At 39.1% G+C, this 66,864-nt stretch overlaps 1 protein-coding gene across 2 annotated transcripts; it reads right to left on the reverse strand.

Annotated features, from left to right (window-relative positions):
* Window positions 1–7,290: 7,290 nt before the first annotated feature.
* LOC128684774 (zinc finger protein 721) lies at window positions 7,291–58,696 on the reverse strand. 2 transcript variants are annotated; one of them, XM_053771032.2, is made up of 3 exons: window positions 58,584–58,696; window positions 18,379–18,495; window positions 7,291–12,388 (listed from the first exon to the last, which is right to left on the reverse strand). In XM_053771032.2, exon 3 carries the CDS (start codon window positions 12,363–12,365, stop codon window positions 7,632–7,634), a length of 4,734 nt encoding a protein of 1,577 aa, XP_053627007.1. In that variant the 5' UTR covers window positions 12,366–12,388; window positions 18,379–18,495; window positions 58,584–58,696; the 3' UTR covers window positions 7,291–7,631. The 2 variants fall into 2 exon arrangements, with proteins under 2 accessions (XP_053627007.1, XP_053627009.1); XM_053771034.2 differs by lacking the exon at window positions 18,379–18,495 and having other exon boundaries at window positions 58,584–58,692.
* Window positions 58,697–66,864: the final 8,168 nt, after the last annotated feature.

Below are 66,864 nucleotides of genomic sequence, written 5' to 3' on the forward strand. Positions count from 1 at the left end.
ACAGGGCTGGCACTAGAAGCTTTCTTTGGGCCAATGGTGGCTTATTTAGCAGTTACAAGCACTAAAAACAATGGAATACAGTGGAACCTCAAAAATTGAACTTAATCCGTTCCAGAAGCTAGTTCTAAATTCGAAAAGTCTGAAATTTGAAGCAATATTTCCCATAAGAAATAATGGAAATACAATTAATCCGTTCCAGAAAAAAAAAATATTCACACAAAAAATACATTTTATAGAGATTAATTACAGTTTTACATACAACAAATACTATAGTTTTTAATTATGTATAGTAATACATATAAAATAACATTTTTACTTACCTTTATTGAAGATTGGTGATGGCATCTGGAAGATAGGGAGGAGAGAGGGAGTTGGGGTTAGTGTTTGGAAGGAGAATCCCCCTCCATGAGGATTTCAGGTAAAGCCCTCTCTGGGGTTACTTCCCTTCTCTGTCTTTTAATGCCACTAGGACCAGCTTGAGAGTCACTGGACCCCTGTCTCACAAAATAACTGTCCACAGTCCTCTGTTTCTGGTGCCTCTTTAACATTTCCCTAAAATGGGACATGGTTCTGTCACTGAACTTGTTGCAAAGATGGCTTGTTTCAGCTTGCTCAGGGTGGTACTTCTGCACAAACATTTGGACATCATTCCACTTGGCACAGATCTCCTTAATCTTTGAAGAAGGCACCTCATCCACTCCCTATATTAACACCTTTTGCAGCATCAGCTTCCTTGATTTGTTCTTTCTTTGACAGGATAGAACCGATGGCCGACTTGTTTCTCCCATACATCCTGGCAAGCTCAACAAGTCTCACACCACTCTCATACTTCTGTATTATTTCTTTCTTCACATCTATGGTGTTTCTCACTTTCTTTACCACAGGGGTACCACTAGCAAGTTTCTTTGGGCCCATGGCAGCTTATTTCACAGTCCCAAAAGCACTAAACACAACGAAATAATCGTAAAATGTGTGAATGAGAGCGCAGGTTAGTGTTCACTCAAGCATAAACAAAGCTAGACTGCTCATGGCGCCTGCGCGGGGACACGGACAGAGCAGGCGGCAGACAGGTCCCGTACCCGGCCGTCCGAAAATAGGGGCGCGTTCAATAACAGGGACACAGTTTGTCTGAAAAAATGGTCCTATTTCCGAAACTTTCAATATGTGATACGTTCAATTTTTGAGGTTCCACTGTAATACAAAATATATTGCATGTATGTGTGGAATTGTCCTCACTGGCTTGTAAACATTGGCATACTACCTGTACAGGGGCTCAGGCCGTGCGGACAAGTTCAGGACGAATGTCCTTAACTGAGTTCTTGGGCGTTAGCCGAGCCAATATTTTGAAGCAAAAACATGCCGCTATCAGATTCTGGCATTAGCCGATGCCGCTGTTACCCGAGGGTCCACTGTAAACCCAAAGGGGTTTATACAACACCAGGGAAATGAGAAGTAACGAAATTTGATTCAAGGAAAGATAAGATAGCTCTAAATCCTTGGACCAAAACCTTTCACCAGCATCAAGGTGCCTACTTTGAAGGGAAAAACTACACCAGAGTAGTTCAAAACATGAACTAACAATATACATTACTCACCCATTATGTAAACAAAACACACACATTCCATCTCATGCATTCATTTAATGTTTGACACACAACACAACTGAATCCATATTAAGGAGAAGACAAGCTTGGAAGGGTATGCTTACATATATGAGTTACTGCAACAAATCACTGGTACACACCATGTTACAGACACATTCTTGGTAATAAAGCTTGGTAATAAAGCCTGATTTATCTCCTGCAGTACTCCACAAAACCCACAATTTGTCACAATCTGATCTTGTTGATCCCTCTCCTTTCCTACTATTATTATATTGATGGGGAAGCAAAAAATCCATAGGTGTCATATAATGCCTCAGGAATTGGGAGGCAATCAGGTTTGATCAAAGGAAGTGAATGGTAGCTCCAATTTCATGACTCAAGAGCTCTTCACTAACATATAGGCACTTTCCTTGAATGGTCCTCTCAGACCAGTATTCAGTGTATGCATGCCATTTCTCTTCAACAAACCAAAATATTGTCCCAATAAAGGCGAATTATCTTTTATTCAGTATTGTCAACAGTACATCATCTGGATCCAACTTGCAGATGATGCAGCAACATCATACAAGTCTTTATTCAGAGGATCCACCATGCTGCTCCTGAAAGCTTACAGCCTTCATACAGACACTATTTTCTACAAAAGATGTATTGGAGAAATGGTATTTATAGCACTTCTGTTCAGATCTCACAATATGAACACCCCATTCCTTCTCTACCATTCCAGTGCTTCCTTGAAAGATGTGCCGTCACACTTTCTAATAAAGTCAAGAAGCTTTTTTCATAAAGCTGGATTTTCATTATATTAAAAAAAATGCTAAGCTCACAAAGGTCACCCAGTGTTCATTAACCTAAAAAACAAAATTAGACCTAGCCTCCGTGACAAACTCGAACACTCAGCAGAAAATATTGTTAGTCTCCAGTCAGTGAAAATAAAAAATAAGGTACCTAAAGCAAAACTCGATTGAATCTGCTCACACACACCTTCCATCTATGGTATGCTCACATACATAAACAACTGTTACACACCTATGGCTCTTTTGGAATCTTCCACACCTAAACTACCTATACACTAAAGCAACAGGTACACACCACATTGGAGGGATATTCTAGGCAATAAAGTTGAACAGAAATAAGGCAAACATACCATCCAAAAACTAGACAGCATTTTAACATAATTGTCCAGTGAACCTCCTACGGTATTCCACTGACCCAAGATTCGTCACACTCCAAAGATTTCACTCGCCTCACTTTTTCTGCTACCACTATGTACATGACTTACAGATTGTATCCTCTGTATTACCTGATAAAGACCTTAGCAGACTGAAATATTGTCTTGGTATAAGCTCTTTCTGAAAATGTCTTTTCTTCCATACTATCAAAAGTAAGTCATTTGGATCTAAATCCATTTTGTTTTTATCAGTCTTATATTACCAGATAACTCGTAAGGGCCATTAAGTGCTGCATAACAGAGTTGTGCAGACATCATGCTATACGTACAAGTATGGAGAGAGAGTTCATGAATAAAAGGGGAAAGTTACACATGGTGCAATAAATCAGTTTCAGTCATGAATTAATTCTAACTCTCCTTTAATTGTGAAACAGATCAACTCTCCTTTACTTCTCAATGTTATTGCTTCCAATATTAAACCATATAACTGGCTTGCTCCCATTATCTGACATTGTTATCTAAGGGACAATGGTTTAAACAAAGAGAAAGTTAAAGGGCAATTTACAGCTGTAAAATAACATCATAATTATGGGAAAGTGCTTAACCTGCAGGGACCAAAGTGCCTAGCTATACTGCAATAAAAAGTAATGTAGAAATATTACAATTAACAACTACAGTGGAACCTCTACTTGCGAGTTTAATCCATTCCATGACCTTGCTCGCAACTGGATTTTTTTCGTTTGCAGAGTCAATTTTCCTCATTTAACCCTTTCAGGGTCGAGAGGCCCTCTCCTAAACTCGTTCTCAGGGTTGAAAATTTTTCGGAAAAAAAAAAATTATTTTTGCTTATGAAATGATAGAGAATCTTTTCCTGATCATAATGACACCAAAAGTATGAAATTTGATGGAAAACTTATGGAATTATGCTCTCGCGAAGTTAGCGGTCTCGACGATGTTTACACATTGGAGATTTTGCCCACTTTGAGCCCTATTTTCGGCCAATTCCTGTGTACTAGTTGACAAAAATCATATTTATTTTGCTAGAACTCCATTTTTTCTATCGAATGACTACAGGAAACCACACATTTACCAATTTCAACTATCCAATAAAGTGGTTAGAAATTGGCAATTTTGTCAATTTCACACAAATTTCAGAAGATGCCAATTTTCAAATAGGGTCCAGAATAAACAAGATAGATATTCCTGGCACTATAATAATGAGCTCTCTGTTCATTAGTCACGTCCCCAGGCCCCTCTTACATTTCTTTTGCTTTCCACTTTGAATTTTTATTCTCACAAAAATAAGATTTACTTTTACGCTGACTACTGCAATAGTGTAGAAATGGTATAAATAATATCAGCGCACTTGTGAAGGAACATTACTCACAAGGTGACGTGCATTGGACGCTTGGCATGATTTGTTTACTTTTGAACTTTGGTAAATATTGAACATTTCTGCTACTTTGAGCTCAATTTCAAGGTACTTTTCATTGTGAAACCAATCAAAATCATCTCAATTTCTGTAAATGAAATGAGATGATAAAATGAGACCAGGAAAACTAGAATACAACCATAAATACCATACGAAAATACAGCGCAAAGTCGCTGTTTTAATCCAAAAACACGGTCAAAGTTTTTTTTTTCTCATTACGCACTGTGTGCTGCAGGATTTTTTTTATATTGCGCACACTGACCACATAGACCCATTCTTTCATATGTAGGCCTACCAGCTTTCTCTCACTAGATTTGAAGGCACTAGAATGTAGGCGTTTTAGTACATCAATAACCCTGGTGCATAAGCCGTACTCGTACGTCGGAAACCCTGAAAGGGTTAAATTAATTGAAATGCAATTAATCCATTCCAGTGGAATTCTGTACTTCAATAATTTCGCTAATGTCAACTCTACGGCTTATTTATCTATCACAGTTCATCTAATATCAAATAATAAACAATATAAATAACATAGAAACCTGATATATACTCCAGAATGCATAAAATATGTCATTATGTAACAGGTGGAGGCGGCCACAACCGCTCCCTCTTTGTTGTGGTAAACACTGCCATCTAGTGACGGCCTTTTGAAGTCATCTATTATAATTATTATGTAGTACATTATTATATACAGTGGACCCCCGCATAGCGAACTTAATCCGTGCAAGAGGGCTGGTCGTTATGCGAAATGTTCGCTATGCGAATTAATTTTCCCCATAAGAAATAATGGAAATAAAATTAATCCGTGCAAGACACCCAAAAGTATGAAAAAAAATTTTTTTACCACAAAAAAATGTTAATTTTAGTACACACAAACTGAAAAAGGCATGCACAATTACATGACACTTACTTTTATTGAAGATCTGGTGATGATTGATGGGATGGGAGGAGGGGAGAGCATTATCTTCTTACTGTTTAGATGGGGAATCCCCTTCCATTAGGACTTGAGGTAGCAAGTCCTTTTCTGGGGTTACTTCCCTTCTTCTTTTAATGCCACTAGGACCAGCTTGAGAGTCACTGGACCTCTGTCGCACAACAAATCTGTCCATAGAGCTCTGTACCTCCCGTTCCTTCAAGACTTTCCTAAAATGGGCCATAACATTGTCATTGAAATAGTCACCAGCACGGCTTGCAACAGCTGTGTCAGGGTGATTTTCATCCATAAAGGTTTGCAGTTCAACCCACTGTGCACACATTTCCTTAATTTTTGAAGTAGGCACAATGGATTCCACAACTGGCATAGGCTTCTCAGGGTTAGCCCCAAACCCTTCAAAATCTTTCTTAATTTCCATACTAATTCTCACCCTTTTTACCACAGGGTTGGCACTAGAAGCTTTCTTGGGGCCCATGGTCACTTATTTTCCAGAAACAGCACCGAAAACACTGTAATAATACGAAATATTCCGAGTGTATGCTTGAATGTTACCGCGGAGGCTAGCTGGTAAACAATGGGACGGGCGGCACATGTGAGGCTGGCTGAGGGCCCACATTGGACGCGTCTCGGACGAAGTTCGCTGAGCGGGTTTTTGTCTACTATGCGGGGCAAAATTTCAGTGAACAAAGCGTTCGCTATGCGGATTGTTCGCTATGCAAGGCGTTCGCTATGCGGGGGTCCACTGTATATATATTATTATTATGAGTATATTATTATTATAATTATTGTATTATATTATACTATTATTTTTATACAGTGGAACCTCAAATTTCGAACATATCACTTATTGAACTCTTCGAAAATAGAACCCTTTTTTCGAACCAACTTTGTCCCTATTATCGAACTCGCCCCTATTTTCGAACCACCGGAACTGTCCGGCAGCCCGCTCTGTCTGTGTCCCCAAGCAGGTGCCGTAAGCCAGTCTGGTTTTGTTGATGCTCGAGTGAACACTAACCTGCGATCTCATTCAAACATTTTACGGTTATTTCATTGTGTTTAGTGCTTGTAGGACTGTGAAATAAGCTACAGTGGGAGCAATGAAACTTGCTAGTGGTACCACAGATGTGAAGAAGGAAATAATACAGAAGTGGAATGATGTCCAAGTGGAATGATGTCCAAATGTTTGTGGAGAAGTACCACCCTGAGTAAGCTGAAACAAGCCATCTTTGCAACAAGTTCAGTGACAGAACCATGTCCCATTTTAGAGAAATCTTAAAGAGGCACCAGAAACAGAGGACTGTGGACAGTTAATTTGTGAGACAGGGGTCCAGTGACTCTCAAGCTGGTCCTAGTGGCGTTAAAAGACAGCGAAGGGAAGTAACCCCAGAGAGGGATTTGATACCTGAAGTCCTCATGGAGGGAGATTCTCCTTCCAAACACTAACCCCAACTTCCACTCTCCTCCTCCCTATCTTCCCAATGCCATCACCAATCTTCAATAAAGGTAGGTAAAATGTTATTTTATATGTTTACTTAAATTTATTAATAAGTAATTGAACACTATCTTTGTTGTGTGTATGTAAAACTATAATTAATCTCTATAAAATGTATTTTATTTTGTGAATATTTTTGGGTTTCTGGAACGGATTAATTGTATTTCCATTATTTCTTATGGGAAATATTGCTTAGCTTTTCAGACTTTTCTAATTTAGAACCAACTCCTGGAGCGGATTAAGTTCGATATTTGAGGTTCCACTGTACGTATTATTATACATATGATTATTATTACGTTAAGCATCTTTCCATCATACATTGCCCAAGTTTCAATAAGATAGTTCAACAAACAAATGAGATACAATTCCCTAGATCAAGAGCAAGAGCCCATCACCAGCGTGAAGGCACCTGCCTTGAGGTCTGCTCACTTATGGAAATTTTGCTCGCATATGGAAGCAAAAAATTGACCCATCGACTGCTCGTATTTGGAAAAATTCGCACATGGATGCGCTCGCAAGTAGAGGTTCCACTGTATTTCGCATGAAAATCAGTTTTCTATGTTTTCGACCAATTTAATCTGGAACTGAGTACGTACCTATTCTTTCACCAACCCTCATTCAAATTACCGAAAGATATTTCTATGATACTAAAACAAATAATTGACATAAGATTTATTAAATTTTAAATAAATTAGAACTTAAATTACAGTATATATATATTATACATTTTTATAAAATAACAATAAGTTTACAACTACTAAATCATTATTATAATTATTACATTTATGGGGAAGCACTAAATTCATAAGGGACATGCAGTGCTTGGGAATGAGAGGTAATAAGGTTCAGTCCAAGGAAGGAAAGGACAAGTCCAATTCCTTAGGTCAAGAGCCCTTACCAGCATTAAGGAACCTCCATTAGAGGTACCACTATCAAATACTTTTTTATGAAAAACATAAATAACCAGTATAAAAAGCCTAAATAAACACAAAGGATTATGCTTAATGTGGCAGAATAAACTCTGGATGCAATGTAGGGGGATGGGCAGGGAGAAGAGCTGAAGTTGTATCTTCATCCTCCCCTGATGTGGGGACACCCTCCACCAGTTGATACTGTGTCACACCTCCAACTGTCTGCTGCAATACTAATCGTCCATCAGCTGTCTGTAGCAGCACCTCAGAGCCATTTAATAATGGAGTGTCAGTAGATACAGTGTCCTGACCTTCACTTGTAGAAGAAGCATCCACTATATCAGAATGTTCCTCCTCATTTCCACTTTCTGCAAACAGTTGCTTTAAAGGAGCTGCATCTTCCACAACAATCTGAATGTCAGAATGTGCTGGTTGCTGCAGAAGATGCTGAAAACTATCATCCATGCTAACTAGTACTTGCATGCCTTCATCACCAGCTGGTACAGCTTGAACATCTTTGCCACTTTCATTTAGCCTTTGTGTGGCTCTATTTTCTTCTTGTACGATGACATACTGCATCCCACCATCAGTGCCTGTTAGCTGTAACACTGCTCTACTTTCCCCTTCATTCAAATTTTGCTGTTCTTCAGCATCACCTTCATCATCCAGGTCATCAGCATTAGCTAACCCACCAGCCAACTGCAGGATGACTGCTTCCTGACACTGTGAAGTTCCTACAAGATGGTCTCTCATATCTTCCTCTGTTTGTGTGGCATGAAGGCAGCCAGGGCACTGCCATACATCTGCTACTATTGCTGATGTCTCCCCCTCACAAGTTTCTTCATCGGCCATAACATGAAGACGAAGTAGGGGAGTAAGGTCTTGCCAACTTAGAGCTGAAACTTGGTCCAAAAAACTAGTAGTAGTTGTATTAGGGTCCATTATCCCAGATGAAAGTGAAATTTCTGTAACTGCAGATGGTGTTGAACGTGTCTTAATAGCATGACCCTGTGCTTGAACACCATGAGTGGCATGATCCTGAAGGTGACGTAGCAAAGATCCTCGCACCACAAACATTTTGCCACATACAGAGCAACGCCAACGATTAACCACAAGATGTGGAGCTGCATCAGCAAAACCATGCTTTCCTCGTATGTGACGTAACAACTGGTTTCGTGTGGTTGTAGAGTGCTGACACACTTCACATTCATAAGGTTTTTCCTGTGTATGTGTTAGAAGATGCCGTTCCAATTGTGCCTCACTTCTGAAGGTGCGACCACACTCATCACATAATAAAGCAGGCCTACTCATGTGTGTTGCCATGTGCCGAATTTGATCAGATTCTAAGCCGAATTTACGATCACATATAGAACATTCATACTGCAGTTCATGATGCCGGCGAGCTACGTGGTTTCGTAGCAAAGCCTCTGTTCGGAACATTTTGTGACAGCCATCTGCATGGCAAATGTTAGGTGTGGTAGAACTATGAGTAATTAAATGTGCTTTCAAATTAACCTGTTTAACAAAAGACTGGTTACATATATGACAAGAATGAGACATTTCTGAATGGTGAACCATTAAATGGTTCACAAGAGCTTCTCTTGAAGTGTATACATGACCACATGATGTACAAGGAAATTCTTTACGATGTTTATGTTTGTGCAAGTCTAATTCTTGCTGTGTTGGGAAAGTTTTACGACAATAGCTACACATCAATTGCCCTTCAGAATGAGCTCGTACCAAATGATCTTTTAGTGGTCGCTGACGCTTAAATTGTTTCTGACATATGTGACAGACAAACGCCTTTTCTGATGAATGGGTGATCATATGGTCATCAAAGCGGTGGCGCTCAACAAATGACTTGTCACACAAAATACACTGATATTTAACAACATTTTCACCACCATGCTCAGCACGTTGATGCTTCCGATAATATTCTTGAGTGTCACACTCTAAACCACAATGTTCACACTTCCACCGTTTTTCACACCTCTCTACATGTTCATTGAAATAGCCAATGGATTTGAATTCTCTTTTGCATACTGGACATGGCTGAGCTTCCTTAAAAAAGTGACTTTTGAAATGTTCACGCAAGTTGCTTTCCATACCAAATTTTATTTTACAATCTGTGCATTCAAAAGTCTTTTCTTCCATGTGTAACCACAAGTGTTCTTCCAAAGTATATATGTTGTCAAAAATCTCTTGGCAAAAATCACATCCAATTTTGTGTTTTTTTGGATTTTTGTTACCTAGCTTTAAAAATTCCTCATAATGTCGATTCTTCATGTGCTTTCTAAGCAATGTACCCTGAGCATATGCCTTATCACAAAGGAGGCATTTGTGTGGCAAATTTCCTTTATGACTTAACATGTGTGTCCTCAAAAATTTTGTTGTAAGAACCTTGTTGCAAACTGGGCAATTCATTTTCTTGGGAAGATCTTTTACTCTCTGGCCCTGTAGAGGATTGAGCATGTCCATTTCTTTCAGTCCTCCTTCTTGAGTCTGTTGTAGATGAAGAGTAACATCCTCAGATGGAATGGTAGGAATTGCATTTGCCTCTTTTCCTTCTTCTTTAACCTGCACGCTGCCATCACTAGCAATAACTAATACTTTGGAACTAACAGCTGAAGCATTATCTTCATTACTTTTCTTAGTAGCATCTTCATTTGTCTGAACAAAGCTTTCACAATTGCTCACAATTTCTGGCTGATTGGTGTCATTGCCATTTTCCATATTACCAACAGGATCACATGTGTGAACAGTTTTTAAGTGATCCTCCAGTGCTTCTTCTTTCATAAATCCCAAATGACACAACTTACAAGAAAAAGCTCTGTGACTTTTACGGTGAAAACGAAACATATCTAAACAGGCAAACTTTTCACCACAGTGCAGACAAAGAAATAAAGCCTCAGTCTTATGTACGGAGATGTAGTGTTCCTCTAAATCTCTAGGGTCCTGATACCCTGCCATACACTGGAGACAGTTAAACAACTTTAGATTTAAAGCTTTGTGAACTCTAACCATGTGTCGGTGCATTGTACTAAGGCAGCTACTTTTATATTTGCAATATTTACATGTGTACTCTTGTCCATTATGCATCTTTTGATGATGGAGTCTAAGAGCCCTTGAACCATGGATTTTTTTATTGCAAAATGGGCATTCAACCACCCTGTTTGGTAAGGCCTGGTCTCTAATACGAATACTTCGGGAAAGTAATAATTTTTTTCTGCATGCAAGAGGGTGCATTATTTCTTTGTGATGCTCAAGGGAAGTTAACAAGACGAATTCTTCATCACAAATACCACAGTAATGCGTAGGGTCTTTGTCATGATGATTGCGGAGGTGACGTTCCAGTGGACGAATGCTATTGAATGTTTGAAAGCAATCAGTACAGCGGACTGGTTTGTGTTTGAGATGCATGTGGAGGTGGTGTCTGTCACGACCCCTTAGTGTAGGAAAGGTCCTATCACAATCACTGCATTTAAAGCTTTCCCTATTACTATTTTCCATTATATTAGTTTTGGCACGACACTCTCGAGCATGTTTACGAGCAGTTTCTTTACTGATAAATGTTTCACTACAAAGTTTACATCGATATTTCTTTAAAGCAGAGTCTAATGTATCTGTTGAATCTTCTATTACAATAGAGCTCAAAACTTCTGGGTCATTAATCACAGCACACACAGTATTATCTTCACCTGGGGTGATGGCAACCTCAATAAAAGGCATACTAACTGTTAAATCGCCTTCAACTTCTGCTACTTCAATAGATGGTTCTTTCAATTTTTCTAAGGATGCAGGAAATTCACATTTAATTTTAGGCCATTCTGCATCAATTTCCTGCTTGATTTCCAACTTCTGAGTGGGTAAAGAAACAATTTTATTAAGACTACAACAGTTTTCACTTTTTTCTTCATGTTGCGAGTTCATGTTGTCTATTGCATTAATAAAATCATCTTCGTCATGGTCAAATTTTTCAATCTCGTGAATCAATGCAGTTTCTGCATCAGTATCATTTCCAAAAATTTCTTGTACAACTTCATCTAAGTCTAATCTATCTTTCTCTTCTGTATGTCTCTCTCTGTTCTGCATACTTAAATCACTGACTTGTATAACACACATTTTACCTGCAACATTATCTTTAATTTTATCCTCAACTGCTGCAATAACATTAATGGACTTTCTCTTCTTGCCTGCACGTCTCTTCTTAATTTTAGGTTCATCCTCATCTTCATCTTCTATATAGAAGTCCTTCTCACCTTTCAGAACCTCTAGGAAAATATTAAATTTACTTGAACGTTTTCGTTTTTCTCGCTGATTGACCATTAGTGGTGGAGGCTCTGAAATGTTTGTCTTTTTCTTCTTTGTGGCCTTTGGTCTTCCTCTTCTTCTCTTAGGGGCATTATTAGGCTTTTCACTGCATTCCGTTACCATCATCATGGATTTTGCATCTGTGGAATCATTCTTAATGCTATTATATTGTCTTTCCAGTTCTTCTTTAATGCTGTCATTAGTAAAAGACTCTCCCATAACAATTGATATAGTGCCTTGGATGTCAATAGTTTTCTTAGACGAGTCTTTGATTTTGGTCATGATGTGACTGTCCATATCTGTTGTCATTTTCTGCAGTCTATCTTTCTCATTAAATAGTTCAGAGCATTTTATACAAATATAGTCTGTTGGTTTCAAGTTCTGCTGAAGGGCAGACGCTACAACTTCCTTGAGTGGTGTGCCAGTGTGGTCGGTAAAGCCTTCCAGGACAAGGATGTGAGGGTCATCACTTTTCAGATTAACACCACACACTACACACCCTAGGGACTCCATTCTCACTTAGCTCCAGGCCACTTCTGAAGAAAAAATGCAAGAATGAATGATAATTAACATGATGACAAGAACAATCTACAGAACTTTGATTTAAGTACAGTGGAACCTCTACTTGCAAGTTTAATCCTTCCATGACCTTGCTCGCATCTGGATTTGCTTCTTTGCAGAGTCAATTTTCCTCATTTAAATTAACTGAAATTGAATTAATCCATTCCAGTGGAATTCTGTACTTCAGTAATTTCCCAAATATCAACTCTACGGCTTATTTATCACAATTCAACTAATATGACATAAACGATATAAACAACATAGAAACCTGATATATAATCTAGAATGAATAAAATATGTCATTATGTGACAAGTGGAGGCGGCCATAACTGCTCTCCTATAGTTGTGGTAATCATTGCCATCCAATGACAGCCTTTCGAAGCTATTATTATAATTATTATTATAGTACAGTGGAACCTCAAAAATCGAACTGCTCCCAACACAACCAATTATGTAAGTGTATTTTTGTAAGTGCTTTTATAAGTGTATTTTTGAGGGTCTGAAATGGACTAACCTAATTTACATTATTCCTCATGGGAATAAATTCATTCGGTAAAGGCACTCAAACAGCCTTCTGGACCAAAGAAAGTTCGATATTTGAGGTTCCACTGTATACTTTATTATTATACATGTATTATTATACGTAATATTATTATTATATTACTATTATATTATTATTATACAGTGGATCCCCGGTTAACGATATTTTTTCACTCCAGAAGTATGTTCAGGTGCCAGTACTGACCGAATTTGTTCCCATAAGGAATACTGAGAAGTAGATTAGTCCATTTCAGACCCCCAAACATACACATACAAACGCACTTACATAAATACACTTACATAATTGGTCGCATTCAGAGGTGATCGTTATGCGGGGGTCCACTGTATTATTGTTATTATTATTATTATTATTGTTACTATTATTATTTATTACCATTTGGAATTTTTATTCACACGAAAATAGAAGATTTACTTTTATGCAGACTACAGTGGACCCCCGGTTAACGAACTTTTTTCATTCCAGTAGTATGTTCAGGTGCCATTACTGACCGAATTTTTTCCCATAAGGAATATTGTGAAGTAGATTAGTCCATTTCAGACCCCCAAACATACACGTACACACGCACTTACATAAATACACTTACTTTTATGCAGACTACTGCATTATTTACGAAAAGTACCTTGGAACTGAGCTCAATGCAGCAGAAATGTTCAATTCTTTGGTGATGTTCAACAGTAAACAAATGACGTCATCATATTGAAGGGTGGGAGCCTGGCAACCACCCTTTAATACCTATATAAATTCAGTTTTTATTAATTTGAGCATCTTGATCATACTTCTACATTATTTATGTTATACATACCTAATATTATTCTGGAGTAAATATGATAGTTAGATAACCTTTATTGTTAGTAACAGTATAATTATAAAATATTTTATAGTGTCGTGAGCTCATACCTCCGCACGCCATGGTGAACTATGAGTTACTGAGACTGCTTGCGCCTTCTCCCTATTTTCGTAAAGCTCCGCCTAGTGGAGGTGGTTGCTGGTGGTAGTAGTGGAGGTGGTGGCTGGTGGCAGTAGTGGTGGTGGTTGCTGGTGGTAGTAGTGGTGGTGATTGCTGGTGGTAGTAGTGATGGTGGTTGCTAGTGATAGTAGTGGTGGTGGTTGCTAGTGGTAGTAATGGAGGTGGTTGCTGGTGGTAGTAGTGGTGGTGGTTGCTGGTTGTAGTAGTGGTGGTGGTTGCTGGTGGTAGTGGAGGAGGTGGTTGCTGGTGGTAGTGGAGGAGGTGGTTGCTGGTGGTAGTGGAGGAGGTGGTTGCTGGTGGTAGTGGAGGAGGTGGTTGCTGGTGGTAGTGGAGGAAGTGGTTACTGGTGGTAGTGGAGGTGGTGGTTGTTGGTGGTAGTGAAGGAGGTGGTTGTTAGTGGTAGAGGTGGTGGTGGTTGCTAGTGGTAGAGGTGGAGGTGGTTGCTAGTGGTAGTGCAGGAGGTGGTTGCTGGTGGTAGTGGAGGAGGTGGTTGTTGGTGGTAGTGGAGGAGGTGGTTGCTGGTGGTAGTGGAGAAAGTGGTGCTAGAGGTAGTGGAGGAGGTGGCTGCTGGTGGTAATGGAGGAGGTGGTTGCTAGTGGTAGAGGCGGAGGTGGTTGCTAGTGGTAGAGGAGGAGGTGGTTGCTAGTGGTAGAGGTGGAGGTGGTTGCTATTGGTAGAGGTGGAGGTGGTTGCTAGTGGTAGCTCCGCCCAGTGGCCGGAGCTTTATGAAAAAAGACAAGAAATAGGGAGAAGGCATGAGCAGTCTCAGTAACTCATAGTTCACCATGGCATGTGGAGGAGGGGTTCGGGATATTAGCAGTTTGGAGGGATGTATTGTGTATCTTTATACGTATATGCTTCTAAACTGTTGTGTTCTGAGCATCTCTGCAAAAACAGTGATTATGTGTGAGGTGAAAGTGTTGAATGATGATGAAAGTATTTTCTTTTTTGGGATTTTCTTTCTTTCTGGGTCACCCTGCCTCGGTGGGAGACAGCCGACTTGTTAAAAAAAAAAAATAGGTATAACATAAACAAAGTAGAAGTATGATAAGGACACTCAAATTAATAAAATCTGACATTATATAGAGGTATTGAAGAGTGGGTGCTGGGAGTCCACCCTTTAATACCCTTCATCGCCAAAGAATCGAACATTTCCACTACTTTGAACTCAATTTCAAGGTACTTTTCAAGGCAATCAAAATCATATCTATTTCAGTAATACATCTTCCATTCTATCAATTGAGACCAAGAAAACGAGAAAACAACCATAAAAACCATACTAAGGGCAGCTAATGGTTGAGAAGTGAACTCCGTTATTTATGGTCCAATTTCTTTCAATTTTGGTTTGCGTTAAGAAGCATCTTTCCATCATACATTGCTCAAGTTTCAATAAGATAATCCAACAAACAACTGAGATCCAATTTCCTAGATCAAGAGCAAGAGCCCCTCACTAGCGTCAAGGAACCTCCCTTGAGGCCCGCTCGCTTCTAGAAATTTTGCTCACACATGGAAGCAAAAAATCGACTGAGCAACTGCTCATATCTGAAAAAACTCACATGTGGATGCACTCGTAAGTAGAGGTTCCACGGTATTTTACTTTTAAGTAGACTGATTTGATGCTGTATGAAAGTTTTGTATATCAGGCATAAATACAAATGAAGATATTATTGCAGAATTTGTCAAAAATGAGATTATGTATATAATAGGCACATATACAACACAATACTCTTATACAGTACTGTATAAGAGTATGCAATGCGAGGTGGGAGAATCAGAATAGGAATAATTAAATTGTAAGTAATGTGTGGAATAGTGTTGAATTCAAACCCTGTCTGCTGCTCATTTCAAGGGTTTTACACTCACAGCCCAGCCTGTGGCTAGATTTCCTTGTTAAGGCTGAACCCTCATCTTTCATTTTCATTTTTTTTATTTTTCAACCGATTTATTTTATTTTTGGTGTACTTTTAGAGGTGCATATGTAGAAGAATGTAACAAAGTTTCAGTATGATTGGCCAACAAACAACATAGAAAAAAATATTAACATAATTTTGATATATGGCAGCATGACCTGACAAATTGGCACTACGAGTGGCACTTCCGACATTCCCAACTGTTAGAATACAACTAGCACGACGTTTTTACATAGCCATTTCATCTAATGTATCTTATTATCATGTTAAAAAAAATACATTTGACAGAATTTTTGGCATTTGCCAAAATATCTGCCTTTTACCCCCCACAAAATCAAAAATATTTGAGATATTCCAAAAAATCTTATGTTAAAAATTCAAACACACTTTGTTTTATATTGTCTGTGAAAATCATTTCAATACAATCATTAATAATGGAGTGGTAAAGCGAAATAAGTGAATAAGTTACTTCCGAGATATAGGCCTAGAACGCAGGCCTACCCGCCGTCAAAATTTTTTTTTTTTCGCGGAAATCGCATTTTTTTTCGGTGTATTTCTTAGTATTATTATTATTATAATCAAGGGGGAAGCGCTAAACCCGGAGGATTATACAGCGCCTGGGGGGAGATGTGGAAGGCATTCAGGCTTAATTCGGGGAACTGGAGCACAGATCCAATTCCTTAAATCAAGAGCCCCTCACCAACATCAAAGGAACCTTCCTTGAGGGGTATTTCTTAGTAAACTAATGTTCTAGTGCAGTTATCCTCTTCAAAACACCGTTTTCTATCACTCATAGATCAAAGAATACAACATGGAGACGACGAGTAACTCTTTTATATCGAAATATTGCTACCTACATCGCCGCCACCATACCTGATATAAATGACTATAATTTCTTGTAGAAACATTGTAGAACATTGATTCTTGTACCATTGTGTTGCCAAAGAGTTAAGCTATTTTTCTGTATGAATAACTTATTTCCATAATTTTTCAATTTTTTTTCTTGAGAGCACTGAAACGGCTCCCGCCTCCAACCTTAACTACCTGATCAACCAGGATGCTGCTGCCAGTAGCTTGCAGTGCATGCCTATATCTGGCAGATAATGCAGAAATTGGTCCAGATTTTTCCTGAACATTTCTATGTTTATTCCATAAATATTTTCAATATGAAGTATTGACCAAAGTGAGGAATAAGGACTAAGTAAATGAATCAAGTAAATGGGAAAGAAAGAAATGAGGCTTTCAGCAGAAAAGATAAGAAAAAGAGTACTACATTGCCTAAAGCAGAAGTATTGATAAAGATGAAAGAAGAGGCATACAGTCATTTGTCTGTGGGGTAATGAAGACACAAAGGAGGCAATGAAGGATAAAAAGAAAAAAGTGGCACATATTATCTGGTTACAGTGGAATCTGATCAAAAATGAAATGCAGTCATCCCAACAAATCTGTAGGGAGTTACGTTTCTACTGGTCCTATTAAACTACAAGCATAAACACAAAATTGTCTGCATAATAAATTTTGTTCAGTTTTTGCTGGAGACAATATCTGTGTAAGGCATTACACTAATATGGCTAATATTAACATTCATAGGAATTAATGACCAGAACAGAGAGAGATTTGGGAATGGTGAAGTCACTTAGTCAGATAAATGTTAAACTAAATACATTCACTGGTTGTACTTCAGTAAAAATGTTGGAAAACTGAATCTATTCACTGGTTGTCCTTCAGTAAGTGTGGGATAACTGAATTTATTCACTGGTTGTACATACTTCAGTACAAGTGTTTGATAACAAAATCTATTCACTGGTTGTCCTTCAGTAAGTGTTGGATAGCTGAATCTATTCACAGCTAGCCCATCAGTGAAAAGAATTATATACCTGAAACCCACAAAACTGGAAGCTTATCAATTTGTAGGCACAACTGCATGTAAAAATTGTAGGTGATGTGATAAAGGAGAAAAAATATTGATAAAGAGAAAAGAAAATAAGGTTGTTCTTCAACTCTATACTGTACATCCTTGGTTAGGCCTCATTTAGATTATGCTGCACAGTTTTGGTCACCGTATTACAGAATGGATATAAATGCTCTGGAAAATGTACAAAGGAGGATGACAAAGTTGATCCCATGTATCAGAAACCTTCTCTATGAGGATAGACTAAGGGCCCTGAATCTGCACTCTCTAGAAAGACGTAGAATTAGGGGGGATATGATTGAGGTGTATAAATGGAAGACAGGAATAAATAAAGGTGATGTAAATAGTGTGCTGAAAATATCTAGCCTAGACAGGACTCGCAGCAATGGTTTTAAGTTGGAAAAATTCAGATTCAGGAAGGATATAGGAAAGTACTGGTTTGGTAATAGAGTTGTGGATGAGTGGAACAAACTCCCGAGTACAGTTATAGAGGCCAGAACGTTGTGTAGCTTTAAAAATAGGTTGGATAAATACATGAGTGGATGTGGGTGGGTGTGAGTTGGGCCTGATAGCTTGTGCTACCAGGTCGGTTGCTGTGTTCAATGTGACCTGACCTGACTAGGTTGGGTGCATTGGCTTAAGCCGGTAGGAGACTTGGACCTGCCTCGCATGGGCCAGTAGGCCTTCTGCAGTGTTCCTTCGTTCTTATGTTCTTAACACGTAGAGCATGACTGCAAAAAAAGGGGAAGAATTTATTTTTTATTTCTTAAGAGCCATATAAAGAAGTTGTAGTAGTTATACATTCCAATTAATTCTAATTTTGATTTTGATCTTAATACAAATATAATTTGATATAAATAAAGCTTCAGCAGAAAGCCACTAATCCTAAGACTAATATATTACTTAATTATAGATCTAATATTCAAGTCAGTACAGCTGTATAAGAACATAAGAACATAAGAACGAAGGAACACTGCAGAAGGCCTACTGGCCCATGCGAGGCAGGTCCAAGTCCCTACCGGCTTAAGCCAATGCACCCAACCTAGTCAGGTCAGGTCACATTGACTTAAGGGAGGAACACGGCAACCGACCTGGTAGCACAAGCTATCACGTCTAACTCACACCCACCCACATCTACTCATGTATTTATCCAACCTATTTTTAAAGCTACACAACGTTCTGGCCTCTATAACGGTACTTGGGAGTTTGTTCCACTCATCCACAACTCTATTACCAAACCAGTACTTTCCTATATCCCTCCTGAATCTGAATTTTTCCAACTTAAAACCATTGCTGCGAGTCCTGTCTAGGCTAGATATTTTCAGCACACTATTTACATCCCCTTTATTTATTCCTGTCTTCCACTTATAAACCTCAATCATATCCCCCCTAATTCTACGTCTTTCTAGAGAGTGCAGTTTCAGGGCCCTTAGTCTATCCTCATAGGGAAGGTTTCTGATACATGGGATCATCTTTGTCATCCTCCTTTGTACATTTTCCAGAGAATTTATATCCATTCTGTAATACGGTGACCAAAACTGTGCAGCATAATCTAAATGAGGCCTAACCAAGGATGTATAGAGTTGAAGAACAACCTGAGGACTCCTATTATTTATGCTTCTTGATATGAAGCCAAGGATTCTATTAGCTTTATTGCGAACACTTATGCACTGTTGTCTTGGTTTCAGATTACTGCTAACCAGAACTCCTAAATCTTTTTCGCAATCCGTAATATTAAGATCTACATTATTTAGTTTATATGTGGCATGGTTATTGTCCTGTCCAACATTTAGAACTTTGCATTTGTCTATATTAAACTGCATCTGCCACTTCTCCGACCACTGCATCAGTCTATTCAAATCTTCCTGGAGTGCTCGAATGTCCTCGTCAGAATGAATTCGACGGCCTATTTTGGTGTCATCGGCAAACTTGCCGATGTCGCTCTTTATGCCCTCATCTATGTCGTTTATGTAGATTGTGAACAGCAGGGGGCCCAACACTGACCCCTGTGGAACACCGCTCGTGACGCTTCCCCACTCTGATTTCTCCCCATTTATGCAAACTCTCTGCTGCCTATTTGTCAACCATGCCTCTATCCAGGAAAAAATTTCTCCTCCTATTCCATGTGCTTTAATTTTCCTCAATAGTCTCTGATGTGGGACCCTGTCAAAAGCCTTACTGAAGTCCATATACACAATATCATATTCATTACCATGATCTACCTCCTCAAATACCTTAGTGAAAAAAGTTAATAAATTCGTAAGGCAGGAACGCCCCTTTGTAAAACCATGCTGAGATTCGTTGATTAATTTATGCTTTTCAAGGTGGCTACGAACTGCCTCGGCAATTATTGATTCCATAAATTTTCCCACTATGGAGGTTAGGCTTATTGGTCTATAGTTCGAAGCTAAGGACCTGTCACCTGTTTTGAAAATAGGTATCACATTTGCCATTTTCCACTTATCTGGCACCATGCCAGTTTGTAGTGATATGTTGAAAAGATTAGCCAAAGGTGTGCTAAGCTCCTCTTTACATTCCTTTAGAACCCTTGCATACAGTTCATCAGGGCCTGGGGATTTGTTAGGTTTTAATTTATCTATTTGCCTAAGGACCATGTCACTTGTGACCCTAATAGTGCACAGTTTATTATCGTCCTGTTCTACATAATTTATCATTACTGGAATATCGCTGGTATCCTCCTGTGTAAAAACTGAGAGGAAGTATGTGTTAAAAATTCTACACATTTCCTTATCACTGTCAGTGAGCTGACCCGAGGAACTTTTGAGTGGGCCTATCTTGTCCCTGATCTTACTTCTGTATACCTGAAAGAATCCTTTTGGGTTAGTCTTCGATTCTCTTGCAACTTTAACCTCATAATCTCTATTTGCTTTTCTAATTCCCTTTTTTATTTCTCTCTTTAACTGAATATATCGATTTCTTAATTGCCCCTCTCCTCTTTTGATTTGCCTATATATGCCTCTCTTTTGACCAATCAGATATTTTAATCTATTGTTCATCCATTTAGGATCATTTTTGTTTGATCTGATTTCCCTATTTGGAACATAATTTGACTGAGCAGCTAGAACTATGCCCTGGAAAGCATCATATCGGCAACCATCACCACCTACCTGACCCCTAGTCAGGTCATTCCAGTTCAGCCCACCTAAGTAATTTTTCAGTCCTATGAAATCAGCCAAGCGAAAGTCAGGGACGGAGACTTGATTGCCATTATTAGGGGAATTCCATGATATGTTAAAACTGAGTGATTTGTGATCACTCTCCCCAAGCTCATCATTAACCTCAAGATTATTAATTAGTGTTTCCCTACTGGCAAGAACCAAGTGCAATGAGGCAGATTGCAAATAACAAATTTGCCAATTACAAATAAATAACATTAAATTTCCATTGGTTCAATGACCTGCATTTTATGGAGTGTTTGAACTGTGGTGGTGAAATAAAAAAAAATGAGAATTTACAGAGAGATAATGAATATAACATTTATGAGAGATTAAACAGGTTCTTCTGAACAACACTGGTAAATATGTTGGCAGACGGGGAAATTTTTGGCAAAGTCAGGCAGTTTTTTTTTATTTGCACAGCATTTTTGAACAGGTCGAGTTGTACTTTGGAATATAAAAGGAGATAGTTGTTCATTGTATTGTGTCCATGTGGTCCATTACAGCTGTCCAGATAAAATTTGTTGTTTGAACTGAGTGCCTTGTAGACAGCATGCACATTAGAAAGTGTGGATATATTGTATGTTAAGGAAATTTGAATTTTTGGATAATGGATGTGTGTTGCTTAGAGCCTGAATGAGTAATTATTTCCAGAGTTGATTTCTGCTGCGAAACAACAGGTGTAGGGCACTTAGCTGTTGCTGATCACCTTCCACAAATACCATATGTGAGGTATGGATAGATTAGAGTAGTACAAAGTGAGCAGGGAAGTTAGCATGTTTATGGCTTGGTTGGTAGTGTTCTCAGCTCACACACTGAGGGTGGGTTCAGGACTGATCTCTGGCACAGGTGAAACACTGGGCATGTTTCCTTACACCTGCTGCCCCTGTTCATCTAGTAGTAAGTGGATACTTGAGTGTTAGTCAACTGTTGTGGGTCACATCCTGTGGGACAAGATTAACTTAAGTTGCCCGAAATGCTCTGCATAACCAAGATTTTTCTATGTAGCATGTCAATGATGTCAGCTAAATCTGTAATAGTTGTTTCATATAGAAATGAAGATTATTATTATTATTATTATTATTATTATTATTATTATTATTATTATTATAGCATATTTTTGAATGACCACTGTTTTGGAATTCTTTTTTAGAAATGTTTTGGATGTGTGTGTGTGTTGAATTTTAGTTTGCTGTTCAGGTGTAGTATTCCCAAGAATTTACCCTCGTCCTGCCTTTCAGTTGGTATAATGTTCGACTTTATGATCAAATGAACATACAGACACTCTTCACTTAGTGACATACTTGTTTACCGACCGCTTGGAGTTATGATTGGCTAACCAACCAGTCGGTATTTTATGCCGTATGAGAACTTGTGTCATGGAAATGGGCAGCACAGCACCTCAGCATCAAGCATCTCGGTCTCATTCCCACAACCACTCAGTACTCTAGCCTTCACATTTGTATTTTAACTTTCATATTTGTACAAATTTCTACTTTACTGTGCACCCTACAGTACAAGATGTCGGCAAAATGGAAGATCTTGACTATACCTGAAGGAAGCGCCAAGAAACAAAGGATGACTATCGATCTCGATCTTGAGGTGAAAATGAAGATTATAAATGAATATGAAGCTGGTAAGTAAGTGCAAGAGATAGCCCATGACTTGAAGCTAGTGAATTCTACCATTTCCACCATCTTGAAGGATAACAATAGAGCAAAAGAGGCACTGAAAGCATCGACAGAATTTCAAGCCATAATAACTAGGCAGCAGATTATTATAATCAAATAAAGTGCTAAACCAACAAGGGCCATGCAGTGCTGCAAGGCAGAAAACAGTGCCAGGGCTATAAAGAGGTAGGTGGAGAGGGGAACAGAGACAAGGGGAGAAAAGGACTGGAACGGATGCTAGGGGCTGTGTATCAAAGTTAGTATAGTAGAGCAGTTGCTGACAAATAGTCAACGAGTGATTGTAAGTCAAAGGCAGGGCTATGTGCAAGAAGGGAAGATAAGGTAAGAGCAGTAGGGTGGCAGCATCAGTGGAGATAAATCCTGCAAGCTCACTGGTAAACCAGACAATCCACAAGAAAGTGAAGAACCGAAATAGGGACCCGACAAACCTCACAGAGAGGAAGAGGGTGTCGTTCCATGAGATACCCTTGGGTAAGGCGGGTATGGTTGATGCAGAGACGGGAGAGTGCAGTCTCCCAAGCAGTTTAACCCTTTGAGGGTTTCGGCCGTACTAGTACGGCTTACAACCCAGGGTTTTTGACGTACTAGTACTCCTAAATTCTAGCGCCCTCAAATCTAGTGGGAGAAAGCTGGTAGGCCTCCATATGAAAGAATGGGTCTATGTGGTCAGTGTGCATGGTATAAAAAAAAATCCTGCAGCACACAGTGCATAATGAGAAAAAAAAAACTTTGACCGTTTTTTTGGAATAAAACAGCGACTTTGCACTGTATTTTCGTATGGTACTTATTGTTGTATTCTAGTTTTCTTGGTCTCATTTTATAGAATGGAAGGCATATCATAGAAATTGAGATGATTTTGACTGGTTTTACAATAAAAAGTACCTTGAAATTGAGCTCAAAGTAGCAGAAATGTTTGATTTTTACCAAAGTTCAAAAGTAAACAAATCATGCCAAGCGTCCAATACAAGTCAACTGGTGAGTCTAATATTCTTTTGCAAGAGCGCCAATATGATTCATACCATTTTTTACACTAATGCAGTAGTCTGCATAACAGTAAATCTTCTATTTTTTGTGAGAATAAAAATTCAAAGTGGAAAGCAAAAGAATGTAAGAGGGGCCTTGAGACATGACTAATGAACAGAGGAAATGTCATTTTAGTGCCAGGAATGTATTTCTTGTTTGTTCTGGACCCTATTCGGAAATTGGCATCTTTTGAAATTTGTGTGAAATTGGCAAAATTGCTAAATTCTGACCACTGTACTGGATAGTTGAAATTGGTATATGGGTGGTTTCTTGCACTCATTCAATAGAAAAAACGGAGTTCTAGCCAAATATTCATGTTTTTTGTCGACTAGTACAGTGGAACTGGCCGAAAATGTGGCTCAAAGTGGGAAAAATCGCCGATGCGTAAACATCGCCGATACCGCTAACTTCGCGAGAGCATAATTCCATAAGTTTTCCATCAAATTTCATATTTTTGGTGTCATTATGATCGGGAAAAGATTCTCTATCTTTTCATAAGATTTTTTTTTTTTTTTTTAACCCTTTGAGGGTTTCGGACGTACTAGTACGTCTTACGCACAGGGGTTTTTGACGTACTAGTACGCACAAATTCTAGCGCTGTCAAATCTCGCGGGACAAGGCTGGTAGGCCTACATGTGAGAGAATGGGTCTGTGTGGTCGGTGTGCGCAGTAGAAAAAAATCTGGGACCCAGTGGTGCATTATGGGAATGCCATCTTAGTAAACAATATCCACCATGCCTCGCGGTAAGAAGTTCCTCACTCCTCGGCGAATTGGGACACTTTTGTTCCCCAGTGACAGTTCTAATACAGATGGAAGTGCCAGTGAAGATGAGTTTCAAGGTTTTGGTGAGGTTTTGACCGAAACTAATGACCATAATATGGGTAATAGTGAGGAAAACCCAGACAACCCTCAGCCTTCCACCTCTGGTGCTGGGCCGTCTTGTTCACGTTCAGTTGTACCAGAATCCAAGAGGAAACTTCTATTTTCCCAAATCCCAGACTCAGATGAGAGCATGGGTGATGATAGTGATAGTGAATATGAACTACAAGCTCTTCAAACTAGTTCCAGTAGTGATAGTGAAGTGCAATATTCCCCAGTGAAGCGTCAGTATATACGACAATATATGCGCTCTGGTAGTGTGCCATATGCTATTCCAAGGGGAAGGAGTGCATCTCGGAGTACATCCCGTGGCTGTACAACAGGAACAGAGAGTGAAAATGATGATGATACTGTTGCAATTGGGATTGAAAATGTGCGTGGTGGTAGTGGTGCCGGAGGTGAGGCACCAGCAGTGGGCCATGCTGCCACCCACGCCGCTGCCTCAGCTGATCTACAACAAAGGCCACCATCCCCCACCCACCCACCACACCAGCCTCCACAACCACAACCACCTGTCATTGTCCAGTACCCACCAGCAGACCGCACCTGGGATTGGCAGGAAGCTGTCAATTTTGTTCCAAATGCCCACCAGTTTGATGACAGCCAAAGTGGAATACGGTCATCTTGTACACTTGGGAACAATGCCACTGAACTGGAATGTTTCGAGTTATTCTTTGACGAACCACTGATGGAAAGTATTGTCATGGAAAGCAACACATACTACGAGTACACCATGGCAAACACATTACTCTCACCAAAATCATGTCTACACCAGTGGAAGGAGGCAACTGTGGCTGAGATGTATCTTTTCTTTGCCACAATAATGCTTATGCCACATGTGTATAAGCACAAAGTGAAATCATACTGGTCAATAGACCGCCTGATTGCAACCCCAGGTTTCAGTGATATAATGCCAGTGAATCGATTTGTGCTAATGTTACATATGCTTCACTTCTCAGACAAAACCAGGCCTGACAGAAACGACAGGTTATATAAGATTAGGAATGTGTTTGTGTATCTGAAGGAGAAATTCTGTACTCATTTTTATCCCTTCAGGAAGCTTGTAATTGACGAGTCTTTGATTCTGTTCAAAGGAAGATTTTCTTTCAAGCAGTACATACCAAGCAAGAGGAAACGCTTTGGTATAAAGTTGTTTGTGCTTTGTGATTGTTACAGTGGTCTGGTATTGGATATTATTGTGTACACTGGAAGTTATACATTGCAAAATACCAGGAAGTTATTGGGCATCTCAGGTGATGTGGTTAGAACAATGATAGAACCATACCTTGGTAAGGGGCATATATTATATAAAGATAACTGGTACACAAGCCCCTCACTCAGTGATTTTTTGCGAGTGAACATGACAGATGTGTGTGGCACAGTGTGTGCAAATCGGAAACATATGCCCAGGTTTGACGCTGGCACTTGTAGAGGTGAGGTGCAGGCGTTTGCTGCCAATGACATCATGGCATTTCGGTGGCATGACAAACGAGATGTCACACTGTTGTCATCAGTTCACCCTAATGAAATGGCAGACAGTGGCAGGCAGCACAGAGAGAGCAATGAACCCATACTAAAACCTGCAGCTGTGATTGATTGCACCTTCAACATGCGTTCAGTGGACAAATGTGACATGCAGATTGGGTTTGCTGATTGTGTTCGCAAGAGTTATAAGTGGTACATAAAACTCTTTTTCCATCTTCTGGACATTTCCATGCTCAATGCTTATAATATGTATAAGATGAGGACCAGAAACAAACCACAGTACGGCGAATTCTGTTTGTCTGTCATCAGACAAATAGTATTCAAGTACCAAGGAACAGCACCTGCAATTCACCGCCCACCAAATTATCAACAACTACCTGCTTGTCTGAAGCATGGTGATCACTTCCTGGTAAAAGTGCCTGCTACTGCTTTCAAGAAAAAGGCTCAGAAGAGGTGTTACGTCTGTGCACATACAAAAAAACGCCCACAACAACGCAGAGACACTCGTTTTATGTGTGAGGAATGTAAAACACCACTGTGCATGACACCATGTTTCAAAGAGTTCCACAGGCTGCAGAACTTCTAGAAACATTCCCTGTGACTGTATATGTGTATATAAAATATAGATAAATAGTAATAAACAACATTTCATATCGTTTGTTTGTGTAAATATTTTCTATAAACAAAATAATGACAACAGTGTTTAAGCCCTTATTGTGTAGTATTGAAAAAGAAATAACTTACAAAATACTGATCATGTTGGCCTCAGAGGCCATAAAAGTTACTCAGAAAAAGAAAAATTGAAAAATAATTGAAAATAGTACATAAAAAAGTAAATAGAAAAATACCGGGTGATGGCAGTCGGCGATGTTACCAGATGTTGCTCAATTTTGGCAAACTTCACGCCTCCATATCTCGGTAAGTATTGACAGTAAAATTTTTTTGTTTAGCCTATAATGTTTAGAAAAAAAAAATATTTTTTCATAAGAAAAAATAATTTTTTTTTTAAATTTGGCCGACCCTGAGAACGAGTTTCGGAGAGGGCCTGTCGACCCTCAAAGGGTTAAATTTGGCCGACCCTGAGAACGAGTCTCGGAGAGGGCCTGTCGACCCTCAAAGGGTTAATAGAGTGTAATTTGTTATGGTGCATGTCCGACCACCGTTGTTGCCAACGGCCACGAAGACAAGCAGAGATGACAGTAAAATAATCCTTGAATAGAATACACCTACCATCCGACTTACGACCTGCTCGACATACAACCACTCAGCTTACGACCGTGTTTTTTATGCCAAATTTCTGGGAAATAAACAACTGTTTGTGTTGTACACAGTGTTTATCCTAAACCTTACAGTATAAAATACAGTACTAACAGCATAAAAAGTAAAGTAAAACATGAAATACCAAAATAAAACAATAAAATAAAGTCATTACAAAAATGTTATGTTGATATTCAGTAGTAAAGTTCGACTTACGTCCATTTCGACTTACGACAGGTTTCTCGGAACCAAACTCGGTCGTAAGTTGGATGGTAGGTGTACCTCTATAGGAAACCATAAGATCACGCACCGCTGACCATGCAGCAGCGTCTGCCTGTTCATTGCCCAGCACATCAATGTGTCGAGGGACCCAACAGAAAACAACATCTTTGTTTTTGCTAGCTACACGGCACAACTAGAGTTGAATATAGAGGATCTGTGGATGAGGGGAATCATATTGTTTAAGGGCCTGTAAAGCGCTGATGGAATCCAAAATAATCACAAACGCCGAAAGAGACATGTAATACAGAGAAGCGCTATGAGGATGGCATACAACTCAGTGGTAATAATACTAGCTGAGTCTAACAAATGACCCCAGACATCATCATCAGGGAACACCGCCATGAACCCAACACCGTCAGAAGATTAAGAACCATCTGTATAAACAGCGATGGCATAAGCATGAGACCAGAAGTGATCAAGAAAAAGAGAGCGAGAATCAGTCGTTGGTAGGAGAGCTTTAGCACACGGCAGTAGGGGAGAACAGACACGAACCATCAGAACTTCCCAAGGGGAAAGGAAAATGCAAATGCTACATGAACATACAAGGGAGGCAACTGGAAAGAAGACCAAAGTGAGATAAGACAAAGAGAAAACAGACAGAGTAAGCAGGGTCACTGATCAAATAACGGGCATCTCCTAATGTCTGACACCAACTTATATATAGAAGGAACACGAAGGTCATGAGAGTGAACAAAGTAACGAAGGCAATGAGCATCATGATGATTGACTAAGGAAGGAACATTCACCTCAGCATAGAGGCTTTCAACAGGGGATGAACAGCAGGCACCAAGACATAAATGCAGACCCTGATGATGGAGGGAATCTAACTTAGGAAGAGTTGCAGGAGAAGCTACAGAATAGACTTGGTCACCATAATCAGCTTTGACAGACTAGGGTGAAATGCAAACGGAGGAGACTCCGGCGATTTGCTCCCTTGGCCTGAACACAGTCTGAGGAAAGTGAGGTGCCAACACGGACATGAAAATGTCTTTCAGATAAGAAAGCAGCAAGGAAGTTCAGTAGATTACTGCAGAGGCCTAAGGAGTGTGCCTGGGCTAAGATGTTATACCTCCAAGTGGTGTCTTATGCCTTCTCAAGATCAAAAATGACTGCCAGGATGGAGCATTTATTAGCAAAGGCATTTCTCACATACATATCTAAGTGGAGCAAGGGGCCCTTGTGAGAGTCACTTTGGCGAGGAGAAAGAGTTTCGCTAGTCTCCAAATACCACATCAGACATCTACTCACCAATTGTTCCATCACCCTGCAGACTACACTAGTCAGAGCAATGGGATAATAGTGAGAGGTATCAAGCCACAAAGTGCCTGGCTTGCACAACGGTAGTACAATGGCAGATTTCCATTGTTGAGGGAGAATTCCTCATGTCCAAACAAGATCAAAAAGACACAAAAATGACTGTAAGGGCTGTAGAATGCAGATGCTGTAGCATAGGGATGTGAATATCATCAGGCCCAGCTTCCGATGACCGGCAATTAGAAAGTGTGGACTCTAGCTCTAAGAGAGTAAAAGGTACATTATACTACTCCATTACATTAGAAGAGAAATCCAAGGGCGATTGCTCCCCAGCACTTAGAAGCGAGAAATGAGGGACTGAGGTGAAGCCCTTAGGAGACACAAACGAGATAGTTCCAAATTTCTATGGCAACTTCAAGAGGTTCCACAACACTAACACCAGCAACCCACAAAACGGGAGCTGGGTCCAGAGTGCACTTGCCACACAGCTTCCGTACCTTCCTCCAAACCGCACACATAGGGGAATTTGAGGTAACGGTAGAAATGTAGTCTTGCCAACAAGTGCATTTAGCATCTAGTATGATGCACTGAGTGACGGCCCTTGCCCACTTAACATCCAAAAGGCGTTCTGTGGTCCGATTATATCAATAGTGGCCCATGCGGCACATTTCAAATACACTACACAAGCGCATGCAGGAGACCACCAAGGCACACATGTCTGAGAATGCCTACCTGAGGTTTGAAGAATAGAACGTGATACTGCAGACAAAACTAAGGTCAAAAACTGGTGCACCACCTTGTCAATAGAGGACGAAGAAGGGTCCACACAAAAAGCAGTGAGATGAGCGAATAAGTCCCAATTTACTCGTCTAAATTGCCAGCGGGGGCTATGAGGTCAGGAATACATAGGAGAAGTAAGAATAATGGGAAAATGAACCAGAAGAGACCAAGCAATTGTGCAACTGATGAGGAGCAGATAGAAAGATCAATGCAAGAGAGAGAGAGAGAGAGACTGAGTGCGAAAGTCAAAATGGGTGGGAACACCTGTGTTTAAAATATGAAGAGGATGAGAGGCGAGAAGAGTCTCCAACTGATCACCATGAGTCACAGTGGGACCTCCCCAAAGATGATGATGAGCGTCAAAATCACCTAACAACAAGATGGGCGACGGCAGAGAAGGATGCAACATCCGAGATACAGAATGCATGGGAAAGGGAAATTTATAGACAGCAAACTGTAGACCACCTGTGCAAATAAATATGGGCTGCAGTATAATGCAGCAGAGAACAAAGAAAAATCTGTTGAAATGGTATGCCAACACACACAAGAAGCATACACTCATTAAAAGTTTCATCAGGAAAAGGGATCAGAAGAATGCAACAGCACATAGCCCAAAACAGGATGGATAACAGCTGAATGAACTTTAGGCTCTTGTAACCCTACACATACTGGGGAAAGCTGGGAGAGCAACACCTGGAGCTCTCCTCGATTAACCGAGGCCACAAATATTCCATTGTAAATACCTTATTTCATGGCTTATAAGACGCAGCTTATAAGACACGGCTTATAAGACTTGTTTTAGTTTCAATGGCTCGGCATTGGATGAAACTGGGAGAGCTACAGCCCCCCCCTCACACCCCAAACTTTTAGTTCCTGTCACTGACCTTCAGTTTATAGGATGCTGGGTGTTTTTTTTTTTTTTGGAGACATTTTATGGGAAAAAATGCATCTAATAAGCTGCGAAATATGGTAAGTCATTATTCATGAAGATAGCTATACCAACAATGAGAGGCAATACAATTTATGAGCTAATAGGGTCAGTGAAGTCAGTGTGTGGAGGCAATGAAAGCAAATAAGCAGGGAGGAATCGGAATGCTGTGTAGGAAAAGATTGCTGAGAGGGTTGTGTAAAATAAGAAGGGGCATAAGGAGGCACACCGGTGTCCATCAAGGGTTTTGAGTCCGCAATATAGTCCGAGATAGCGTCAAGTGTATCAGCAGACAAGGAAGATGCTGATATTGTGACTTCAGAGACAGGTGAAGGAGAGCAAGAAAAGATCGGGGAGACTATGGATAGAACTGAAGAGGTCTGAGAGGGGAGGGGAGTATGAACCTGGAGAGATTCACTGGAAGGGACAGAAGAGACCTGCAGTGGAACAGGAAAGGAAGGAGGCTGGAAGGGGGCTGGGGAAGAAGAGGCGACCACATGAAGGGGGGTGAATCTCCACTTTTGTGTGTGAGTTAGAAAGGGGGTGAGAACTAAGAACAGAGGCCAAAAAGGAGAACTGTTGGGGAATTGTAAGCACCGGAGAAATGCGAAGAGACTTGGGCTTAGAAGACAGGTTCAACTTCGCAGGTGATAGGCATGAAGAAGGTGTAGGCATGTGAGGCCTTGCAGACTGAGAAACTAGCAGGTGAGAAGATGAAGAAGTAGAGGTAGGAAGAGGTAAGGAGGTGGGGGTTTCAGAGGGTAAAACCACAGGCAGGTGACCCCAGAAGACACGGCACCAGAGAAGCTGGTAGGCAGGGGTACCGCCAACGCTGGAGGTCTCCTAGCTACTCAAGAATAAGGAACACGAGGAAGATTCCCCTGAAGGCAGAGCCAAGAGACAGCCATAGAACAAGTAGGGCCTTTGCTCTTCTTAAGACAATGGAATTCACAGTCACTGAGATAGACCTGACATCAGTGGGAAAAAGAAGGGCGAGTTTCATTGCAATTAAGACAAGTGGAGGGAAGACTGCAAGATATATCAGCATGATCTGCGGCACCACAGATCAGGCACTGCCACAGTCCTGTAGTATCTAGCTGGATGTCCGAAGCGCTATCAATTTCAACAATGTTGGGGCATGGGGATCACTTTACAGACCCCAAGGTCATGTCCCACAATATAAATGGAGGACAGGAGTTCACAACAGTCAAAGGTTAAGCGGGCAATGTTACTGGGAAAGTGCCTCCACCAGTGAGCAGGCAGGACATACGTATCCACTTTGAGAATCGGAAGGTTCTAAAGGGCTAATTGCTCTAAAACAGCATCACTGCAAGACAGAAAATCACACTGTACAATGATTTGCGGTAAGACAACCGTACCATTGCAAGAACTGAGAGTAGTATGCTTATGAACTGTGATAAGAACATTATCAAGGAAGTAAGATGGGAAAGATCATGAGCTTGGCCCACATTCTGAACTGTACCGATGCGTGCACCATTCTGAAGAGCATGAAAGGATATATTTTGGCCAACATGTCATGAAAGAACATTACTGATACTGTGGTCTGAAAGATAATCAGTTGGAGACATTGGTTGTAAGGAAAAGAATTTGGTTCACTGTGTACTTGTAAACATGGTGCATAAAGGAAGTGAATGTCATGTAGATTGTTTCTGTATGGAATGAGCAGAAATCGAAGGATCGTCATCAGTGAATGGTCTGGAGCATTTAGACATATGACAGTGGGCAGCCCAACCTAAGGTAGGTGGGCAATCCAAAAACCGTCGCAGCATATTTGGGGAAGCCGGAAGTATAGTTAAAGATGTGCAAGAGACAGAAGCACTAGTAGAAATGGGTGGAGTCTCAGCACCTGGAGCAGGTGACGAAGCGTCACCAACAGGAGGAAAAGGGGTATGGGAAAAATCTGGAGAATGATCCAATAACGAAGCCGGGTCAGAAAAGGATGCGGTAACAAAAAGAGGCCTGGGAGGAGGAGGGGGGTCACAAAACAAAGACTTCATGATGGTGGTACTTCTTTCTTATTGTTATTTTAACCCTTTCAGGGTCCAAGGCCCAAATCTGGAGTCACGCACCAGTGTCCAAGAATTTAAAAAAAAAAAATTTGTTATTTTTCTTATGAAATTGTAGAGAATCTTTTTGTGAAGGTAATAAAACAAAAAGTACGAAATTTGGTGGAAAATTGACGAAATTATGCTCTCGCGAATTTTGATGTGTCAGCGATATTTACGAATCGGCGATTTTGCCGACTTTGACTCCTATTTTAGGCCAATTACATTATTCCAATCAACCAAATTCTTAGCTATTTCACTAGTATTACTTCTATTCTATCGATTGAGCACAAGAAATCGCCAAGTCAACTGTTTCAACTACAAAATAAAGTGATCGTAAATAGTTAATTTGGCCAATTTACACAAAGTTCAAAATATTCCAATTTCAAAATAGGGTCCAGAATAAACAATGTAGGCATTCCTGGCACTAAACTAACATTTCCTCTGTTCATTAGTTATGTTTTGAGGCTTTACAAATAAATTCCATTTTGATTTTTTATTCACATAATGAATTTTTATTCACACCAAAAAATAGAAGATTTACTGTTATGCAATACTGTAATAATTGTATAAATATCATCACCATATTTGTGAATGTATATTAGACCCACCAGCTGGCGTGTATTAGACGTGTGAGGTCGTTTGTTTACTCTTGAATATCGGCAAAAATTTAACATTTCCGCTACTTTGAGCTCAGTTTCAAGCCATTTCCAGTGCTAAAACCAATCAAAATCATCTCTATTTCTGTAATATGTCTTCCATTCTATCAAATGAGACCAAGAAATCGCAAATAAAACTATAAAAAACATACGAAAAAACACTGCAAAGTTGCTGTTTTAATTGAAAAATCATGATTTCAGTTTTTTTCTCTCATTATACACAGTGTGCTGCAGGATCTGTTTTATGTGGTGCACACATACCACATAGATGTATTCTCTCATATCTAGGCCCAAATGTACCACTCACAGTTTATCAGAGTGAGCTGAGCTCATGGCGTAGATCTACGGTTTGGACACTCACCGTAAAGCCGTAGATCTACGGGACGGACCCTGAAAGGGTTAAGAAAAAAAAAAAAAAGAAGGAAAGGAAAAAAAAGGACAGCAGAGGGACAGTTACTAGAAGGCATGAAAGAGCCGTAAATTCCTCCCCTCATCCAAGAGGACCTCAAAACTGCCAGCAGCGCAGATGCAGAATGGAACCCGTGCCAAACCCTACCCTTCACGCCAGTAAACCAGCGCTCTGGGGTAGCAACCTCACATCCACTGAGCCACCTTGGTGGACAAGAGAGAGGGCGGTCGGATACCAACCACAAAGCAAGCCTCTCTTGGATGCCACCTCCCAGAACTGAAAGGCAGCCTCTGGAGATACACCCATCACCTGCAGGACACCCTACCCCACCTCCTGGAAATCCAGGAAGGGAGCAGGGAACCTCCAGATTCCACGGCAAACTACACCACTCATGAGGGCATTAAGTAATATCAGCACATTTGTGAAAGCATATTAGACCCACCAGCTGATGTGTATTGGACACATGACATGATTTATTTACTCTTGAACATCAGCAAAAATTGAACATGTCCTCTACTTTGAGCTCAATTTCAAGGTACAGTGGTCCCTCGTTTTTCGTAATTAATCCGTTCCTGGAGCTGTTACTATAAACGAAATTTACGATTTGCGAATCAATTTTCCCCATAAGAAATAATGTAAATACAATTAATCCGTTCCTGACACCCAGAAGGATTAAAACAAAAAATTTTTTTACATGAAATATACATGCAGTACATAAACAATACAATGGGAAATGATGAATGAAACATTAACAGCATAACACTTACCTTTATTGGAGATTCTTCTTAGTGTATGGAAGACTGGAGGAGGAGAATGGATTGTTTATAGTTTGGAAGGGGAATCCCCTTCCAGCAACAACTCAGGTACCAATTGCTTTTCTGGGGTTGCTTGTCTTCTGTTTCTTAATGCCACTAGGACCACCTTGAGAGTCACTGGAATCATGTCTCGCAAAATAACTGTGGAGAGAGCTCTGTTTCTGGCGTCTCTTTAACACTTCCCTAAAATGGCCCAAGACTTTGTCACTGTACATGTTGCCAACCTGGCTTGCAACAACCTTGTTAGGGTGATGTTTCTTCATAAAGCTTTCCATCTTACCCCACATAGTAAAAATCTCTTTAATTTCTGAAGAAGGCACCTTCTTCCATCTCTCTTCCTACTCCTCTGCAGCAAGATTCTGAGCTACGAAGTGTTGCTCTTCCTGCTGAAGCTCTTGCAGCTCCTCAGTGGTGAGCTCTTCGTTGTGGTCTTCCACCAATTCTTCCACATCCTCCAAACTCACATCCAACCCCATGGAACTCCCCAGTGCCACAATTGATTTTACAACAGACATAGGCTCATCAGGGTCAGTCCCAAACCCTTCAAAATCCCTCTTGTTGACACAATCTGGCCACAATTTTCTCCAGGCAGAGTTCAAAGTCCTGATAGTCACTCCCTCCCAAGCCATACCTATAAGGGTTATTCAGTGGAGGATGCTGAAGTGTTCTCTCCAAAATTCCCTTAGGGTCAAGTGAGTGTCTGTGGTCACAGTCAAGCACCTGTGAAGCATTGCTTTTGTGTAGTTTTTTTTAAAGTTTGCAATGACCTGCTGGTCCATGGGCTGGAGGAGAGGAGTGGTATTCGGGGGCAAGAACTTTACTGTGATGAACCCAAACTCCTCGAAAATTAGGTCATCCAAGTTTGGAGGATGAGCAAGTGCATTGTCCATTACTAGCAGGCACTTGAGATCCAATTTCTTTTCCAGGAGATACTCCTTCACACTAGGGCCAAACACTTCATTGAACCACTCGACGAAAATTTCCCTCGTGACCCATGCCTTACTATTAGATTTCCAAAACACACACAATTTACTCTTCATAACATTGTTTTTCCTGAACACTCTGAGATTTTCAGAATGGTACACTAGTAATGGCTTCACTTTGAAATCCCCATTAGCATTAGCACAGAACATTAGCATCAGCCTGTCTTTCATAGGCTTGTGTCCTGGCATTGCCTTTTCCTCTTGTGTAATGAAGGTCCTCTTTGGCATTTTCTTCCAAAAGAGGCCTGTTTCATCACAATTGAACACTTGTTCAGGTTTCAGTCCTTCAGCCTCTATGTACTCCTGGAACTCATGCACATATTTTTCAGCCTCCTTGTGGTCCGAACTGGCAGCCTCACCATGCCTTACCACACTGTGTATGCCAGCACGGTTCTTAAATCTCTCAAACCAGCCTTTGCTGGCCTTAAATTCACTCATATCACCACTATTTGCAGGCAATTTCTTTACCAAATCTTCATGCAACTGCCTAGCTTTTTCACAAATAATCGAAGTCATAAGAGTATCTCCTGCTAATTGTTTCTCATTTATCCACACCAATAATAACTTCTCAACCTCTTCGAGTACTGGTGATCTCATTTTTGTCAGCATAGTTACCCCCTTTGCAACAACAGCATCCTTGATTTCCTTTTTCTTGGCCACTATGGAACATAAGGTTATGTAGGGTTTCTTATACATCCTGGCCAGTTCGGCCACACTTGTACCACTCTCATATTGTTCAATGATGGTTTTCTTAAATTCAATCGTATTTCTCACCTTCTTTACCACAGGCTTGGCACTAGGAGCTTTCTTTGGAGCCATGGTAGTTTATTTAGTATTTGCAAGCACTCAAATAAATGGAATACGTATTATGAAATATTTCGCTGGAGCACGTGAGGGGACCTTCGCTCACTGGTAAACAATGCCAGACTGGCTGCCGCCACGGCTCATGCCGTGGGTACGCGTCCAGGATGAATTACGACTCGCGAGTCAACTTATGAAAAGCGAGTCCATGTTTATACGAAAATAACCCTATGATTGGCGAAATTTACGATTGCCGGGAACAACGAAAAGCGAGGGACCACTGTACTTTCAGTCTGCAAACCATTCAATATCATCTCTATTTCTGTAATATATCTTCCATTCTATCAAATGAGACCAAGAAAACAAGAATACAACCATAAATACCATGCAAAAATACACCGCAAAGTCAGTGTTTTAAAGCAAAAACACGGTTGAAGTTTTTTTCTTTCTTATTTTGTACTGTGTGCTGCAGGATTTTTTTTATACTGCACACACTGACCACTCAGACCCATTCTCTCATATGTAGGCCTACCAGTTTTCTTCTACAAGATTAGAAGCCACGAGAATTTTGGCGTAATATTACAGGACCGACACTGGCTTGCAAGCCGTAATATTACGGGAACAACAGTGAAAGGGTTAATGGTCACAGGTTGGTGTCTGTCACTCAAAAAAGATTTCAAGTATGAGAGAGCATGTCCTCTTATTCCATAACATTTTAGTTTGAGCAACAGAATGTTGTGGTCTACTGTACTGAAGGAGTTTCGTTTTAGGGCAATGAAGAGGCCCACTGGATATTCTTTATTTTCAAAGTGAGGAGTACATAGATTGAGCTGAGCATTTTTATTATGGCATCATTGATGCTTATTCTGGCCTGAACCCAAACTGACATGGGATATGGAAATTGTGTATGGTTATGAAATCATGTATATGTTTATATACAGTGGAACCTCGACTTATGAGTGCCCCAGTATGCAAGTTTTTCAGGATACAAGCCGTCACTCAGTCAATTTTTTGTTCCTGGATACAAGCAAAAATTCAGGATGCAAGATTCCCACTCAAGGGAGGTTCCTTGATGCTGGTGAGGGGCTCTTTATCTAGGGAATTGGATCTGTGCTCCAGTTTCCTAAATTAAGCCTGAATAACTTCCATCCCGCCCACAAGCGCTTTATTATCCTACGGGTTTAGTGCATCCCCATTATAAGAATAATAATAATACTACATAATAATAATATAATATGTATAATAATATATTATAATAATAATTATAATAATAATAATAACAAGTGAGCCTGAGAACGCCACCACAAGATGGCACAGTGAGTACCACAACAATGCTCAGCATTACCAGTGCACATGCTTACTCGCAGTGGAAGGAATTCTCGTGTTAAGGACTTGGCCAGGGAGTACCAGCATAGCACTTCTACAATATGTACAATACCAAAGCAGAAGGAGTCTATAAAGGCTATAGCTCCAGCAAAGGGCATTACAGTAATTTCTAAGCAGCAGACCTATGTCCACGAAAAGATGGAGAAGCTGCTGTTGATGTGATTGACGGAGAAGCAGGTTGCAGGAGATACCATGACTGAGGGTATCATCTGCGAGAAGGCATGAGGCATTTATGCTGATTTGCTGCAAAAGACCCCAGGCACTTCAACGGACGAAGCATTGAAAAGGTTTAAAGCTAGTCGGGGCTGGTTCGAAAAGCCTAAAAGGAGGGCCGGCATTCACTCTGTCGACAGGCATGGTGAGGGAGCGAGCTCCGATGTGAAGGCAGCTGAGGATTTTCTCAAATTTTTGCAGAAATGATAGCTGAAGGATACATCCCTCAGCAAATCTTCAACTGTGACAAGACAGGGTTCTTCTGGAAGAAGATGCCAAGGAGGACTTACATAACTGCAAAGGAGAAGAAGATGCAAGGCCACAAACCCATGAAGGATAGGTTAACCCTCGCACTGTGCGCCAATGCGAGTGGCGACTGCAAGATCAAGCTGCTGCTGGTACATCATTCAGAAAACCCCAGAGCCTTTAAGTCGCATAAGATTCTTAAAGAAAAAACTGCAGGTTATGTGAAGGGCAGACCTGAAGGCATGGGTCACCAGGCAGTTCTTTGTGGAGTGGGTAAACCTGGTCTTTGGTCCTGCCATTAAGACATATCTCCAGGAAAATAACCTACCCATGCAAGCCTTTCTCGTCATGAAAAATGCACCTGCTCACCCACCAAACCCCGAAGAGGACATCCTCAAAGAGTTCAAGTTTATAAAGGTTCTCTACCTTCTACCCAACACCACCCCTATCCTGCAGCACATGGACTAGCAGGTGATTTCTAATTTCAAGCTCTTCACCAAACACCTGTTCTGCCGCTGCTTTGATGTGACAGAGAGCACAAACTTGACCCTTCGAGAGTTCTGGAAGGACCACTATAACATCGTGATATGCCTCAGAATTATAAATATAGAATGGCAGGGTGTTACAAGGAGGACCTTAACCTCTGCGTGGAAGAAGCTGTGGCCTGAGGTTGTGTCCAAAAGGGACTTTGAAGGATTCGAACCGGAAGCGGCAGTGGTGGAGGAGATTGTGTCCCTCGGAAAGGTCATGGGCATGGAGGTGGATGAAGATGATGTGAACGATCCAAGGAGCTGACAACAGACGAGTTAGATGAACTACATATGCAGCAACATCAGGAGGTTTTGCAAGACATTCGTACTGCGGAAGTGCCAGATGTGGAGGAGGATATCTCTAGAAGTGAGATAAAGGAAACGCTGGGAATCTGGGAGAGATTTTCAGACTTTACTGAAAGGAAACACCCAAAGAAAGTTTGAACTGGTCGTGCATTGCAGCTATGTAATGACACTTGTATAACTCATTTCTGAAACATTCTGAAAGGGAGGAAGAAACAAACCTCCTTGGATTGGTTTTTATCAAAATGCCCTATAGATGAAAGTGTGAAAAGCATGGAGAAAAAGCCAAAAATCAGTGAATAATGAAGTGATAAAAAAATAAAAAAACACTGTAGCAGTTAAGTTCAGTGATAAAGAGTAGCATTAACTGTAGCAAGTAAGTGTAGCATTAAGAGTGTAGCAATTAAGTTAAGCGATTAAGCGATAGAAAAAGGACGAAACAAAACAAACTACTGATAGCATACGCAGCTCTGCCTATCTTTTCCACCATCAACCTTCGCTAGCATCTCTTCTCAAAAGTAAATAATGTACGTACACCAGTTTATTTCTTTACATTATGTTTTCCTCATGAAACTAGTGATCTAATGCAGTTAGCCTCACAAACATTCAGTTTTCTCTTGTAATAACTCCTCAGAAGGGGAAGCATGGGAAGTTGTTTTCACAGCAGGAGCAGGAATGCCAGCCACCACTTGTCACCTAATAACAAACGTATTTTATTCATTCTAGAGTATATATCAGGTTTCTATGTTATTTATATTGTTTATTATGTCATATTAGATGAATTTTGATAGGTAAATAAGCTGTAGAGTTGAAATTAGCGTTATACTGAAGTGTATTTTGTCCTGCTTCCTGAGCAGGAATTGCACTGGAATTCAAAGTTTATTCTCTATAAGGATTACAATGCTGAGTTTACAGAATTTGGTTATTGTGTGGTTTACATGTATTAAAATAATAATTACAGAGTGTACCACTAGAACACCTAGCATGGCTAGGCATTTCAGGCAGACTTAAATCAAATCTTAAGTTTAAAATATTACAAAATTATGAGGTGAGTTGGTATTATGGCTAAGTGACTAAATACTAGTTTGTGAGTTTAGCAATGTGAATGCTTTTGTTTTGGCACTATACATAGTTTCAGTATTGGAGTATCACAGGCCAACTTATGACTAGTTAAGATACATTATTTTGAGCTTGAGATTGATATTTCTGTTTATGGTCAAATGGGTGAGTGAGTGTAAGTGTTAACCACCAGGTGGTATTCGTGTAATTAGTTGACAGGGTGTATCAGGGAGATAAGATGTTTTCTGATGGTAGTTTTGAAGGTGATGAATGTGTCTGCAGTTTTAGAATTTTCAGGTAGGGTGTTCCAGATTTTAGGGCCTTTGACATACATTGAATTTTTGTAAAGGTTTAGTCGGACATGGGGAATGTCATAGAGATGTTTGTGTCTGGTGTTGTGCCTGTGGGTTCTGTCACAACTATCAAGAAAGCATTTTAGGTCAAGGTTAATATTGGAATTTAAGGTCCTGTAGATGTAGATTGCACAGTAGTAAATGTGGATGTACTGAACAGGGAGTAAGTTTAGATCTATGAAGAGTGGGGGGGTGTGTTGCCAGGGATGGGATTTAGTGATTATTCTTACTGCGGCTTTTTGTTGGGTTATTATTGGATTTAGGTGTGTTGCTGCAGTTGAACCCCAAGCACAGTTAGCATAGGTGAGGTATGGATATATAAGTGAATGGTATAATGTGAGAAGGGCAGTTTGCGGCACGTAGTATCGTATCTTGGAGAGGATCCCAACCGTTTTGGATACTTTTTTGGTTATGTGTTGGATATGGGTGCTGAAGTTCAGGTTGTTGTCGAGGTATAGGCCTAGGAATTTGCCCTCATTATGCCTGGCAATTAGAGTGTTGTCTATCTTAATGTTAATTTGCGCATCTCCTGCTCTGCTACCAAACATAATGTAGTAGGTTTTGTCAGTGTTAAGCCTAAGTTTATTGGCTGTCATCCAAGTCGATATTTTGATCAGCTCCTCATTAACAATGGTGTAGAGGGTGGCAAGATTAGGGTGAGAGATGACATAAGTCGTGTTGTCAGCAAAGAGAATGGGGTTCAGGTGTTGAGATACGTTTGGAAGATCATTGATGTATATGAGGAAGAGCAGGGGACCAAGGACATTTCCCTGCGGAACTCCAGTATCAAGTGGCTGTGTTGTTGATGCTGTGTCTTCAATGGTGACATACTGATACCTATTAGTAAGGTACGATTTGAAATATGCAAGCGCATGGCCTCTATACACAAATAACCCGCACATAAAAGACAGAAGCTTACGACGACGTTTCGGTCCGACTTGGACCATTGACAAAGTCACACTAACAGAGGAGGAGCAGGACGGCTATATATAGGCAGGAAGAGGTGGAGGTAGTAGTAGTGGTAGTAGTAGTAGTAGTAGTAGTAGTAGTACAAGAATTGTATATAATACCGACAGGATGAAATGACACACGCACAACACCCGGGCATCCCCACCGTAGACGTTTCGCCATCCAGCCAGCCACTGGATGGCGAAACGTCCACAACAAAGACAACCAGACGCCGCACATGTGTCTAATTTCATCAGTAGATGTAGTAGAAGAAGAAGAGGTAGTAGTAGTGGTAGTGGTAGAAGTGGGAAATAAGGAAGACGAGCCAGTCAAATACAAAGGAAGGGGAGCACTGCAAGAGAGCTAGAAACCCACAGAGGGAGAGCAAGCGCACCGAGGTGCGTGAAAGGGGAAGTGGTGAAATAAAATAAAGAAGGAACAGAAACACGAGACAGGAGAGAGAAAGACAACCCAGAGGAGAAAAGGAGAGAGGAAAGGGGAAGAGGAAGAAGAAAAAGAAGAAGAAGAAGAAAAAATGAGGATTCAGGTTAAGTCACGGGTGTTCTGAAGTTTGGAGCATTTTACAATGTAGTGGGAGAGGAAGGCATCTACAGAGACGAAGCCTCTTATACCATAATGGTCAAGTTTGTGGAGTAGGATGCCGTGGTCTACTGTGTCAAAAGCTTTTCTTAGGTCAATAAAAATTCCTAGTGGATATTCCTTATTTTCCAATGCTGTGTAAAGCAGATCTAGCATTTTTATGATTGCATCGTTAGTGCTTTTATTTTTCCTGAATCCAAACTGGCAGGGGTTGAGTATGTTTTGTGCCGTTATAAATGAATATAGTCTCCTGTGCACGAGTTTCTCAAAGATTTTGGATAGCAATGGTAAGTTTGATATTGGCCTATAGTTGTTTAAATCTGTAGGGTCACCACCTTTATGTATTGGTGTAACCCTTGCCATCTTGAGTAGTTTCGGGAAGGTGCTAGTTTCTAGTGACTTGTTAAAAAGTAATGAGATAGCACGCGAGAGGACATGGGCCACTCTCTTGTACAATAATGGTGGGACATGAGACATTCCCTGAGTTATTTTTAAGTGACTTTATAATCTCGGTGACTTCCATGGGCTCAGTTGGAGCAAGATAGAAGGAATTTGGGAAATTCCCATCTAGGTAGTCCCCGGCATGGGCATTGGTACGTGGGATTTTATTGGCGAGATTATAACCTATGGTTGAGAAGAAGTCGTTTATCTTGTTAGCTGTGTCAGTGGGATGCAGTGGTGTTTCATTAGGTTTAGTTAGGGCAATATTCTTGGTTTTTTTCAGTTTGTGGGTCCCTAGAATCTGAGAGTGTGTTTTCCAGGTCTTTTTTTATATCTCCTCTTGTGTCAGTGAATCTACTGGAGTAGTATAGTTGTTTGGCTTTCTTTATTACTTTGGTGAGGACTGATGAATAGTGCTTAAGAATGTCTTTGTGTATTAAGCCCTGTCTATATTGCTTTTCATATTGGTGTTTCTTATCAATGGATTTCAGAATGGTGCTGGTTAGCCATGGGCAACCAAGCCATTTGTTTGTGATCTGTTTCGTTTTTATAGGACAATGTTTGTTGTATAGTCTAAGTAATTTGTTAAGAAAAATGTCTGTCCAGTCATCAATACCATTGGCCTTGGAGAATTCTGTAGGCCAGTCAACAGTCTCTAGGTCAGCTGTGAACTTCCTTATTGAGGCCTCATCATGGAGTCTAAATGAAACTTTGTTGTATTCAAGTGGTGGTTTACTAATGTTTGTCAAGAGGAAGGTAGGGTAGTGGTCTGTAGTGCTATCTGTGATTATCCCTGATTTAACCCTTTGAGGGTCCGTCCCGTAGATCTACGGCTTTACGTTCAGGGTCCAAACCGTAGATCTACGTCATGAGTTCAGCTCACTCTGATAAACTGTGAGTGGTACATTTGGGCCTAGATATGACAGAATACATCTATGTGGTATGTGTGCACCACATAAAACAGATCCTGCAGCACGCTGTGTATAATGAGAGAAAAAAACTGAAATCATGATTTTTCGATTAAAACAGCGACTTTGGAGTGTTTTTTCGTGTTTTTTATAGTTCTATTTGCGATTTCTTGGTCTCATTTGATAGAATGGAAGACATATTACAGAAATAGAGATGATTTTGATTGGTTTTAGCACTGGAAATGGCTTGAAACTGAGCTCAAAGTAGCAGAAATGTTAAATTTTTGCCGATATTCAAGAGTAAACAAACGACCTCACACGTCTAATACACGCCAGCTGGTGGGTCTAATATGCATTCACAAATATGGTGATGATATTTATACAATTATTACAGTATTGCATAACAGTAACTCTTCTATTTTTTGGTGTGAATAAAAATTCATTATGTGAATAAAAAATCAAAATGGAATTTATTTGTAAAGCCTCAAAACGTAACTAATGAACAGAGGAAATGTTAGATTAGTTCCAGGAATACCTACATTGTTTATTCTGGACCCTATTTTGAAATTGGAATATTTTGAACTTTGTGTTAAATTGACCAAATTAACAATTTCAGATCACTTTAATTTGTAGTTGAAACAGTTGACTTGGCGATTTCTTGTGCTCAATCGATAGAATACAAGTAATACTAGTGAAATAGCTAAGAATTTGGTTGACTGGAATAATGTAATTGGCCTAAAATGGGAGTCAAAGTCGGCAAAATCGCCGATTCGTAAATATCGCTGACACATCAAAATTCGCGAGAGCATAATTTCGTCAGTTTTCCATCAAATTTCGTACTTTTTGTTTAATTACCTTCACAAAAAGATTCTCTACCATTTCATAAGAAAAAATAACAAATTTTTTTTTTTGAAAATTCTTGGACACTGGGGCACCACTTCAGATTTGGGCCTTGGACCCTGAAGGGGTTAAGGAGGGCTAGTATATTGGTCCATATGTGGTCTATTATGGTTGCACTTGTTTCAGTGAGCCTGGTTGGTTTAGTTATTTTTGGTATGAGAAGTGTGTTGTTCATATTGTTGATGAAATCAGTAGGCCAAGGTTGATGTTGAAGTCTCCAGCTAAGAGAAGGTGGTGCTTATTCATTTGTCTGTTTGTTATTAGTGCCTTTAATTTCTCACTGAAATTTGGGATGTTTGTGTGGGGTATCCAGTAAATGGCACCAATTGTTATAGGCATTTTAAGTTTTTTTACAGTAAAATTAGCAAAAATGTATTCTCCATATTCATCACTAAAGCAATGGATCAATGGCATTTCAATTAATTTAAATGAGGAAAATTGACTCGGCATACAAGCAGATCATGATACGAGCTAGGTCACGGAATGGATTAAACTCCTAAGCTGAAGTGTATGTGTATGTATATAGTATATACAGTGGACCCCTGAGTTTTGTGATTAATCCGTTCCAGAGAGTGTGCCAAAAGTCGAAATTCACGAAACTCGAAACCATTTTCCCCATTAGAAATAATTTAAATCCAATTAATCCGTTCCAGACACCCAAAAGTATTAACAAAAATTATTTTTTTATAGATTAAATATAGATTTACATACAGAAAAGAATGAGAAATCAAGTATAAAGCAATAATAACATCACGCTTACCTTTATTGAAAACTCTTGTTGGTGTAAGGAACATAATAAAGCAGGAACACTGCAGCACATGCGTCTAATTTATCAACTTGTCGGTTCTCTGAATCATTGATCTACAGTGATGAATTCGTTTACCGATGTGGTCTTAGGAACAGAACTCCGTATTTAACCCTATGACTGTTCTGGTCGTATATATACATCTTACGAGCCAGTGTTTCGGACGTATACAGTGGACCCCCGGTTCGCAATGCTATCGGTATCCGATAAATCCGGTAGCCGATGCATTTGATCGAAAAAAATTTGCCTCGCTTCCCGATACAAAACCCAGTATGCGATACAATGTGTACGAGACGTGTTCATGTGTGGCCTGAACTGCCCCATGTGTGCCAGTGTTTACAAGCCAGCCAGTGTGTGCGCATCTAAGGATACATTCGGTACATTCCATATTATCCATATTATCACTGTTTTTGGTGCTTGTTTCTGCAAAATAAGTCACCATGGGCCCCAAGAAAGCTCCTAGTGCCAACCCTTCGAGACCAAGGGTGCTAATGACTGTTGAAATGAAGAAAGAGATAATTGCAAAGTATGAAAGTGGAGTGCATGTGTCGGAGCTGGTCAGGTTGTATAGCAAACCCCAATCAACCATCTCTACTATAGTGAGCAGGAAAACGGCAATCAAGAAAGCTGTTCTTGCAAAAGGTGCAACTGTGATTACGAAACAGCAACCGCAAGTATTCGAAAATATTGAGAGACTGTTATTGGTGTGGATAAATGAAAAACAGATAGCAGGAGATAGCATCTCTCAAGCGATCATTTGTGAAAAGGCTAGGCAGTTGGATGACGATTTGGTGAAAAAATTGCCTGCAACTAGTGATGATGTGAATTTAAGGCCAGCAAAGGTTGGTTTGAAAGATTTAAGAATCATAGTGGCATACATAGTGTGATTAGGCATGGTGAGGCTGCCAGTTCAGACCACAAAGCGGCTGAAAAATATGTGCATGAATTCAAGGAGTACATAGAGGCTGAAGGATTGAAACCTGAACAAGTGTTTAATTGTGACGAAACAGGCCTGTTTTGGAAGAAATTGACAAGCAGGACCTACATTACTCAGGAGGAAAAGGCACTCCCAGGACATAAGCCTATGAAAGACAGGCTTACTCTTCTGATGTGTGCCAATGCTAGTGGTGATTGCAGAGTGAAGCCTTTATTGGTGTATCACTCAGAAACTCCCAGAGTGTTCAGGCAAAAGAATATCCTCAAAGTGTGCTGTGGAGGGCAAACACTAAGGCATGGGTCACTAGGGACTTTTTCTATGACTGGTTACACCATGCATTTGCCCCAACTGTGAAAAAGTACCTAATTGAAAAGAAATTAGACCTTAAGTGCCTCCTGGTGTTAGATAATGCCCCTGGTCATCCTACAGACTTGTCAGAGCGACTTTGTGGGGACATGAGCTTCATTAAGGTCAAGTTTTTGCCTCCTAATACCACTTCTCTCCTGCAGCCCATGGACCAGCAGGTCATTTCCAACTTCAAGAAACTGTACACAAAAGCTATGTTTGAAAGGTGCTTTGAAGTGACCACAGAAACTCTATTGACTCTAAAGGAGTTTTGGAAGGATCACTTTAATATCCTCAATTGTGTAAACCTTATAGGTAAGGCTTGGGAGGGAGTGACTAAGAGGACCTTGAACTCTGCCTGGAAAAAACTGTGGCCAGAATGTGTAGACAAAAGGAATTTCGAAGGGTTTGAGGCTAACCCTGAGAAGCCTATGCCAGTTGAGGAATCCATTGTGGCAATGGGGAAGTCCTTGGGGTTGGAGGTTAGTGGGGAGGATGTGGAAGAGTTGGTGGAGGAGGACAATGAAGAACTAACCACTGATGAGCTGCTAGATCATCTTCAACAGCAAGAGGCCACACCTGAGGAAACTGCTTCAGAGGAGGGGAGAGAGAAATTGAAGAAGTTGCCTACTTCAAAGATTAAGGAAATACAGGAAGGCCCCGCTTTACGGCGTTTCACTTTACGGCGTTCCGCTAATACGGACATTTCAAATTATGACCAAAACTCGCTATATGGCTCCCCCCACCTGACTTTCTAATACGGTCACCGTGCCCCACCCTGTTTGTTAACATTCTCCATGAGCTCAGTAAGCACTAAGTCTCTCCATTTTGTCTGGAAACTCCAAAATTTCAAATGTTTTTAAAAGTTATTTCATATTTTATATATACTCTGATAATTATACTTATGTATACCTGTACCTAAATAAACTTACATACATCGAGTCATTTAAATGTCGTATATTACGTTAATATACACATTTTCATTAATCCATCCATGATATTTTTTTCAAAATTATATAATAAACACGATGCATAACATATAAATAAGATAAATACACCCCACAGTAGAATAAATAAACAAATGTGAGATGTGAGCAGACGACTTGCACAAGTGGTGATAATAACAATACTGAGTCTCATTAAATGTCGTATATTACGGTAATATACACATTTTCATTAATCCATCCATGATATTTTTTTCAAAATTATATAATAAACACGATGCATAACATATAAATAAGATAAATACACCCCACAGTAGAATAAATAAACATAAATGTGATCTGTGGTAGCAGACGACTTCCACAAGTGACGCCATAATAACAATAGTCACGGAGTCTCATTAAATGTCGTATATTACGGTAATATACACATTTTCATTAATCCATCCATGATATTTTTTTCAAAATTATATAATAAACACGATGCATAACATATAAATAAGATAAATACACCCCACAGTAGAATAAATAAACAAATGTGAGATGTGAGCAGACGACTTGCACAAGTGGTGATAATAACAATACTGAGTCTCATTAAATGTCGTATATTACGGTAATATACACATTTTCATTAATCCATCCATGATATTTTTTTCAAAATTATATAATAAACACGATGCATAACATATAAATAAGATAAATACACCCCACAGTAGAATAAATAAACATAAATGTGATCTGTGGTAGCAGACGACTTCCACAAGTGGTGATAATAACAATAGTCACGGAGTCTCATTAAATGTCGTATATTACGGTAATATACACATTTTCATTAATCCAGCCATGATATTTTTTTCAAAATTATATAATAAACACGATACATAACATAAAAAGATGATAAATACACCCCACAATAGAATAAATAAACATAAATATAAGATGTGGGAGCCTGGTTTGTTTACTCTGTGCCTGGCCTGTCACCTCTCATGTACTCATTCTTTCTCTCTCTCATTTATTCGTTTTATCTCATTTACTTAATCCTGACCCTACATTAAGACTACAAATATTTTAAGGTAAGTAATGAGTGAACTGTATATACATTTTATCGCTCTGGGATGCTTAAATATCATAGAATAGTATGTGTGGGTGGGGTGGCCTGGTGAAATAGCCTGGCTATTACAATACATACCACACTTGATTTCTTACAATAAATACTACTTGTCTCACCCTAGATTAAGACTATAAATATTTTAAGGTAAGTAATGAGTGCACTATGTGTGTATTGTACCTTTTTATTGTTTTTTGATGCCTGGTTCTATTGCTAACTTAATATATGTTAGTGTAAACTTGTTATCTAGTGTTTGTATGCATTTATAAGTGGAAAAAAAGGGTGTTCCACTTTACGGCGATTTCCGCTTTACGGCGGTAGCCTGGAACCTAACCCGCCGTATAAGTGGGGCCTTCCTGTATGTGCAAAGTGGCTTGAAGTGCAAACCTTTATGGATGAAAATCACCCTCACACAGCTATTGCAAGCCATGCTGGTGACTATTACACTGACAATGTTGTGAAACACTTCAGGAAAGTCATAAAGGAACGAGAGGTACAGACCTCTATGGACAGATATGTTGTGCGACAGAAGTCCAGTGACTCTCAAGCTGGTCCTAGTGGCATTAAAAGAAGAAGGGAAGTAACCCCAGAAAAAGACTTGCTACCTCAAGTCCTAATGGAAGGGGATTCCCCTTCTAAACACTAAGACCATCAACACTCTCCCCTCCTCCCATCCCATCAATCATCACCAGATCTTCAATAAAGGTAAGTGTCATGTAACTGTGCATGTCTTCTTCAGTTTGTATGTATTAAAATTAATATTTCACGTGGTAAAAATTTTTTTTTTCATACTTTTGGGTGTCTTGCACGGATTAATTTGATTTCCATTATTTCTTATGGGGAAAATTGATTCGCTTTCCGATAATTTTGGTTTACGATGAGCTCTCAGGAACGGATTAATATCGTGAACCGGGGGTCCACTGTACATACTTAATAATTCTAGCGGCTTCAAATCAAGCAGGAGAAAGCTGGTAGGCCCACATGTGAGAGAATGGGTCTGTGTGGTCAGTGTGCACCACATAAAAAAAATCCTGCAGCACGCAGCACAAAATGAGAAAAAAAAACTGACCGTTTTCTTGGATTAAAACACCGACTTTGAGGTGTATTTTCGTATAGTATTTATCGTTGTATTCTCGTTTTCATGGTCTCACATGATAAAATGGAAAACATATTGCAGAAATAGAGATGATTTTGATTAGTTTCCCGATGAAAATGACATGGAAATTGAGCTCAAATTAGCAGAAATGTTCGATTTTTACCAATGTTCAGGAGTAAGCAAATCATACCACACGTCCAATACACGTCAACTGGGGAGTCTAATATTCTTTCACTAGTGCACTGCTATTATTTATACCATTTTTACAATAATGCAGTAGTCTGCATAACAGTAAATTTTGTATTTTTTGTATGAATAAAAAATCAAAATAGAAAGCAATAGTAATATAAGAGGGGCCTAGAGAGGATATGTTATTTTAGTGCCAAGAATGTCTACATTGTTTATTCTGGACCCTATTTTGAAACTGGCATCTTTTTTAATTTGCGTGAAATTGGCCAAATTGCCAATTTCTGACCACTTTATTGGGTAGTTCAAATCGGTAAATGGGCGGTTTCTTGTACTCAATTGGTAGAAAATATGGAGTTCTAAAGAAATAGCTACGAGTTTGGTCAACTGAAACAACAGAATTGGCCAAAAACAGGGCTCAAAGTCGGCGAAATCGCCAATGCATATACGTTGCTTAGACCGCTAACTTCGCGGGAGCATAATTCTGTGAGTTTTCGACCAAATTTCATACTTTTGGTGTCATTACCAATGGGAAAATATTCTCTATCATTTCATAAGAAAAAATAATTTTTTTTTTTCAAAAATTTTGCAACATAGAATGACAGTCTCAGAAAGGGGCCTGCGACAGTCAAAAGGTTAAGTGGGGAGAGGCTGTAATTATTTTGTTATAAGGAAAAAAGGGGACAAGAGAGTGTAAGAATTATAGTGGAAGAAGCCTGCTGAATATAATTAGCAAGACTGTAGAGGATCAAGCAGGGTTTAGTTAACCCCTTGACTGTCGCAACCCCAAATCCTGAGGTGTCTCCTGGTGGAGGAAAATCCCCTCCCCCCCTCGGAAAAAAAAAATAATTATGAAATGATACAGAATCTTTTCCCAACTGTAATGACACCAAAAGAACGAAATTTGATGGAAAACTGACAGAATTACACTCGTGAATTTAGCGACCTCAGCGATATTTACGAATCGGCAATTTTGCCCACTTTGAGCCCTATTTTCGGCTAATTCCATTGTTCCAGTCGACCAAACTCATAGCTATTTCTTTAGAACTCCATTTTTTCTATCGACTGAGTACAAGAAACTGTCCATTTACCAATTTCAACTACCCAATAACGTGGTCAGAAGTTGCAATTTGGCCAATTTCACGAAAATTAAAAAATATGACAATTTCAAAATAGGGTCCATAATGAACAATCCAGACATTCCTGGCTCTAAAATAACATTTTCTATGTTCATCAGTCATGTCTCCAGGCCCCTCTGATATTACTCTTGCTTTCTATTTTGAATTTTTATTCAAGCAAAAAATAAAAGATTTACTGTTATGCAGACTACTGCAATATTGTAATAATTGTATAATTAATGTCAACCCATTCATGACTGCATATTAGAATGGCTACTTGGACATTTATTGGAAAATGACATCATTTGTTTACTTTTGAACTTCAGCAAAAATCAAACATTTCCCCTACTTTGAGCTCCATTTCAAGGTTCTTTTCATAGTAAAACCAATCAAAATCACCACTATTTCTATAATACGTTTTCCATTCTATCAAATGAGACCAAGAAAACGAGAATACAACCATAAATACTATATGAAAATAGACCACAAAGTCGGCATTTTAATTAAAAAAATGGTCGGAGTTTTTTTTTCTCATTATGAACTGCATGCTACAGGATATTTTTTTTATGGTGCACACTGACCACACAGACCCATTCTGTCACATGTGGGCCTACCAGTTTTCTCCTGCTTGATTTGAAGCCGCTAGAATTTATCAGTATACATACGTACGTCAAAAACGGTGGCTCGCAAGACACATATATACGACCAAAACAGTCAAAGGGTTAAAATAGTGGATGTCTAAACCAAATGTTTTTTACAATGAAGCAGTAATGTGAAGAATACTTAAAGAAAACTAAGAAACTATTTGTTGTACTTATAGATTTAGAAAAGGTACAAAAGGTTGATAAGGCAGCAATGTGGTAGATGTTGAAAATGTATGGAATAGGAAACAGATTACTAAAAACAGTGAAGAGTTTTAACCCTCTCAGGGTCGACAGGCACTCTCCCAGACTTGTTCTCAGGGTCGTCAAATTTTCAAAAGAAAAAAAAAAAAATTTTTTTCTTATGAAAAGATAGAGAATCTTTTCCCGATCATAATGACACCAAAAGTATGAAATTTGATGGAAAACTTACGGAATTGTGCTCTCGCGAAGTTAGCGGTCTCAACGATGTTTACGCATCGGCGATTTTGCCCACTTTGAGCCCTATTTTCAGCCAATTCCAGTGTACTAGTCGACAAAAATCATAACTATTTCACTAGAACTCCATTTTTTCTATCGAATGAGTACAAGAAACCACCCATTTACCGATTTCAACTATCCAATAAAGTGGTCAGAATTTAGCAATTTTGCCAATTTCACACAAATTTCAAAAGATGCCAATTCCCAAATAGGGTCCAGAATAAACAAGACATTCCTGACACTAAAATAACATCTCCTCTGTCCATTAGTCACATCGCCACACCCCTCTTACATTTTTTGCATTCCACTTTGAATTTTTATTCTCACAAAAAATAGAAGATTTACTGTTATGCAGACTATTGCATTAGTGTAGAAATGGTATAAATAATATCAGCACACTTGTGAAAGAATATCAGACTCTCCAGTTGATGTGTATTGGACGCACAGCATGATTTGTTTACTTTTGAACTTCGGCAAAAATCGAAGATTTCCGCTACTTTGAGCTCAATTTCAAGGTACTTTTCATTGTAAAACCAATCAAAATTGTCTCAATTTCTGTAATATGTCTTCCATTCTATAAAATGAGACCAGAAAAACTAGAATACCATCATAAATACCATACGAAAATACAGTGCAAAGTCGCTGTTTTAAACCAAAAACACTGTCAAAGTTTTTTTTCTCATTATGCACTGTGTGCTGCAGGATTTTTTTTATACTGCACACACTGACCACATAGACCCATTCTTTCATATGTAGGCCTACCAGCTTTCTCTCACTAGATTTGAGGGCGCTAGAATTTAAGCGCACTAGTACGTCAAAAACCTTGGTGTGTAAGCCGTACTAGTATGTCAGAAAGAGTTAATGTGGATAGTAAGGCTGAGGATATGGCACTTAGGATAGAAAGGAACTATTTCCAATAAAAAAGTAAGCCTTAGAGAAGAATGTGTTAAGTCACCATGGTTGTTAAAGTTAACATATTTATGGGTGGGGTTGTAAAAGAAGTGAATGTTAAAGTGTTGGGCAGAGATGTGGGATTAAAAGCTGATGAATCTGATACAAGGTGGAAGTTTATCACAGTTGCTCTTTGCTGACTTCACAGCTCTTTTGGGAAATTCTGAAAAGTTGCAGTGGAGGAATTTGGGAGAAAATGTAAAAGGGAATTATAAATGAACATAGCAGAAAAGAACGAGGTGATAAGAATAGCAGTGAAAGATTTGATACCACACTGGAGGGAAAGAATATGGAGGAAGCACATGAATTCAAATTTAAAAGAGTGGATATTTTGGCAAACGAGTCTTTCAGACTTATTTGCCAACATGGAGGAAAGGAAAAGGCAGGTGGCGTGTTAATGCAACTGTAGAAAGACAGAAGTTTATCAATGGAGGTAAAAAAGGGGACTGTACGAGAGCACATTTGTATATTAGTGTGAGGCATGGATTTTAAATGCTGCAGCGAGGAGAAGGCCGGAGGCACTGGAGATGTTATAATTGAAAGCAATGTGTGATGTGAATATTATGAATAGAATTTGGAGTGTAGACATTAGAAGATCCTAGGTATGTAGTAGGTTGGTAGACAGCAACCACCCAGGGAAATAAATGTACAGTGGACCCCCGGTTTACGATATTATTTCATTCCAGAAGTATGTTCAGGTGCCAGTATTGAACGAATTTGTTCCCATAAGGAATATTGTGAAGTAGATTAGTCCATTTCAGACCCCCAAATATACACGTACAAACGCACTTACATAAATACACTAACATAATTGGTCGCATTGGGAGCTGATCATAAAGCGAGGGTCCACTGTACTACCATCCTGCTGAGTGAGTGTGAAACGGAAACCTCTAGTTGTTTTATATGATTGCTGTTTTTTTAGGTCTCATAAACATGCAGGTGACACTACACGCACATGCACGCACGCGCGCACACACACACACACACACAAACACACACACACACACACACACACACACATACATACATACATACATACATACTGTACATACATATTTGGGTTTTCTTCTAATTTTCTTAATAGTTTTTGTTCTTATTTATTTTGTCTTATCTCCATGTTGAAGTCAATTGTTCCTCCATAAAACATGTATGTTTTTAGAGGTGACTAAAATGCAGGAAGCAAGGTGCAAGTAACCCCCCCCGTCTCCTGTATAGATTACTAAATTAAAAAAAGAAAATCTTTAGTTTTTCTTTTTTGGTCACCCTGCCTCGGTGGGATACGGTTGGTTCATTGGAAGAAAAAAATTTAGAAGATGGAGTGGGGTTATTTAAGGTGTAATTCAGAATGCTGGGAAAGAACTGTTCGGATGGTTTGGGCATTTAAACTCGAGTAGAATAGAATGACTAAAGCATGTACAAATGTGGTGCAAGGAGGGGTAGGGTTGGAGAGAGAGGATAAAGGAGGTTTTGAGTGCTAAGGGCTTGGTATCCAGCAAGCTTGTATGAGTGTGTTAGAGCAAAATGAATGAAGACAAGTGGTGTCTTTGAAAATGCTAAACCTGTAGGGGTCATACAGTGCATGAAGGAACAGGAGGCATTACAGAACCTTGAGGAATATGATGTAAACATTAGCCATTATTATATTCATAGGGAAGCATCAAACCCATAAGGATCACAGAGAGCTTGGAGAATGGGTGGTAGTCAGGTATGATCCAAGGAATGGAATCAAGAACCCTTTACCAGCATCAAAGGATCCCCCTTAAAGGAATATATATGAAAAATTACTTCTATATATTGTAATGCAGTTTTATGCTCAAGTAAAGTGGTAGTGTCTTCAGCTTATAACAAAGGGACCATGGTTTGATCTCGGCACAAGTGGAAACATTGGGCATATTTCTTTATACCTGTTGCCATTCACTTAGCAATAAGTAGGTACATTATTATTATAGTAAAAACTAAGCACTAAACACACAAGGATGTAAGTAGGTAAAATACCTGGGTCTTAGCCCACCATTGTGGGTCACATCCTGGGGATGAGGTCAAACATCCCTCCAGGTTAATAATCCAAATGAAGACTTTTATATTTCTGAAAGCTACTAAAAACTACTGAACTTTTGGGTTTTGTACTTTCCACACATATTATTGAATCATCATTTGCCTGCTAATTAATTACAATATTATACATGTATTTAAGGGAAAGCATTAAGCCCACAGGACTCAAAGTGCCTGGGAAATGGAAGGCAATCAGGTTTTAACCAAGAGTGAGAAGTACTTGTCCAATTTACCAGATCAAGATAAGATTTGTTCAGATTATTAACCCAGAGAATTAGACACCCAGGATAACCCACGAAAGTCAGTGCTTAATTGAGGACTGCCTGTCTTATTTCCATTGAGGTCCTTCAATCTTGTCTCCCAGGATGTGACCCACACCATTCTACTAACACTCAGGTACCTACTTACTGCTACAAATACAAATTTTTATTTCTTTGCATAGTATACGATGTGTGATTTACATGTTATATTGTTAAGCACAAAGAAAGCCACCAGCATGCCTGAATATTTAAGGAAGCATGCCTAATATTTCCACCCTACCAGGGACTGAACCCTGGACTCCTCAATGTCTGAAGCGATAGTGTTGCCTACCAAGCCGTGTGCAATACTGTACTTGGGTATATTCACTGCCGAAACATTTAGCATGAAAAACAGGCTTATAGTCGAATACAGGTGGTAAACATAACACTGTAGACAGCAGTAGTAGTTCTGACATGATTATGTGGCGGTTAGTCTTGATAGGTGGCAGTCAGTCCCTCAAGCTTAAACTATAGACTTCGTATGCAGCATTGTGTACCATCAATAATACTCGTCTGACACACCAACACCATGGTATCTAGGTACAGGGGAAGTCTTCTGTAACTCCATTGCTAAACAACTATTTAGCATGACCTACTTCCACTAGTTGGCCATTCTCACCTGTGATGCATTCTCCAAATGCTTCACCTCACTTCTGCTCTAGTATAAATAATAATAATAAATAATAATAATAATTGATTTCTACAAGTACATGATACAATTTATACAGACCTAGCTGACACCAATGACATACTATATAGAAAGCCCCTGGTTATGCAAAGCATTTCAGGTAATTACAGCCTCTCCTCACTTACCAATGTACTCGTTTACCAACGACTCGGACTTACAACGGGCTCTCTGACCAGTATGCATACCTGTAATGTATATTAGAGCTTATTTCCTCTATTCTGTTGTTAGGTAAGACACATATGCAACAGTTAGGTATCTTTATTTCGAAACGTTTCGCCTACACAGTAGGCTTCTTCAGTCGAGTACAGAAATACCTGAAATCTATTCTGTTTATTACAATATACACTACATTACTGTATAAACATTTAAAAAATATACCAGATATGTTATAAATGGTGACATTAAAACAATATCAAAGATGGTTGACACAAACCCACTATCATTATAGTGTCCTCACTTAATGATGAATTCGTTTACCGACATGGTCTTAGGAACGGAACTCTGTCGTTAAGTGAGGAGAGGCTGTATTATTTTTATTTTTTAACACATCGGCCGTCTCCCACCAAGGCAGGGTGGCCCAAAAAAGAAATACTTTCACCATCATTTACTCCATTACAGTCTTGCCAGAGGCACGCTTCCACTACAGTGTAAGTGCGGTAAATTTTGTCCCCAGGATACAACCCACACCAGGCAGCTAACACCCAAGTATTTATTTACTGCTAGGTGAACAGGGACAGGCGTCTTAAGGAAACACACCCAAATGTTTCCACCTGTACCAGGGAGTGAACCACAGACCTCAGTGTGCAAGCTGAGTGCACTACCAACCACATGCCTATGCCTCAGGCTTAATGAACTGACCACAGGCTGACAGATCACTCACATTATTTCTGGTGATATACTATTCACTTGTACTCAACTGAAGAATTATTATTATTATTATTATAACAAGGGGAAGCACTAAACCCACAGGATTATACAGCACCTGTGGGGGGTGAGGTATTCAAACTAATTCAGGGAACTGGAGTGCAGATCCAATTCCCTAGATCAAGAGCCCCACCACCATCAAGGACCCTTCCTTGAGGGGATTCAACTGAAGAGGTCTGCTGTGCAGGCAAAAGATGGTAGCCCATAGCCTGGTAGGCAATGCTTTCACTTCACATGCTGAGCATTGCCCGAGTAGAAACACTGGGTGTGTTTCTTTCACCTGCTACTCTATTCACCTAGCAAGCAAGTAGGTACCTGGGTGTTAATCTACTGGAATGGGTCACATCCTGGGGGACAAGCTTGAGGACCCCAATGGAAATAAGACAGATAGACCCTCGATGACATCATACTGCCCATCTGGGTTATCCTGAGTGGTTAACCCTTCCGGGTTAAAAATCTGAACAAAATCATAAGTGCTGCAAAAATGCCTTATTCATCAACTTGTTGGTATTGAATACCATCAATAATACACCTGGATCAAAAGCCCCTCACTTACATCAAGGAACTTCCAATGAGGGGATAAGGTAGGGCAACCAGGCAATAATTTGAAGCTATGAGTCTATTTGTTATTGTGAAAACTCAAAATTGGTAAGGACTCAATATAAGTAAGTCACACTGTTTAACTGTATTATTTTACATTAAATGTAAATTATGTACCATTGTTGTAAGGGTAAAGCATGTAACTTCAGAATGAATGTATAAATTTAAACTATAGTCCATTAAAAATGTATAGATTTTCTTGAATAATGATTATCACACTGGCAGGATATTACGATTATTACACAGTATATAGGGAATCATAGGCAATCAACTTTCATCCAAAGAAATGGAGGTTCAGACCAGTTCCCTGGATCAAGAGACATTGAACATTAGGAATGATAAAGATAATGTGTAGAAAGTTCAACTATTTACCCAATAAATTAATATTTTCAAAGCATCAAATAAGCTAGACAACAAAAAAGTCCATTATTTCCCCAGGTATATAACCTATCGACCAACAATGTATGTAATGGCTGGTTAATGGAGTTCAAGAACTACACAAATAAGTTTATTAAGGTGCAGTCATATGTAAGTAATTACACATGTTTAGGTGATTACATTAACATACAAAGTAACATGCGTAAATTACCTAGGATAACCCCATAAGTCAAAATCTTATTTCCACTGAGTCAACACCAGACAAGAACACTTTAATCCCTAAAATAAGTATTACAGAGGATTACGACAAGACATATGCCTCTCAGTATCTATATATCTTTTCTTTGTTTATGTATATATATACAGTTAGGCAGTAAGGTAACATTTATGTTCTTAAATCAATATTTATGAAGACATCATTGAGATCAATACCAACACAGCTCTACTGACTTAAATATAGTTGTATAGTATTCTATATTAAACATTTGTGATACACCCAACCATCTTTTTAATCATTCTGGTGATACTGGATGATGAAGATGTATTTCTAGAGATATTTATAGGTAATGAAATTGTTAATGAATAACAGAACTACTAAATTAGTCGAGATGTAAAGTAATGTGGAAGGAACTACTCAAAATGTTTATATAACTCATGTGCGTTCCCTGAATAACTAAATTATGTGACGCTGTTGATTTGTACTTAATATTGTTCCTTGCATTACACAGAAGAAGAAATAAGAGGAAAAGAAAGCTAGAGCAGGCAAGTAATTAATGTGTAAACAAATACTGAGTGACCATTGAGGGCCAAGTGCCTTGATTTTCGGTTCTTGTATAAATCATCACCCATGAACACTCTGTTCGGAAACTTCTGTCAATTATGAGCAAGACTCACCTGAATTTCAGAGGAAAACAGCAATAAGAAGGGTGATTTAGGAAGAGTGACAAGTATGCTTGTTGTTGTTCTGGGAAAGGAACCGTCTGATAGCCAAGATGGCGGCGCTGGTCCCTGGCGCCAAGTTCAACTTATTCTTCTCACCTCCTCTTACTCTCACTGCTTTATCTATGAAAACGAGTTGTAGTGAAATAATTGTAAAACTACATATTAGGTCTAGGAACTGGTCCTCATTGTTCCGTTTGTCAAGAAAGTTACATTGGTAATTAGTTTATGTTCTTATGTAACGGTCAGTCACTAACAGTACGGGCAACATTTTTCTTATATATCTTTCCATACAGCTTTAAAATATGTTGTTTGAGCCAGTTTTCTGTTATTTACATACGATTCTTGTTACAGTAATAGAGTCACTATAAGATAACCCACACTGCTTGGCTTTCTTAGGTTATACTGGATTATTAACCCTCCCTGAGGTTAATAATTCACTATAACTTTTTTTTCAGTCAAGTCTAGTTTAATTTTGTTCTTTTTATATAAGTCGTGCATTATAGAGCAGTAATTGCAGTATACAAAATAAATTTTTGTTTCATCTTCAATAATTACAGTGTAATACAGACTATTACAACTCAACAAAAGTATAATTTTCATTAGAACTGCACATAGAACATATCGGCTTTTTTTCTGAAACCCTGTACGACCCCTGTGGGTTTAGCGTTTCCTCATGAACACCCTGGATTACAATAAGCGACAGTTTCTCAAAAATATTTGACTCGAGGTCAATTAGTCTCGTCCACACAGTAGACGAGACTAACAATTTTACCGTCATATAGTATACTGGAGTAGACCTGGAGAGGGTTTAGGGGGTCAACGCCCCCGCGACTCGGTCTGTGACCACGCCTCGTGATGAATCAGGATCTGATCAACCAGGCTGTTACTGCTGGCCGCACGCAAACTGGCGTACGAATCACAGCCCGGCTGATCAGGTACTGACTTCAGGTGCCTGTCCAATGCCTTCTTGAAAACAGCCAGGGGTCTATTGGTAATCCCCTTATATATACTGGGAGGAAGTTGAACAGTCTTGGGCCCCTGACACTTCTTGTGTTGTCTCTCAGTGTACTCGTGGCGCCCCTGGTTTTCATTGGGGGAATGTTGCATCTGCCGAGTCTTTGCTTTCATAGGGAGTGATCTACGTGTGCAAATTTGGTACTAATCCCTTTAGGATTTTCCAAGTGTATATTATCATGTATCTCTCTCGCATTCGTTCCAGAAATAAAAAATCAAGGGACTCCAACCGTTCCCAGTAATTTAGGTACTTTATCGTACTTATGTGTGCTGTGAAAGTTCTTTGTACACTTTCGAGGTTAGCAATTTCGCCAGCCTTGAAGGGGACAGTTAGTGTACAGCAGTATTCCAGCCTAGAGAACATAAGAACATAAGAACGAAGGAACACTGCAGAAGGCCTACTGGCCCATGTGAGGCAGGTCCAAGTCTCCTACCGGCTTAAGCCAATGCACCCAACCTAGTGAGGTCAGGTCACATTGACTTAAGGGAGGAACACGGCAACCGACCTGGTAGCACAAGCTATCAGGTCCAACTCACACCCACCCACATCCACTCATGTATTTATCCAACCTATTTTTAAAGCTACACAACGTTCTGGCCTCTATAACTGTACTCGGGAGTTTGTTCCACTCATCCACAACTCTATTACCAAACCAGTACTTTCCTATATCCTTCCTGAATCTGAATTTTTCCAACTTAAAACCATTGCTGCGAGTCCTATCTAGGCTAGATATTTTCAGCACACTATTTACATCCCCTTTATTTATTCCTGTCTTCCATTTATACACCTCAATCATATCCCCCCTAATTCTACGTCTTTCTAGAGAGTGCAGATTCAGGGCCCTTAGTCTATCCTCATAGGGAAGATTTCTGATACATGGGATCAACTTTGTCATCCTCCTTTGTACATTTTCCAGAGAATTTATATCCATTCTGTAATACGGTGACCAAAACTGTGCAGCATAATCTAAATGAGGCCTAACCAAGGATGTATAGAGTTGAAGAACAACCTGAGGACTCCTATTATTTATGCTTCTTGATATTGCGAACACTTATGCACTGTTGTCTTGGTTTCAGATTACTGCTAACCAGAACTCCTAAATCTTTTTCGCAATCCGTAATATTAAGATCTACATTATTTAGTTTATATGTGGCATGGTTATTGTCCTGTCCAACATTTAGAACTTTGCATTTGTCTATATTAAACTGCATCTGCCACTTCTCCGACCACTGCATCAGTCTATTCAAATCTTCCTGGAGTGCTCGAATGTCCTCGTCAGAATGAATTCGACGGCCTATTTTGGTGTCATCGGCAAACTTGCCGATGTCGCTCTTTATGCCCTCATCTATGTCGTTTATGTATATTGTGAACAGCAGGGGGCCCAACACTGACCCCTGTGGAACACCGCTCGTGACGCTTCCCCACTCTGATTTCTCCCCATTTATGCAAACTCTCTGCTGCCTATTTGTCAACCATGCCTCTATCCAGGAAAAAATTTCTCCTCCTATTCCCTGTGCTTTAATTTTCCTCAAGAGTCTCTGATGTGGGACCCTGTCAAAAGCCTTACTGAAGTCCATATACACAATATCATATTCATTACCATGATCTACCTCCTCAAATACCTTAGTGAAAAAAGTTAATAAATTCGTAAGGCAGGAACGCCCCTTTGTAAAACCATGCTGAGATTCGTTGATTAATTCATGCTTTTCAAGGTGGCTACGAACTGCCTCGGCAATTATTGATTCCATAAATTTTCCCACTATGGAGGTTAGGCTTATTGGTCTATAGTTCGAAGCTAAGGACCTGTCACCTGTTTTGAAAATAGGTATCACATTTGCCATTTTCCACTTATCTGGCACCATGCCAGTTTGTAGTGATATGTTGAAAAGATTAGCCAAAGGTGTGCTAAGCTCCTCTTTACATTCCTTTAGAACCCTTGCATACAGTTCATCAGGGCCTGGGGATTTGTTAGGTTTTAATTTATCTATTTGCCTAAGGACCATGTCACTTGTGACTCTAATCGTGCACAGTTTATTATCGTCCTGTTCTACATAATTTATCATTACTGGAATATCGCTGGTATCCTCCTGTGTAAAAACTGAGAGGAAGTATGTGTTAAAAATTCTACACATTTCCTTATCACTGTCAGTGAGCTGACCCGAGGAACTTTTGAGTGGGCCTATCTTGTCCCTGATCTTACTTCTGTATACCTGAAAGAATCCTTTTGGGTTAGTCTTCGATTCTCTTGCAACTTTAACCTCATAATCTCTTTTTGCTTTTCTAATTCCCTTTTTTATTTCTCTCTTTGACTGAATATATCGATTTCTTAATTGCCCCTCTCCTCTTTTGATTTGCCTATATATGCCTCTCTTTTGACCAATCAGATATTTTAATCTATTGTTCATCCATTTAGGATCATTTTTGTTTGATCTGATTTCCCTATTTGGAACATAATTTGACTGAGCAGCTAGAACTATGCCCTGGAAAGCATCATATCGGCAACCATCACCACCTACCTGACCCTTAGTCAGGTCATTCCAGTTCAGCCCTCCTAAGTAATTTTTCAGTCCTATGAAATCAGCCAAGCGAAAGTCAGGGACGGAGACTTGATTGCCATTATTAGGGGAATTCCATGATATATTAAAACTGAGTGATTTGTGATCACTTTCCCCAAGCTCATCATTAACCTCAAGATTATTAATTAGTGTTTCCCTACTGGCAAGAACCAAGTCAAGGAGGTTATTTCCCCTAGTTGGCTCTGTCACAAACTGTTTTAAAAAACAATCCTGGATCGTATCAAGAAAGTCACCTGACTCTAAATTTCCTGTCAAATTACTCCAGTCAATCTGTCTATAGTTGAAATCTCCCATTAACACAACATTTTCGTATGTAGATGCCTTACGAATTTCGTCCCATAGAAGTTTACTGCACTCCCTATCAAGATTTGGGGCCCTGTAAATCACACCCAAAATTAGTTTTTCTCGGCCCTCGAGAAGCTGTAACCAAACAGATTCAGTGGCTGACGCTTCTAATTTAATATCTTGTCTAACACAACAATTTAAATTGTCTCTGACATACATCGCTACTCCACCACTTTTCCTGTTGACCCTGTCAGTGTGGAATAATTTATAGCCTTGTATGTGACATTCAGAGGGCATCTCTCTATCTTTCAGATTGAGCCAGGTCTCTGTTATAGCAATAATATCTATGTTTCCTGCACTTGCAATTAATCTTAGCTCATCTATCTTATTTCTTACACTCCTGCTATTAGTATAGTAAACCTTAAGGGAGTTAGTCCCTTGCTGCCCTCTGCTGTCTCCCTTTGTTTGCTGACCTGATCTATTGTCTTTATTTATAACTTCATGCTGAATGCCTTTTATACATTTACTGTTTCCAACCCTAGTGTTGCAACCTGCTTGTTTCCCACACACACCCATACCACTATCTTCCATCAGTTTAAAATCATAGGCATTTCACCAATGACCTTCTCAATCGAGTCTGCAAGTGCTACCACCCCTGCCCCAGAGAGATGTACCCCATCCCTTGCATACATATCATGTTTGCCATAAAAGTTTTTCCAGTTGTCAATGAATGGGATTGCAAGTTCCTTGCAGTATCTGTAGCCAGCAATTTACACTAATTGCCCTAGACAACCATTCATTTCCTACTCCCCTTCTAGGCAAGATGCTACATATGATTGGGATCCCTCCCTTAGACTTAATGAAATCTATAGCTGACCTGTACTTATCTAGCAGCTCTTCTCTCCTACCCTTCCCAATATCATTTCCACCAGCACTGAGACAGATAATGGGCTTGTTCCCATTACCTGACATGATATTATCCAGCCTGTTGACAATGTCCCCAACACCAGCTCCAGGGAAGCACACTCTATCTCTCATCTTCTTATTCCTATTACAAAAAGCACGGTCAATATATCTTACCTGAGAGTCACCAACCACAAGAATGCGCTTACCTCCATTAGCAGGGGCAGTAGTACCCTTACCTTCACTGGCCACTGAAGTACATTCATCCTGAAGAACAGAGAAGCGATTTCCTACCTTTAGATCTTCACTCTTAACTTTCCTTACTCTGATGCGCCTCCCATTTCAAGAGATTTAAAGAGAATCATCATAGGCTTGGCGTCCCTAGTTTTGAAGGTTCTCATTATCCATCCTATCATTTTCCTAGCAGACGAGGTAAATACATTGCTGTGATTTTTGAAGGCGACATCCACTGTCATTATCACTAGTGCATAAAAATAATTTGTCATTTGTTATATATATATATATATATATATATATATATATATATATATATATATATATATATATATATATATATATATATATATATATATATATATACATACATATATATGCAAAACAACCACTCTGAAAGAATAGAGAAATTCCAAGCGCTCTCGTGACTACTCACATTATCAAGGAACTATGTTCCTTGATAATGTGAGTAGTCACGAAAGCTCTTGGAATTTCTCTATTCTTTCAGAGTGGTTGTTTTGCATATTCTGAAATTACCTGTTTACTGTGATCTTATTGCATATATATATATATATATATATATATATATATATATATATATATATATATATATATATATATATATATATATATATATATATATATATATATATATATATATATATGCAATAAGGTCACAGTAAACAGGTGATTTTTAAAATCTGCAAAACAACTACTCGGAAAGAGTAGTGAAATTCCAAGAGCTTTCGTGACCACACGACTCTTCAGAATATTCTCGGTAAGCTTTCCTAATCATGTTTCTTTTGTTTCACAATTTTCTTCTGCACTGATCAAGTCTCACAAGTTAAAAATTCGACTCAGTTTTTTAAAAAGTTGTTTAAATGAACAAGTTTTGCCCAAATCTCTTTTACCTATATAATGGACTCCTTGACATGAGAGATCGTCCTTTTGATGATTTTATGAGAATTATTCTGCAGAAACATATTGAAATTACTAAAATACAGGAGAAGGAAGCTTTCAAAATATTGAGAAACAAAAAATACTCTTTTAATCAGGCCATTCTTTCAGAATGGAAACTTAGTATGTTAGATCATTGCTATAATAAACTCAGAAGAATTTGTAATGAACTCAAAAACAAACTACAAAGAAAATTAGACATTTTAATTGAAAATAGTGATTGGACAAAGCATGCTAATAACAATTTTGTAATTAACTTATCAGATGAAGTGTTAGACAAACATACAACTGCTGCTCTAGGTTTTGGTCTAAGTTTTGCAACTTCAAAACAACTTAACAATGTTGAAATTGCAAAAGCCTTTTGTAACTTTGAAAAATCTTCTGATTTATCCACTGATGAAATTAATATTAGTAAAGGAATGGTATATAGCTCTATGTTAAAACCAAACATTCCCAATTGCCCTCAAAGATTCTTTAAATCATATGATACACTTAATAATAATAAAAATTTGCGCCTTACAAAAGCAGATAAAATAAATGCAATAGTAATTATGAAAGAAAATGATTACCAAGAAAAAATGAATAATCTCTTAGATGATACTGAAACCAATTCTAAACTTAGAAAAAAATCCCCTAGAAACCGTTAACAACAATTTCAATAAAGCAATAAAACTTCTACTGAAAGGCAAAGATGAATTAATTAAACAATTTACTTCCACTAATCCATCTTTACCTTACATGTATGGACTAATAAAAACACACAAACCAGGGAATCCAGTCAAACCAATTATTAGCTCCATAGGATCAGTTTCATATAAATTATCCAAATGGCTTGTTGACATTTTGAGCCGTATTGTTGGCAAAATTTCTAATTTAATGTTAAAAACAACATAGATTTAGTTGATAAATTATGCTCCTTGACTGACTTAAATGATTTTAACATGGTTAGTTTTGATGTTACTTCCTTGTTTACGAAAGTTCCTGTTGATGATTTATTAAGTTTCTTATCTGAAGAACTCGTTAATTATGATTTACCATTGCCAGTTCCTACTATCATTAAACTTATTAAACTTTGCATTGTTGATGCAAAATTTGTATTTAATGATAAGTTTTACACTCAGAAATTTGGTATGGCAATGGGAAATCCTCTTTCACCTGTTCTTAGTAACCTATACATGGAATTTTTTGAAACAAGGTTGCTTAACACAATCCTCCCTAATAGAGCTAAATGGTTCAGATATGTTGATGATATTTTGTGTCTTATGCCCAAAAATGTAGATATACACCATTTCCTTGGCAAATTAAATAGCTTAGCCCATTCTATAAACTTGTCTGTTGAGTTTGAGGAAAATAACTCATTGTCTTTTCTAGATGTTTTAATTATTAAGAGTAATAATGAATTCAAATTTAAAATTTACAGAAAACCTACAAATAACTGTTCCTATGTACACTATTATTCTTCACATCAAGATAGAGTTAAACTGTCTGTTTTCTCATCAATGTTTTTGAGAGCTTTACGTATTTGTAGTCCAGAGTTCATAGATGAAGAAATATCCAAAATTTATGAAATAGCCATTGATCTGAAATACCCGAGAAATGTAATTGATAAATCATTTAAAATTGCTAGAAATACTTTTTACAACCCAAAAAGGGACAACCAGCCTTATTCACCTAAAAATATGTTGGTTCTCCCTTACCATGAAAACTTGGTTGATATGCCTTCTCTTCTTAAGACTTTTAATATTAAAGTTGTATTTAAAAATCTTGATACAGTAAAAAAAATTTTTGATAAAGAATTCCCCCCAAAATGCTGACGGATGTGTCTATAAGATTCCTTGTAAAATTTGCGATAAAGTTTATTACGGTCAAACTGGTAAAAATCTCGAACTAAGATTAAAACAACATAAATATAGCATTAGAACTGGACAAGATTCCAATGCTCTATTTATTCATGTGAGAGATTTTAACCATCCAATTGATTTTCAAAAAGCTGAGAAAGTTGTATCAAGCAAGTCCATGGTTGACAGAAATATAATTGAATCTTGTTTCATAAAAAGCAGTTTTGAAAACAATATGAATATTTCCTTAGGTTTGTATAAATTAGATTCATTTATAATTAATAAAATTTGGTTAGAGTTTAATAATACATTGGACAAATAATAAACCTTATTTCTTGGGTAGAATAATTTGTTAGTGGGATGTCGTGAGGACCTGCCTGGTTGGGCCAGCGGACCTACTGCAGTGTTTCTCTTTTCTTATGAGT

This window comes from Cherax quadricarinatus, chromosome 5 (assembly GCF_038502225.1).
Source record: "Cherax quadricarinatus isolate ZL_2023a chromosome 5, ASM3850222v1, whole genome shotgun sequence".
Lineage (NCBI taxonomy): Eukaryota > Metazoa > Arthropoda > Malacostraca > Decapoda > Parastacidae > Cherax > Cherax quadricarinatus.

What these genes read in the sequence shown, in the direction of transcription:
- LOC128684774 (XM_053771032.2), bottom strand. Translation starts at nt 12,365, where the DNA reads ATGGAGTCCCTAGGGTGTGTAGTGTGTGGTGTTAATCTGAAAAGTGAT.